At 35.0% G+C, this 72,089-nt stretch overlaps 1 pseudogene; it reads left to right on the top strand.

Moving 5' to 3' along the window:
* Positions 1 to 29,547: 29,547 nt before the first annotated feature.
* LOC147825803 (Nuclear RNase P) lies at positions 29,548 to 29,783 on the top strand (annotated as a pseudogene).
* The last annotated feature ends 42,306 nt before the right edge of the window (positions 29,784 to 72,089 follow it).

Genomic DNA, 72,089 nt, shown 5'->3' with positions numbered 1-72,089 from the left:
AGCCAAAGAAATCATTTCTTTTTTAAAGTTGTGGGTATCAAATATTGATAGAAATATTGATAGAAAGGTGACTATTATACCCTCCTTCCTACCTAGGTGCAAATCACATAGAACTCCAAAGTATTGCATTGCCAAGAACTGCAGAGAAACCAATTATTGTTTCTAAAGGGCTACAGATATCTCTTCACTCTAGTACACGTGTCAAATGGATTTGTCTTCCTTACTTATTGTATACTCTCCACTCCCTTCTTGTTGTTCTCACCCACTATTCCAAACAATCTCTGCTGAACACTAAATGTAAGAAATATCCTGGACATCTATCCTCAGATACATACTGAGTACTCTTCCAAGTTGTGAATATTAGACTTCACAAGACCACCAAACTAGTTACATAAAAATCATTCATGGAATCTCCATTGCCTATAAAGAATATATTGACTCAAGGAAGCCTAATCTAGGCTCTGCTTGCAGTCAATGTTCTCATTTATATTTCCCCTTAGAATTTCACGTAGCCATGTTAAACTACTTGCACTCCCCTACATGTACAGTGTTACGTGCAGCTGACACAATCTTCTCTCTCGCAACCACTATTTCTCTGTTTCTTCATGGCCAACAGAACTCCAGGTTTGTTTAGGTAACCTTCCACCCAGATCTAGAGAAAGGTTCATAACTTGTCTCAGAGAATCAAGGAAACTCCATACACTTCTCCCGTAGGTTGCCTAGAGGTAAAACATCTGGTTCTGGCCAAAACAGATGTGAGAAAAGTGAGCTAGTAGATACCTATAAAGATCATTCTCCCTAAAATAAAGAACAAAAAAAGAGGTGCAGGAAAGGAAGACTCCTCACTACTTCCTCATTTACTTCTGGATATTGTTACATGAGATATAATGCAGAAGAATCAATGGGCAGTTGTTGAATGAATGACTTCTTTTTTGGAGACACTGCATTGTTTCTAATTGATTTGGTATGTTTTAAAAACAATTTTCAACAATTGGTTTTGGTTGTCAAGAGAAAGAAGATTCAATCCCCAAACAATCCTTTAGTAGTCCCCCTGGAAGAAACCAATTAGAACTACATTTAGATGGAATTTAAGTTAAATAAATGCAGAATGCATGAGGAAGATTAGTCACTTGGGTTGTTTTTTTATTGTAAGATACTCTAATGCAGTCTTTATTGATAATTTGAAATAGAAAAAGGTCCAAAGGTGTAGGGGTGGCAGGAGGGGAAGGGAAAAGGGAAGAAAAGAAAGGAAAAATTATGAGAAAGAAAAAAAAATGGAAACAAAGTCTATGTAAATAGGGAAGGGTGGAGGGGGTGAAGGGCACATAGGTAATGGGGGAAAAAATAAGAACTAAGATATATCATGTTCAGGTACAAACACTCAATGATAAATGTAAATGTATTGTATACCTAAAATGTACCAATTAGTATATATAAAAAAATCTATAGGACTTTGTTTCTTCGTGCTTAATATTTGCTGAATTCTAAAAGGAAATATTCAGAGTATCTGAATTTTAGCTCTCTCTTTTTTAATCTTGCCTTCAGAATAATCTTAAAATGGGACAAGGGGAACAAAAGGTAATTATCATGGCAAAGAAAGACACTGAAATAAAATTGCATTTCTGAACCCATCAGAGGTATGTTTGCCAAAAGTATTCAAGAAACAAAAAGACGCAATTTTAAAAGTCAAGAGTTTTTCCACTTTCTACATACTGCCAGATCTGACTTCTAATAGTTTGTTTTGTTAAACAAATTTCTATCTATGTTCATACTTTTTTCTTCTATTTTCTTTATCCAGTTTTAAGATTAGCACAATGTTGAGTTCCTAAAATGAGGGGAGAAGTGTTCCTTCTTTTTTCTGCTTTGTTTGATATAATTTATCAGTTAAAATGTTTATGAGCCTGCTGTTGTCATATAGGTAGGTTTTCAAGCTAGGAATATACTTTCTTTAATAGGTGCTATTCAAATTTTATATTTCCTCCAGAGTTAGTTTCATTAATTTGTCTTCCAAGTTACTTCTTAGAAGTTGTCAAATTTATTTCAAAAAATATTTTTGTAATATGCTTTCTATATCCTTTTAAATTCTGTAAAATCTGTGGTAATATCACCTAGATCTTGATATTGTAATTTAAAAAATGTATAACTGATATTGTGTAACAGGAAGAAAAGGTCTAAAAGAGCTAGGTAATTGTGAGGGGTAAAGGAAGGGGAAAAAAGGAAAGGAAAAAATATGAGAAGAGGAAAAAAAATGGAAACAAGGTCTTTGCAAATAGGGAATGGTGGAGGGGGTGAAGGGAGGGCAAGGGAAGGGGAAAAAAAATAAGAACCAAGAGACTCATGTAATGGTACAAGATCCCAATGATGAATGTAACTGTATTTTATACCTAAAATGTACCATTAAACTTAATGGTGAAAAAAAAAGTCAAGAAGTTTTTTTCAGAATTTAATTCAGTTTATTTCCCCAATTGCTGAATTATCCAGAGCCACTAGTTGATAAAGTCATAGAAGACAAAGAAATCTAGGTCTCCTCTGTGAGGGTTTTAGACGTGGCTAATGATCATACCAACTCCCAATTTGTGCATATAGTTTCTTTCCACTCCCTTACTTGAATACTTTTGTAAATTCAAACAAAACAGTCCATGAAAGTGTTGAATCATATTTTGATCCTATTTCAAAAGAAAATTACCTGGTACTATTTTCCAAAGATATTGGCCTGAAGAGAGGTTCTTGCTATACAGTCATTACCAATGTCTTTAATTCTTTTTTGCCTAAGATCACAAGCATTTTTGCAGGTTCTTTTGGTAAATCTGTTCCATGGAAAAGAAATTAGACAGCTCTCAGTCACAGTCAGGAAGCTTGTTTGTGAACACACAGCACTACTCAGGAAGAAGACAAAAGAACAACTCTCACTTCTGTCATCTATATATTTATTTGTAGCTGTGCATCTGTTCCAAAACCATGAGGTTAGAGGAAAGGAGGGGAGAGAGAAGAATACTGGTATTCTATATAAAAGCGCTGCAATTACCTTAAATTTACCACATGCAAACCTTTATGAACTCATAGTAAAATAAATTTTTTATTGATTTTGCTATTGTGATTTACGGTTCCAAGATAATCAAATTGGCAGACAACTGTTGCAATTGTCATATATACATCAAGAAACAGGCACAGAGATGCATTTTCATTAGTAATATCAATCTCTCGATTCCTAAAGTTGACATGCCTTTTCTTGGCAAATATGTGCAGAAATAATCATTCTTGGTACCACCTTCAAGACCACTAACTTGGGAATGAGCCCCAAGAATAAAAGAGTAATGTAGAGCTATTGCCATCTAGTGGCTAGTAACAGAAACGTCAGGTGTCTTTTTACTGCCTTAACAGAAGGAACTATTTTTACAAAGGCATAAATATTTTGCAATTTTATTTCGCTGCTCTGTGCATGTATGGTTGAATTAGAGCATTTTTGAAATTATTCAATATGATTATTTATATATAAGAACAATTCCAACCTTTAGTCATTTTGAAACTTTCATTCATTTAACAAGAATTTATTGAGCATAGCAAGGCATCATGCTTAATATTAGGGATATAGAGATGAGCTACCATCAAAAATAATTCAGGTTGTGATTCAAAAGCAGTGGCTAGTTAATCTAGAACTTACATGTATCTCTGCAATTTTTTATTGATTCTTTGGGTAGATACAGACATAGCTAGATAGATCCACATAGGGATATGTTCATGCTTATGTAACACAGTACTAGATATTATGAGCACTGCAAGCCATTTATCAAAGTGGGTATTGTACAAAAATAAATATGAATATTAGTATTTAAATATATAACTGCATTAATTAATCGAGCAAAAAATCTGCATTCAATGCCTCACTAAAATTAATATTTAAATATAGTGTTGGTATAGAATATTTTTCATTTAGATAAAATTTTGGTTTTATGTTTTATGTTACAGAAATTGAATTATTATGCTCATTTTATTTTTATTCTTGGTTTGATGACTGTCATAGCTGCAAAATATTTCTCAACAGATCTGTGGATTCAATGGAAGAATTGCATTATTAGCTACTCTTCCTAAATCTTACTAATTGCTTAGTCTCACTGACAACATGTCTTATCAATTGAATTGTTAAAATTTAATAAATTCACTCTTTCTTGACGTCAAAATCAGATTTTAAAATATATATATATTTAAATTCTTTTTAACTTTTGATCGACAAATAATGATTTACTACCATTTTTAGAGATAGGGTTTAATGTTTCAATACATATATACATTTTGGAATCAGGTTTTTGTGAATAAATAAGAAGAGCTACTTTAAGATTTTCATCAGATGTCTTCAAAACCTCTTGAAATCTTCATCTGAAAGATCTTAAAATGAATTAGAAAAATGTTTCAACTTTTTAAAATGAAAGATATGAGAAGTTAAGTGTAAGAAATGAGCCTTATCATTGTTGACAATGATGATGTAGATATTTCCAAACATCTATTTTCAATATTCTTTTCCTATAGAAGAATTAAAAACAAAACAAATACTGTCATTCACTATTAGACTGTCACCTTTCTCTTGAAAGGAGACAGTATACAGTGTCTTAATCTCTTCTGTGGATCTCTTATAGGTAGCGCTCTATTGACATCTACTAATCATCAAAGAAAAGAACCCTTGTCATTTAGTGAAAGAAAAATGTTACTCTTTCATTTCTTTTCCAAAAGATAACAAGGGAACTGTGTTGCTCAAAGCAAAAAACAACAAAAGACATAAAATAGATTTATGTGCTCAAATTTCATGTCATTAAAAATTCCAGTGCTGTATTATGAGTCTACCCTTTATGAGCCTAAATTCATAAACCCACAAAATCAAGTATATGTGAACCACCGCGATGTGAACTGCACTGTGACCCACACTGTGAGTTTGAGCAGATGTGTGAGTGTGCAGCCATTACCTCCTTTGAATTCTCAAATTTATCTTCTACCCTCCGGATACAGCCTTTGGCTTAAGTGATACATGAACAAAGTGGGGAAGCCACTGTTGATCATATATATCTTGTTAAAGTATAATTTTTTTTATTCTATTAGAAATAAATATAAATAGCAATTTTAACATCATCTTCCTTTGGAGACCTTCGAGAGGCTTTTGAAACTTTTCTGGTTTTGATATTTTCTCAGCCCTCAGATGTCAAAGAACTCTCAAGGATATGACTGTTAGTGTGCAGCTCCCAAGTAGAAACTGTTGTCTCTGGAGATACAGTCACACTTAAGCCAGTCTTAAGCATAGTAAAGCATCTCCCAAAGACCTAGAGGTGTAGTTTGCTAATATTCTGTATTGGACAGGAGCTAATTTCAAATCTTTATGAATTATTGGAAACTTCCATTCATGATTGTTTCAAGGGGGCAAGCTTTCTCTCCAGCATCATCTCCTCTTAAAGACCAGGGTCCTTTGAAGTCTGTTTCAAGACTCCCTGGATGGTGCTCTGGTTTCCCTCATTATGAATTTCCTGCATTCAGTGCATGGTTGTGTTAGACACCTTGTCTGGAAGGAGGCCTGTTGGCTCAGACTTCTGGGGCTGCTCAGCTATGGCAGAGTTAGATCAGAGCTTCCAATGCAGAAGCATCACCAAGTCTGACAGCCCTTGGGCTTCCAGAGGAGCAACAATCTGATCACTGGGAGCCTTGCACATCTGATGAGGCTGCCCTAGAAGGTTAGCAGGACTGGGGAAGGAGCTGGTGACTCAGAACAGCTGCTAGAGGTGAAAGTTGGATAGATGGGCTTTTTTTTTTGTTTGAAGAAGTCCAGCCTGTAGATCCCAGGGGAGGATCAGGCCAGCTTCTTCTAGTCCTGCGGCCAAAGCCAGAAAGATTACCTGCATCTAGAATCTTTCATGGTTCTGAGGTTCTAATTAAATCCCACCTCTAGCAGAGCTTTGCTTGCAAAGCAGAAACATTTCACTAGATTTTTATAAAAAGGCTGTAAGCCAGATGTTGTAGTCAGGGTTTTGGCAAGGGAATACATTAAATACAGGACACATAATTTACAGGATTATTTTATGATAATTACCCAAAAAAGTCAAATGCAAAGGAGTGCAAGAGAGATTAACCACACACTAGAGGCCCAAAGAATTCAGCTGAGGGCCTGGATCCCAGAAATTTCTCACACAAGTCCAGCTAAAGGCTTAGAGTCCAAGGCAATGTCCTCCACAAGTCCAGCCAGTGGTCCAGAACCCACAGCAATGTCTCATGCTTGCCCGTATTGAGGATCTGCACCTGGAAGGCCTGAAGGCAGTGATGGAAGCCAGAAAACAACGCTGGTGAGATGAAAAATTTGTGCCACCAAGCTGAGGGATCCACAATGGAACCAGGAAGTGATGCTCAAGGTGAAGATCAGGGATACCCTGATGAAAACAGCAGCCATTCCCAGCAACAGTGAGGCTCCTTCCATGAGAACAGCCTAGTTTGCATCAGAAAAACCATCTTCAGCAAGCTTCTCCTAGGAAATCAACACGCCAAGATCTTCCTCTCCAGTTCCTTTTTATGGCTATTGGTAACAATACTCAGGTGGATCCTCAGGTGAATCAGGTGGATTCATTCAGTTCAGCTGGGTAGGCATTACAAGCTGACCATTAGTTAATCCACTACACTAGATAACTTTATTGGGCAATAAAGTCATTGATAACGAAAATATGTGCCTATTATTCCAAATCATTAGTCTGTCCTCACAAAAGCATGACAGATTTGTTCTATTTCTATGTGAGGATGACTGAATTCAAGAATTTCAATTTCTTCTAATTTTGTTTATATCAAAAAATAGTTGTAGAATCTTGATTAAAGGTGGAAAATCCAAGTCACATATGTTGTCCCTTCTTCTGTCTAAGCCCATGACTGGCATTGCTACTTAGATACTTTCTTAACACTACTTTTAGGCTTTTTCCCACACAGCCTGCATAGACCTTTAATCTACCTAAGAGAGGTGCAAGAATTACTATTATCTTTTAAAATGTTCTATTATAAAAAATTCCAAACTTACTCACAAAGAGAATAGTATGTGTCCCCATGTAACCATCATTCCTTGTCAAGAACTGTCCACATTTTTCCAACATCATTTCATCTATCCAACTCTCTTAATAAACATACTTGCATATATGTTATTGGTTTTTAAATAAAATTAAGATTGACTTCAAGTTTCTACCTACTATCTGTCCAGAGTACTAATATTTTTGACAATCTTCTTCCTGCTTTTGCCTTTGTATGAAGATGGTGATAGGGATTCCTGTAAAACTTACTTCACAGAGACCTCTCCTACCTTTAGGAAACTTTAGAAAAGCTAACAAATTCATTACTCATCCTTCACGGAACTTTGAAGTTCTGTGGCTCTGGAGAACTTTTGCACAGGCTAAGACACCTGAATTTAGCCTATATTCCAGCCCCAGTGTATAGGGTCTGGTCTCAAGAAAGTTATCAAATGGTCATTCATTCTTGGGGATCCTTCCTGCTCCCATGAGTATTGCAATGGAGATGATGTCACATCCAAAATATTCCATAAATTAGCAAATTATCATCTGCCCTTGGACTCTTGTACACCCCAACTCTCTCATTGCTTTTATTTCTTTCTCAATCTGGAAGATACTCATTTTTCCTCCCTCCCTCTCATGTTATTCTCCATGAATTTAAGCCTCCACAAAGACCATAAAAAGTTATTTTCTTCCGGTAATTTTGGTTTGACTCAGCAATTATACCCCGGGGAAGGGAATGCAAAGTTCTGTTGCCTTTTTGGCATGAGTGGAGGAAAATATAAAACATAAAACATAAATGCTGCTCATTCATTTTCTTATGTTTTTTGGCCAGAAAAACAAAACACAATTTAATATTTAAAAAAAATACCTGTCATACCAACTTCTCATGATTAAAAACAATGCCTCTATAAATGCACTTTGTACTTTACCAGTGTCTGATGTATGTTTTGTTTCCATCCAGCTAACAATCAGCTCTTGCAGTCATGTTGGCAATTTTTTCAAGGAATTTATCATTCTGGAGGAACTCACCAAGGAAAAGCAAGAACAACTGCTGTTGGTATCTGAGGCATAGAGTGTAGAATTTACAATTGGAAAAGAATCTACCCAGCTGCTAGCCGGGTGACTTGGCAAGTCACTTTATAACTCTGAGCTTTAGGTTCCTTAAATTTAATAATAATTATAATGCTATTTGTGATAATAATAATATGTTCCATAAAACCAGTAAAAATGACAAGTAAATAGATGTATGTAAAATCACCTTTTAAAAGCATAATAATGTTTAGCTATTATTTATGTGAAGCTTGATGTTATAGTTCTTTAAAAATATACTCTTTAACCTTTTGAAAGCTCAAAAATGATGTGCTTTTCCTGATTCTGAGTAGAGTTTAGATGTAGTTCAAAATATACTAAAAAGCACTGGGGTTGGGTCAGGTAAGACAAGTGGAGGTGTCTTAACTGATTGGGTGCTTAGACATGAGCATTAAGAATCATTTCCGTTATTGCCAGGAAATGACATTGGCCTCTGAAGAAAGGCCTTCTTCAGTCACAATAATTACTATATCAAAGTCTTTTTTATTATGCTCCCCTTAAATTGAAGATCTGCTCATCTGGCTCACTGTCAGACTCTAAGTGTTTAATAGTCAATGTGAGGCCTTAAAGTTTGAGACCAGACAGACCTGGGTTCAAATTTGGTCTCTAACTCTTCTTAACTTGGACTAGTTACTTGAACTCTGAGCTTAAATATGTAAAATGGATATTGTAATAGTCCCTAAAGCAGGGTTGCTGTGAGGATAAAAATATATATATAAATTTTGACTCATAGTTAATGAAAATATCCATTATTGTTTTTGTTAACCAGTACATGATGATTTCCATGCCTAACTCCCTAATAGGTGAAAAAGTGGAAGGCAGAGAGGTCGTGTTCTAACCCCTCCCTTGCTTGATCCTATATTTTCCTCAATAGAGTAATGTTACTTAGGATGGTGGCTTGTGGACTCCTAATATTCTTTAGGCTATCCATTAAACAGAATTCCTTTTCTCTACTAGATTATGAAAAAAAGGTGAGAAATAAAACAAATAATGAAATTGGATCCTAAAATATTATCTAAAATATTGATGAAGCTAATTAGAAAAATAGACTTGGTAGAAAAACCAAGCACATCAACCAAAAGAATTCCAGAATTGAAAAAATTGAAAATCCAAATTCAGGCAGCATTGGACTATGGCAACAGGGGAAGCCTAACCAAATCAAATAACAGTAGAAGATCAGCTCATCCCAAGTGCAGGCAAGCCATTCCCAATCTCAGCAAAGACTGTTACATGAGAGTGGCCCAAACTTCTAGTTTGGGAGCAATATGTGAAGACAGATGTAGGCCCTGTGGAAGACCACTGAACCTGATCATTTAACTGAACTTTGAGTGTTGGTTCCTACTTAAGAGCACCATCAGAAGTGGTGAGTATGCTCTTCGGAGAGAATGTTGGAATGCCTTTCAGAACCCAGGAGCCAAACAGGAAATAATAAGTGTTTAACCATGGGATACCTCACTCACATGAAGGAATTACAAGTGAGAGGTTTCTGGTAAGTTTCCAAGAAACTCCTAAAATGCTCTTTTAATGAGCATTTGAATATTTGTCACACTCAGACCCTACTCATGTCAGATTATGACCACACCACACAAGAAAGCCTTTCCTGTCCTAATCTCTCTTTGCTCTCCCATTCCAACACTAGAGAAAGAGAAGATCAAAAAGAGAAAATGGCAAGGAAACCAACATCATCTGTATTTTCCCATTGCAGAATTTCCAGTTGAAGCATAGTTAAGCAGGAGAATGGAGAACACTTTAAAGTAAATGAAACATGAATGTTTTAATATAAGCCTGAATTTTTTAACACTGGGAAATGAAACTATTTTTTATGACCCAAGGAAGAGAGAACATGTCAGAAATTTCATCCAGGGATGAAGAGAAGAAGAAGGTTGGAAAGGACAATTAACTACAGAGACTGGCTTTTCTACCAACTAGTTTCTTTTGTTTGTTGGTGTTATTTTATTTTTCAAATTGACATATAATTGTATGTATTTATTGTATAAAACATATTTTGAAGAATACATACAAAGTGGGATGACTAAACCTTGCTAGTTAACATCTGCATTAACTCACATAATTATCACTTTGGTAGTAAGAACACTTATCCATTCACTTATCTTTTTCAAAAATACCATATATTGGGCCAGGGATTTAGCTCAGTGGTTTTGCCACCTGCTACGCAAGCGCAAGGACCCAAGTTTGATCCCCAGTACCAAAACAAAACAAAACAAAACAAAACAAAAACTCATATATTATTATTAATTATGGTCACCGTGATGTACAGTAAATCTGTTGAACTGATTCCCCTAGGTAAATTAAATTTTGTGTCTTTGACCAAGTCTCCTCCATCCTCACTATCACTGCCTCAGCCCTTGATAACCATCATTCTACTCTCTGCTTAAATAAATTCTTCTTTAGATCCCATATAGGAATGAGACCAGGTCATATTTGACTTTCTGTGCCTTTCACATTTCACTTTCCATAATGTTCTGCAGGTTTCTCCATGCTGTCCTAAATGACAGAATTTCCTTCTTTTTATGACTAAGTAGTATTTCATTGTGTTCATTTTCCACATTTTCTTTATTCCAGCATGTGTTGGAGGACACAGGTGGATTCCCTATCCCGGCTATTGTGAATAGCGTTGCTTTAAACATGTAAGCGTAGATATATTTGACATACTGGTTTCACTATCTGTCTGTCTATCTATCTATCTATCTATCTATCTATCTATCTATCTATCATCTATCTAGCTATCATCTGTCTAGCTATCTATCTATATTTGAGTAGTAATATAGTGGCATTGCTGGATTATATAATAGTTCTATTTTTAATTTTTTGAGAAACCTCCAAATCCTCAATAATGGCTATAATCACACACCCACCAACAGTATGTAAGGATTCTCTTTTCTCCACGTGCTTGCCAACACTTGTTATCTTTTGCCGGTTTGATAATAGCCACTTTAACGGGGTGTGTCACTGTGGGTTTGATTTGCATTTTTCTGATTATTAGTAAGGCTGAACATTTGCATATATCTGTTAGCCATTTGTATATCTTCTTTTAAATGTCTATTCAGGTCCTATGCCTATTTATTTTTTAAATTGACACATAACTTTACATATTTGTACTGTAAATGTGATGTTTTGTCCCATGTACACATTGAGTGATAAGCAAATCAAGATAATTAGCACATTTATCAACTGAAATTTTTATCCTTCAATCCTGTCTTCTTTTTTTCCAGGGGTTTGAACCTGGAATTTGAGGATTGAAGGCCTTTACACTGAGCTACATCCCAGACCATTTTTAATTTTTTAACTTTAGAGACTTTTTTTTTTAGAAAAAGCCTTCTAAAGTCACTAAATTGCCTAGGCTGGGCTTGAACTTGTGATCTTCCTGCTTCAGCTTTCCAGAGTGCTAGGGTTACAGGCATAGGTCACTACTCCTGGCTAACTCTTATTATTTCTTTATGAGAAATACATTCAAAATCCTCAGTCTATTTTAAGATTTATAATAGACATCACGTTGAGTGTTACAAGCCAGATGCAAATAAACAAATACCACATGCATGCAATATATATTGGTTTCACAGAATTTGAGAATAGAATACTAGTTATCTGAGGCTAAAATGAATAGAGAGGAGTAGGGATGAGCAGAAGTTCAACAATGGTTACAATGTTGCAATCAGATAAAAGGAAAATATCTAGATATTTTCTTGTACAGTAGAGTGAATATAGTTACCAATAATGCCTTTGCCCTTTTACTGAAGCTATTTTTTTATCAAGTTGAACTAGTCACATATTTTGAATATTAACCCTTCATCAGATCTAAGGTTTGCAAATATTTTCTACCATTCTGTATGCTATTTTTCTGTTGATTCTTTTCTTGGCTGTGCAAACAGTTTTTTAGTTTTTAGTTTGATGAAAATTCATTTGTCTGCTTTGATTTTTTTGTTGGTGATTTTGGACAATGATATATATATATATATATATATATATATATATATATATATATATATATATGAAATCCTGCCACTTGTAAAAAATGTGAATGAACCTGGAGGGCATTTGGCTAACTGAAATGAAACAGGCACAGAAAGACAAATACTACACGATCTGATTTATATGTGATATTTTAAAAAGTCAAATTCACATAAGCAGAGACCAGAATGGTGGTTGCCAGAGGCTAGAAAATGAGAGGATGTTTTTCAAAGGGTACAAAGGTTTAGACATAAAAAAGGGAATAAATTCTGGACATATCTTGTAACACATGGTCACTATAGTAATATATACTGGGAAATTGCTACCAGAATAGATCTTCCTTAATTTCATCACAAAGAAAAAACTAAGAAGTACATGAGGTGTTAGATATATTAAATTAACTTGAGTTAATCATTGCACAATGTATACATATACCAAAACATTGTGTTTACACTATAAACATATATATATTTTAATTTGTTAATTAAACCTTAACTAAAGCTTAAAATAAAATAAGCTAAAAATAGAATAAACAATTAAGAAAACAAATAAAAGAATACATTACCAGGCATGGTAGTACATGCCTGTAATCTTAGCACTCAAGAGGCTAGGGCAGGAAGATTGCTGTGAGTTCAAGGCCAGCCTGGACTACACAGTGAGCTCAAGGACAGACTAAACCACACAGTGAGACACTGTCTCAAAAAAAAATTGAATACATTAACTAAATATACCCCTGACTACAATCCTCCATTATTAAACCAAATAAACCTTGGTGTGGGATTTCAAATAATAACTATCTTTTTCATTGATCTGAAAATCACTATAATTATTATTTTAAATATTATGGTTTTTCATTGTGTCAAATTTTGATGAAACTTTTTCACATACAATAAATCAATGACCTCAAGTTGCCAAAAGCTTGAGAAACACTTTCCTATGTAATTACAGAAATTCCTGTCTTTCAATAATACATATGAAGTATGATTGAAAACTAAAGTGAATAATTAAACTTTATAAAACTATTACAATAAAAGACACTTTAACATTAATCCCCCTAAAATATTCCCCCTTGCCTAAAACATAGTTACCCCATTGTTCTTGCACTTTCTTCAGCAGTTCTGGAAGAACTCTTGCTTCAGTGTCTTCAGTTGTGCTGGCATGGATGGCTAGATGTCCTGAATTCATTCAAAACATGTATTTTTCATGATCATTCATCTTTGCCAAAGACCCAAATGTTTCCCAATGCCAGATCTGGTGAATAAAGTGGATGAGAACACATAATAATGTTCTTATGAGCCTGTCTTCCATTGAATGGGAAATGGCAGTAGCATTCACCATATTTTTTATTACACCTCATAAAGACAGTCACAAAAGGGGACTTCTGGAACTGCTTCAGAAAGTGGAAGGAATGATAGGATAAGTGTATTTGAAGCAAGCGAGAGTATATTGAGAGAGATTAATGGGGACACGTCTTTTACTGTAACAACTTTTAAACACTCACCATGTATTTTGTATGATGTTATCTCCTTGGTGTTTTAGAGGAACTTGTGGCAAAAAAAAATCTGTAGAGAATGTATCTTTCCTCTCCATGGCCTAATTATATAATAGATTCTTTTTAGAAATGAATTAAGTGAAGCATTGAGAATTTGGAGAAAGACTACAGCCAGAAAACTTTCTCAGAAAAAAATAACCACTTTGTGCAACATCAAGTATCAATCATACGTATCATATTTTTCAGCACTATGGTAGGAGGAATTTTCTACTTTGAGTTTCAAAAGTCTGAACAGACCTGAACATGTTATCTTATCAGTCATCCAGCTGTCAGCTACCTTTGAGAAGGTGGATAAACAAGGCTCATTGGCAGTCAAGCTACCTAGAAATAACCTTGTCATTTCTTTCTTCCATAGAGTGACCTTCCTTCATTGACACCCAATGACTACAGTGATATCATTTAGAAGCAGCTGATTCTTTCTGTAATAGAGCTATTATAAAGTAGCAATCATGTAAAAATGTTCATGACATAATGAAAAATGTATTAGGAAACTTACATGTTCTCATTTTATTTCTTGTTATGACAAATAAATTATCTCAATGGAATGAAACAAAATAAGACTTGCTGTACAATACCTTCCACATGGCAGTTTAATCAGGCTTGTTTGTTCTCACATGAAGAATGTGTTGTCACATGGCAAATGACCAAGAAATATTTGAGGTACTCAGGCAGGTTTCAACAAGAGCTTTGTATATCAAAGCACCAGAATCTCACTGCCTGTTTGATGGCTTTGGAATTTCATGATGTGGATCAAACTTAATGTCTCAAATACTTGATAGTGTTCTAAAATCTGTGGTGATTAACTGTTCATCCCTGATATCGGTGATTTCAATCTTCTCTCTTTTCTTCTATGTCACTCTTAGAAGATGTTTGCTCATTATATTAATCATTTCAAAGGGCAACTTCTTTATTTCATTGAATATCTTTGTTGTTTTATCTTCCATGTCATTGATTTCTGATGTTATCTTTATTATTCCTTCCATCTACTCACTCCATGTTGATTTTGGTCATCTGTTATTAGAGTCTTGATCTGGAATCTCAGATTACTGAGAGGAGATATTTCTTATTTTGTCCCCACTCTCCTTTCCCGAACCCCTGGTCCAATCCTGAAACCTATGGCCCCATTGGTGGTAACCCCACCCTCTATCACTGAGCTAGGCCTTCAGCCCCAAGTTTCCTCTTTTCTAATGGCTACATTTAGTGCTATAAATTTCCCTCCCAGCATTGTTTAAACTATGTTCCTCAATATTTTATTGTAATAAAATGTACATGATATAAAATTTACTATTTTAACCATTTTTAATTGCATGGTTTTGTGATATCACATCCACATTTTTGCACAAACATTACCTATCCATCTCCAGAAATTTTCATCTTCTCATACTGAAACTGTGCCTCCATTAATCTCTAACTGCCCATTCTCACTTCGTTCAAACTCTGGATACTACCATTCTGCTTTCTATACCCAATTTGACTATTGTAGGTACCTCATATAAGCTAGAATTGTACAGTGTGTGTACTTTACTTTTGTGATCAGTGTGTGTATTTTACTTACCATGTCTCAAGGTTCATCCATGTTGTAGCAAGTGCCATAATTTATTTCCTTTTTAAAGTGAATAATATTCCATAATATGTGCCACATTTTATGAATCTAGTCATCTGCCGATGGACATTTAGATTATTTCTACCTTTTAGCTATTGTAAATTCTACTGCTATGAATATAGGTGTACAAATATCTATTTCAGTCCTTGCTTTTAGTTATTTTGAGTACATACCCAGAAGTGGAAATGTTGAGTTTTATATTAATTTTATGTTTAATCATTTTGAGAAATAACCATACTGGTTTCCAGACTTGCTACACCATTTTACATTCCCACCAGCAATGCTGAAGGTTTTAACTGTCAAACTTTCTATCACGTTATGATTTTGATTTTTGTTTCCCTAATAATTAGTGAAGTTCAGTGTATTTTCATGTGCCTGTTGGCTACCTGTGTAAATTCTTTGGAGAAATGTTTACTCAAATCATTTGCCCATTTTTTAATTTTTCATTATTGTGATTGTTCCATACATTCTAATATACTCTATTTTAATTTTCATTCTGTTTTATATAATTTTTCATTGACATTTCCTCTTTGATTCATAGGCTTTTTACAAAAACATTGTTTCATTTTTAACAGTTTGGGGATTTCCCAATATTTTTCTACCATGGTTTTCAAGTTTGCATTTGTATGATTATGGTTCGTGAACACACTCTGTATAATTTTTATTTGTTTACATTTGGTGAATATTGAGGGGCTGAGTTGTGATCAATATGAGCAAAACTTTTATTGAATATCATGTCCTATAAGTTTCAGTTTTATACTGTTCATTGATGGTAGTGTTCAGGGTTTTTTAAACTTTTATTAGTACGTGTTTTCACTATATAAGGATTACATTTATTGTGGGGAATTGTTTAATGTGTATAACACATTTCAACCTTTTATTTTCCCTTTCCCTCCGCCCTCCTTTTATTTTGCCAGCACCAGATAAATTTATCTTTTAAGACCTTAAAAATTTAATTGTTACTTATACAGATTAAACCCAAGACTAATAGTCCAGAAATCATATAAAATATGTAAGACAATTGTACTAAGTCAAGGAACACTTTTAGATACATTATTGACATTGGATTACAGTAATTTTTTCTCTCGCTTTTTTCCTGTTATCTGTGGTGTGCAGTTCTACATCTTTCTCGATTCTTTGTGCACATGTTCTATCACTTGATGTTGAAATTTCCAATTATAACTGCGGATTTGTCTATTTCTTCCTTTAATTTTGTAAATTTCTGGGCATATTTTGCAAATCTGTTTTCTCATTCATTTAAGATTGCTAAATCTATGTACATCAATCTTTTTGTCATTCTATAGTATTCTTTCTGTCTCTAATAATTTTCTTCTGCTCTAAATTCTTTGTTGTTGTTTTTCTAGTAACTGGGGATCGAATTTGGGGACTTGTGCATCCTCAGCAATTATTCTGCCACTGAATTGTGTCTTAAGCTTTTTCTTTCTTTCTTTTTATTAAATTTATTTTGAAATAGGGTCTCACTAGACTGCCCAGACTGGACTTGAACTTGTGATCTTCCTGTCTCAGCTTTACCCCTTAGTACCTGGGATTACAGGTGTGCACTATTGCTCTGCCTTCATATAGCCATGCCTGTTTTCTTTTGAATAGTGTTTGCAAGATATATCTTTTTTCATCCCTTTAACTTGCCTATTTTGTTATACTTGAAGTGAATTTCTGCTAGACAGCATGTAATTATAATTTGCTATTTAATTCACTCTGCCAATTTCTCTTTTGTGTTTAGACCATTGAATTTTATGTAATTATTGATATGTTGCAGCTTAACTCCACCATTTGATTTGTGTCTTCTTTCTTTTTAAAGTTTTCTTTTGTCCTGCCCATATTTGAGCAATTTTACAATCCATTTTAACTTACTTGTAGTTTTTTGTGTGTATCTTTTTATAGCATTTTGGTTATTGCTTTAGGCATTATATTATATATGCATAACTTATTGTCTATTGGTATCATCATTTGACCAATTCAAATATAAAAAACTTTTCCTTACACATCCCTTTACCCTCTCCACTTAAAATTATTTTAAATATTTCCTGTATTTAATTTAGACACAGGCAAAACCTTAATGATTTGCTTCCACTATCAAACACTATTTTAAAAACAACAGAGAAAGTCTATTGTAGTTCTCCCCGTTCTGTTTCCAGTGTTTTCTTCCTGTCTTGACGTTCTAAAATTTCTTCTTTCATTATCCCTTCTCTGTGCAGTTTCACTAACCATTCACTTAGAGTACTATACATCTGCAGGTATCAAATTCTCTTCGTTTTCCCTTCTCTGAGAATGTCTTAATTCCTCATTTTTGAGGGATGTTTTCTTTGGATTTAGTATTGTGGGATGGCAACTCCTTTCTTTCTGTTCTTGGTATCTTTTCCCTGTTACTAACAAGTGAATTTTTTTCTTTGTCTTTTGTTTTAAATGTTTGATTATATGTTCAGTGTAAATTTGGTGGGGGCGAGGGTTATGCTTTTGGGGAATAAGCATATTGAATCAACAAGCTTATGTGGTTTTGTGAATTTTTCAACCCTACATTCTCTCCTTCCCTTCCTGGACTCAAATGTTAGATCTGGTGTTATTTAGGTGTGATTTAGATGTTATTTGTTCATTTTTTAAAACTTGATATTATCTCTCATTCAGATTGAGTCATTTCTATAGTTATATCACCCAGTTCGTTTATTCTTTTCATTTCTCTACATATTCTTAGTGAGCACATTGAGTTTTTACACTTCATTTATTATTTTTTTCAGTTTTAAAATATTTATTATGAGGGAAGGAGGAGTGGAGAAAAACTGATCAATGGGTACTAAGTTGCTGGATAAGAAGTGCTACTGTGTTACTGTCTTGTAGCATAGCTATAGGTACAGACTGCATACTGGATATTTCAGGAAGCTAGAAGTAAGGATTGTGAATGTTTTAATCATGAAGAATTGGTGATTGAGAGAGATATGTTTAACTTTTTTATGCAATATATGTGCATTGAAATATCGCATGGTAGCCCCTTAATATGTACAATTTTTATATTTTAACATATCAGTTGAAAAGTAAATTTAATTAGAAAAATAAAATCTTCATTTGGCCTTCTTTGTATATTTTATTTCAATTTCAGGGTTGAATATTATTGCTTATAAGACAAATAACATATATCTGTGGAGTTCAGTGTGATTCTTTGATTTGTGTATATATTGTAGAAAAAGCTACAATGTATAAAAATCTAATGAACATATTTTATATGCTTATATTTTGTAGTAAGAATGCTTAAAATCTGTTCTTTTAGAAACTTTGAGACTTATCTTATTTTTTGCTAATATTTTCTATTTCTTTGCTGAGACTTCTTAGTTCATTTGTTCTAAGCATATTCACAATTTCTTTCATTTGCCTGTTTAGTATTTTTGTCTTTTCAGATTTAGGGTGGTTTTACTTTTTGTAGGGATAGCTCCAACTCACTGTCAGTGCCTGACATTTCTTTTGGTCCCCTTTGCTTTCCTTCAGCTATAATAAGCATGGTGCCAACATCTATTGATTTTTCCCATTTCCTCAGTTATATTGAAGACTCAGCTTTTTCTTTAGGCAATATTTAGGGTGTGGCTTTGCATGATATGAGGCTGTTTCATGTATTTTATGGAGTAAATATTAGGGGGTAATTTACTACTATCTGCACTATTCCCAACTAACTGAAAGACAAGTTTATTTATTAATTTACCCCAAAATGTTGAATTTTTATTTTTCAAACACATTCTTACTTCTCACTTCACTAGTTTGTTCTTAAATTAACTTACTTAGGAAATTCCTGTAGCATTCAAACTTTGATAGCAATTTTGCAAGTAACTTTGAGGATTGCTTTGTCAGATTTTGTTGAGTATTTCTAGAGAATGAGACATTGACTGGAACATGACATGATTTTTGTCTATTACAATGATACAAGGTATTCAACATAAGTTAGAATCAGTAGAAGGAATTCATTACTTAAAGGTGGTCACAAAGTCTGATTCAAACTCTTTGGGTTTGAATCATATCATTACCTAATTTTCAGTTCATTAATGTTTTAACCTCTGGCCAAGTGGAGGCTTTATTTGATTGATCTATCTAGTCTATTATTATTCTCATCTATTCTGAATTCATATCATAGCCTTGTAATCTAAATGCTAATATATTTCTTCATAGTAACAAAAACTAAATTGTTGGTACAAATGAAATACTTTATATACAATAAAAATATAATAAGCAGCAAATATCTGGGAACTCTAGGCAATATCAAAACTTGCATCAGAGTTATAAGGTATTTCAGGGAGTCCCTGTATATGGAAAATTGATTTCATAAAGGTCTTAACTATTCCTTAGATAATTAAGGAACTAGCATCACAATCTCAATATCCAAAATTGTACATAGATACATTTGAAAAAAGTACACTACCAACTAGTTTACAACATTATAAATATATAATCCTAAAAAATGAATTGACAGGACATGAATCAGAAGTCAGAGAAATGAAAGTGATTTAGAAAGGGACAAATTAAACAAATAAAAAATAGTACAATAAAATAGTGTAAACAATTATCAAGATTACAAATATCCTTAGCTAGCAGGTCATAACATACTATCATGGACTGAATGGCTTAAACAACAGCAATTGATTTTCTCAAAGTACTGGAGCCTGGGGGTCCAAGATCAAAGTACTGGCTGGTTCAGTTGCTAGGGAGGGCTCTCCTCCTGGCTTGCAGTTCTTGTCTCCTCTCTATGTCCTTGCATGTCTCTTATTCTTCCTTTATGAGTACTGGCTCTATCAGATTGGAGATCCACCCTTATGATCTCATTTAACTACATTACTTCTTTATAAGTCCTGTCACCCAATACAGTCATATTGGGGTTTAGAGCTGTAACATATAAATTGGAGAATGGGAGACAAAATTCAGTTTATAGCAGCCAGGTTGTGCAAGGAATGAAATGTAAGAGTTAGGGTCACATAAAATTGACCAAAAATGATTTTTATTCAAATTGAGATGATTTTAATTTCAGTAGATGAGCAGATAAATTTGAGACAAAATGTATCTGTGGCTCTTTTTCTATTAAATAGGGCACATTAAATTCTATAATTATCAGCATTATTTACTTCAATATTATTCTTTCTCTCTTTGCACATAAATTTCTCCCTGTAATTGGAAAAGCACATCAAAAAATGCAGCACACCATCAGTCTTCTGCTATTGCCATTTTGTTTGTTTGTTTTGCATTTGTTCCTTGAATGAATGGAGAAAGAGACGTATCCTTGAGGGATGAAGTAGGTAGCACATGACCCTGCCTCTAGATGAGCAGAACCTCCAGGAAAAAACTGTAGTTGTTTAGGTTGGTTTTTCACCAAAGTCCAGGATAGGTGGGAGGGATCAAACTGTATTTTAGACTGATATTTGATTCTCTTCAATCTTCCTTTTTCTTCCACAAAGATTCAATACATACTCATAATTGTTTTTCTCAATCCAGTTTTATCTGCTTCAGTGATTCATGGAAACTCCTCTGGGCCTCTTTCCAATGGTTGACATACATCCTTAATTCTCAGAATGATTTTTCAGTGTTATCTTTAACTGTCTTTGTGAGCATTTTATTGGAAATGGTACTGATAATTTTAGAATACAAACTGCAATTTAATTTTTATTTAAAACTCTTTTTAAAGCTCTTAAATAAAAGAAAAACTCATGCCATGACCTTGCTTATTCATTATTCCTCTCCGAAGTCAGACCAAAACCAGGTTCTTAATTTGCATTGGTGTATTGTTCATTTTTGATCTGTATCATCGTGCCAGTCATTATGTAATGGTTCCTATGCTATTAAGTTCACAGAACAGAATAAAAAAAATGACCTCAGAACTAGTTCTCATTTTTCTCACGCTCTTAGTCTTGTCTGATAGCCTTTCAGAACTATATGCCCTTGACATACTTTAATACCAAGGTAAATTTTAATGAGCAATTAATCATGTTGCTTAGCTCCCCATTTGCCCTGCACATTAATTTTGTGTCAAGAATTTGTCTACAGTTTCTCCACTGAAAACCTCATCTCTCTTCTCTCTTTCATCTAAATTTAAAACAATACAAGAGCCAAGAGGTCAAGATCAGCAGTTCTAGAAAAACAAAAATCACACAGCAACAAAAACCCTTCATTCCACTGCCTCATTTGACATCATATTAGAAGGAAAGTCTCCCTCTTAAGTGGTTTGTTTTTATCTTTTAAAGAAAAATCAACAAATCAGAAAGGTTGACTGGTATTATAGCACAGTGGCAAAAATAAATACACTACAATGAAGTAAATGTGAAATTAGAATCTTTTCTGTGGCTACTTCATTTAAATTTCTATTAATTCCCAACCTTAGCTTCCTCATGTTACATAGACTCTTGAAAATAAAGTTAATTATGTGTGTCAAACACCTAAGATAGTGCTACTTCCCCTTCTCTATAAATAGTTTGTGTAGTATGCTTTGGGAAGGTAACCATTGATGTATCTGTCCTGTCTGTATCTAACTATAAATTGCATATAATTTTAATCTAATATAAATATGATGAAATTGGGTATAAGACACACTTGGCCTTCATTCCTATGATTAGATGAAGAGAAAGATGAAAGATGAACCAAAAAGAAGCTGAGGATGCGGGGCATTGATGAAAGTGTACAGGTGAACTAATTCAAAGTCAAATCCAAGTATATAATGTACATTCATTGGTAGTTAGGTTCAGAGCCAGAATTGGTCTCTATTGGTATCCTGTTCTGCAGATTTACTGATAAACATTAACCTTTTCAATATACTTTCTGTGTGTCAGTCATAGTTATAAATGAAGCAGCTGTTTAGGTAGTAATAAATAAATAAATCCTAGCGGGGCACAGCTGTATGCTTCCTGCTGGTAAGTCCCTTTCAAGGCAGAAGAAGCTAGTGAGTTGACCCAAGTGAGGCAACTCAGTATGCTTGGAAGAACACTAGCAAGACACAACAGGCTCTGACAGCATCATAGATGGGATCCAGTTTCAACAGGTGAAAGGAAAACCAGGTTTAAGGAAGAGGGAGGTAGCAAGTGTAGGTTTGCCCAGAAATGTGAATACTGAATCTATAACAGCAGGCTTAACTCCAAACTTCCTCAGTTAGAAATTGTCATTATAAAGTCCTCATTAATTAATAAATGCTTGTGCTCACTTTGGCAGCACATATACTAAAAAATTAATAAATACTTGTAGTAAACCTACTTTTGCCCTGCTCAATATTGAGAACTTTATTGGAGTAAGTTAACAAATACGATCATCTCTCCCCTTGAGCAGATGAGAAAACAGAGGCCCACAGGCACAGGAAATTTAAAAATGATTAATGTGTCTCTGATAGTTGATACTTATTGGCAACTTGATTTTGTTAAGATGCCTTGGAGATTAGTAAAGCACACTTCTGGATTGCCTGTGGGGTGTTGCCAGAGATGATTGGTGTGGGGGCCTGCAAACTGAGAGGGAAGATCCACATGGATTGTGGGTAGCATGCCAATATGCTTGAGGCCTGGATGGAAGGAAAGGGAAAGAGGAAGTCAGCTGGCTTAAAACCTTGATCCTCTTGAACAGATGTATCTTTTGCATCTGCCATCTCCTGTGGACGTCAAACCTCAGCTTCTTCAGACTTTTATTGTAGACTCACACTAATGACTCTCCAGGGAGCTCTGAGACTTTCAGGCTTAGCTATATGCTTGGGTCCTCTTGTTCAGTCTATCACATTTTAATGAGGTATTAGACAAACAAGTGAAGTTTAATCCTGATTTCTTCTGTATTTCATATTTGTGGGACAGACCAGATGACCATATTGGTGGAGTATGGTTATGGGTTTTTGTTTGTTTATTTGTAAGTTTTGAGGTTTTGGGTTTGTTTTTTTTTTGACCCAGGGCCTCACTATGTATTTCAGGCTGGCCTTAAACTCACCATGTAGCTTAGGCTGACCTTGAACTAACAATGATCCTCCTGCCTCAGCCTACTGAGAGCTGAGATCACAGACATGTGCCACTATTGACTACAGATATAATTCTTTAATGACCCACGATCTTGTGACGGTGATCCCCAAAAGCTTCCACTTGCCTTAGAATCACGGTAGAATGTATTGTGTAAGGCCTGGAGCCCTTCTTCAAATCTTTTAGGGTTGGCCCAGGAATGTGAATTTTTAGAAAGTATTTCACATGATCCACTATACTCTGTGGTTTGAGTACCACTATTCTGTTGCCTCTGTGAATCAAAGTTTTAATTTTTATTGGTCTTCTTCAGATTCTGTCCCAAATATATATTGTTTTTATGGTGTCTTAGCCATAGTATAGACACACACTTATACTCTGCTTAAATGATTCATAAGAATGATCCTGTTGTTACAGTCTTTTTAATAGTTATCTTAATGGTTACATATTATTTTATTGTGATATACAGCATATTATGATTCTCAGTTAATCATTTATAATTCTTTACTCCACATATTCTTCTCTGCCTGCTTTTGGATTAAGTATGATAAAGGTCCAGAAAAATAGTTTTACTGGGTTCATGACTTGGCCACAATTTTTTAACAATCATAATCAAATATATGTACACTATTTATAAAAGTCACCAATCTTCATTTCAAATTTTAAAGTGAACCATAAAATTAGAACATTTTTGGCTAGAAAGATATTTGGCCAGAAGTAGAGAGAGTAGGGGTAGGAGAGAGCATGTGACATACATAACTTAAAAGCTGTATCATAAAAGAGGTTTATTAACTGTCTATGGAATAGAATTGCTTTGCAGATGTAAATGAGGAAAAAATAAAGCCTCAGAGTTAAAACAATTTCCTAGAAGTCAATTATTATAACACTCCTTACTCTACCAAGAGATTATGCCACATATTTCTATAAACTTTTGAAACAATGTGTTCATGATTAACCAGTATTATGGCTGCTGGTCTTGACCACACCAATCCATTTTCTTCTCTGTAGCCAGAGGGATCATCTTTCTTAGTCATATAAAAATCTTTGATTACTCTATTTTTCTCTGGATAAAACTCTGACATTTATTTGTACCTTACTACATCCAAGGTTTTATGTTAAATCCTTCCCCCATACACTTGTTCTGTGACTTTATTGAACTACTCTAATGTACCATTTCAGTTTACTTTGATAAAGATGTAATAGCAATTCTCTTTCAACTATTGCATCTCAAATTATTTCTTTTTGTCATTTATATTTTTAAACTAATTTATTTTTGGTAATGAGATATTTTCAAATATTTATAGTCAAGTTATTTCATTTTTTTAGTGTGACTTGTTTCTTTATTATTTTGAGAATTTAAAGACATTTTCTAAATAAAGATGGGATAAATATTGATCTACTTTTGATTCTATTAGATTTGGTTCTCAGTTTTTCTTTCACTCAATGCTGTAAGCTTATCCAGGACTTTTTTTTCACTATACAATAGAAGAAGGTGATCTAAATTATGTTCTTGAATTTTAATCAAATGTTCTAGTACATGTTTTATAAAAATGTCTTTCAGGGGCCAGGGATTTAGCTCCGTGGTTCTGCCACTTGCCTCACAAGTGCAAGGACCTGAGTTCGATCACTGGTACCAAAAAAAATTTTTTCTTTCAATTGAACATTAAAATTGTTCATATATATGGGTTACTAGATGATATTTCAACAAATATATGCATTATGTGATATTTACATCAGGATAAGTATATCTATTTTATCATTTCCTTATGGTGAAAACTGATCAAAATCTTTTCTTCTTTTAAAAATACGCAGTAAATCATTGTTATTTCTAGCCACCCTACTATGCAATAGAATCACAGAACTCATTTCTCCTAACTGTAACAATACTGATTGACAAACCTTTCCTTGTCCCCCTCTCCCTTCTTATTCACCCCATCTCTAATTTCTATTCTGTTCTGTTCTGTTCTGTTCTATTCTATTCTGTTCTATTCTATTCCCAATCCCTATTCTATTTCCAACTTCTAGACCAATGCTTTTCAATTCCACATGAATTTATGCAGTATTTGTTCTGTATCTGTCTGACTTATTTTACTTCACATAATGTCCTTCTTATGGTTTAGATGTAAAATGTCCCCCAAATGTCCCATGTGTTCATAGAAGGGTATTTCTAAAGGTAAGTAATCTTGGGGATTCTAAACTCTTCAGTGGGCTCATCCATTGATAAGTCCACAGCTGAATGTGCTGTTGTTACAAGATGAGGCTGGTCTGCAGAGGTAGGTCACTAGAAGTGTGAGCAAGAAGAGTATGTTCTTGTCTTTTTCTCCTCCCTCTTCTCTCTTTCTTTCTCTGCTTCCTGGCTATCATAGGTTGAACAGCTGTCTTCCACCAGGTTCCTCTGCCTTGCTATTTCTGCCTTAGAGACAGCCAACCATGTCCTGGATCTTCTAAGACACTAGCCAAAATAAACCTATCATCCTTTAAGTTATGGATGTTAAATATTATGCTTTAGCAATGAGAGAGCTTACTAATTTAAAAATTGATAGTAGGAGTGTGGTCATTGCTAAATGTGTCTGACATGTGATTCAGAATCCTTTGGAACTTGTTCATGAGAGGAGTTTGGAGAGGTTTGGAAAAGTGGACTAGAGAATCCCTAGGATGTGTAAGAGCTTGAGGGATGATTCAGATCAGAACTCAGAAAATCTGAATACTGATAGAAATGTGGACAGTAATCATGGGGTTTCAGATGGGAATGAAGTTTCTATCAGAAACTGGACTAGTTGTTGTGCATGCTACATTCTGGCAAAGAACTTGTCTACATTTTGCTATATCCTAAGTCTTTGTGGGAAGCTAAATGTAAAGGTGGGAGACTAATCTAGCAAAGAAAATGTAGTGTTCAGTCTGTGGTATGGGTATTACTGGCTGTAACAGATCTAGCCAGACTTACAGTGAAAATCTGAAGCAAAATGCAGATGTGTAAAGTTTGCAGTTTTGCTGAAAGAAAGCAACCTGCAAAGCTGAGAATAAGAAGATCATGGTTGCTGAAGATATTGTAATTAAAAAGAAGCCAAGAGAGAGGTCCAAGAAGACACCATTGGGATGGGCATACAGGCCCCAGCCAGAGGCCAGCCTGGACAGTAATGCAGCACAGAGATCCAGAAGGTCATCATTCTGAGCCAAGGAATTGGCACAGTGGTGAGCAGTCAAGAGAGGGCCTCTCCAATGCTTGTTGAGAATTGAAGCCAAGTGGAAGAGCAAAGAGACACTTTAATAAAGGTGTAGCAGACTGCAGTGGTTGGTGACTTTTTGAGGTCAACACCTCCTACCAAAACCTGAACTTACTATGGGGGAAAGGTGGCTCAAGCCTGCATTAGAACTGTGCAGAGTTCAAACCTGAAGGGGTCAGGGAGCTCAATTCCAGCCTCACAGATAGAAACCAGCCTGAACTTCAGTGGACTATAGCTGGCTCACTGAGATCAGTTGACACAGATCTGTATAGTACCCACATTGTCCACCAGTGACAACAGAAACATCCCTTGAAGGGGATTTTTTTTCTCCTTTTCTTTTCTCCTTCTTCATTTCTCACCTTTGTTGTTCCTGTTTTTGTCCTGTTTTTTCTCAATTGTTCTTATTTTTATAGGAGCAAGAATACAGTTTCTAGTTTTACTGTTGCTATTAGTTTTTTCTGTTCCTTCCTTCTCTCTTTTTCTTCTGCCTTAAGTATTTTCCCAAAGCTTGCATGATCTTCTTATGTCCTCTAGCCTTACTTCTAATCTTTCCTTCTATTTCTCTACCCCTCCCAACTCCTTCTGAATCTCCCCAGAGGGAAAATTTGCTATATTGAAGGGCTTATTTTCTGCAAAAATATTTCTGGTTGGTTCTAAATTTTTATATATAAACACAAGTCTAGTTCATGCACTCAAAGATGGTAGGTTAACAGTTATTACAGTTTGTCATTTTCTAGGCTGTGTTTGATGCTATTGTTGATGTATTATTTTGGCCAAGGTGACATGATTGTTCTAGTCAGTTGTCCTTGCTGGTATACCAAGATTGAGATTCCCTAAGGGCCACTACAGACTCAAAACCCGAAGTCCAACAAAACCCAGAAGACAATCCAAGAAGTAGCCATTCCCTAAGTGTTTGAAATACTAGCAATAAAGATACTCACAGGGGCCGGGGATTTAGCTCAGTTGTGATGCTGCCTGCCTTGCAAGCTCAAGGCCCTAAGTTCAATCTCTGGTACCAAAAAGAAAGAAAGAGGAAAGAAATAAAGAAAAGAAAGAAAGAAAGAGGAAAGTCACAATAAGCAATTTACAAGCAACTACCCAAGAATTAAACCAAAAATATCAACAAGAACAACAAAATGGAAATGAGAACACACCTAAACAAGACTCAAAACCAGACTTCCAGATCACCAAAGGCAATGAGATGGAAGAAATCAGAAATAATTTCTCAGATGAAAACAGAAATGGTGACCATATTGAAAGGCATGATTAAGAAATGATAGAAACCATGAATACCCAGTATACAAACGAATTGGAAAGTATAAAATATATCTGAGCAGATATCCAAGAAATTAAAAATTCCATCGAAAGATTCTGCAGCAAAAAAAAAAAGGAAATGTGAGGACAGAATTTCAGATATAGAAGACAGAATTGTGGTTAATGAACACAAAAACAAAGATTTCTCAAATATAGCAAGGGACCATGAGAAAACAATCCAACAGCTACTAGAAGACCCAAAAAAGAATAACTTAAAATTGATTGAAGTCAATGAAGGAGTAGGAGGTAGCACAAAGACATAAATAAACTTTTCACAGAACTAATCCCAGAAAACTTCCCAAACATGGAAAAGAATTTGATATAAAGATAAATGAGGCATATAGAACTCCAACTAGCTGTGATCAAAAATAATCTACACCTAGCCATATAATAGTCAAGATTCCAGAAATTTAACACAAGAACAAAATATTACAGTAGTTAAAGAAAAAAAAAATCACATACAAAGGAAAGGCCATTAGAATCACAGCAGATTTCTCAACAAAAACTGTCAAGTTAAGAAGAGCCTGGAGTGAAGTATTTCAAGCTCTAAAAGAAAAACTTCCAACCCAGATTGATGTATCCTGCAAAACTAACTTTCAAGATCAATGGAGAAATGAGATACTTTCATGATGAAGAACAACTTAGGAACTTCATAGATACAAAACCAGTGCTCCAAAAATTTCTAAACAATATCCCAGGAAAGGACAATGAAGGTCATAACCCATTGAATCCCAACAGAATGAATCCATCAGGCAAGGCAACAAATTAAAAACAAAAGGAGGAGAAAAAATTTCAACAACAGGAAAAGATCATGAAAAGGAGAGGTCAATACAGATCAGTTAAAATGATCAATGTTAATGGTCTTAATAAATCAATCAAAAGAAATAGACTGGTAGAATGGATTAAGAAGCAAGATCCAGCAATATGATGCATACAAGAAACACATTTAATTCAAAAAGAAATTCATAGACTTAAATTCAATGGATGGAAAACAAAACTCCATGTGACAGGAAGTCAAAAGAAAGCAGAGGTAGCTATCCTATTTGCAGACAAAGTGGATTTCCAAGCAAGACTAAGTAAGAGTGACAAAGAAAGTCACTACATCCTTGTAAATGGAACAATTCAAGGGAGAAGACATGATACTTATAAATATATATGCACCAAATACTAAAGCAGCCAACTATATAAAACAAATATTAATGGACATGAATAATCAAATAACCACTGATGCAATACTAGTGAGGGGCCTCAATACTCGCCTGTCACAAACAGATAGATGAACTAGACAAAAAATCAACAAAGAAACCGTAGAACTGAACCAAACTCTTGAGCAAATGGATTTAATAGATGTCTACAGAGTGCTCCACTCCAAAAAATCAGAATAAACATTTTTCTTGGCTGCACATGGGTCATTCTCCAAAATAGACCACATGCTAGCTCATAGAACACGGCTAAGTAAATGCAAACGAATTGAAGTTATCCCCTGTATATTATTAGATTATAGTGCAATGAAATTGGAGATCAATAGTGAAAGAAACAATAAGAACTTCATTACCACATGAAAATTGAATAACACCCTTCTGAACAACAAATGAGACATAGAGGAAATTACAGAAGTTAGAACATTTCTACAATTAAACAATAATGCTAATACAACATACAGAAATCTACAGGACACAATGAAAGCAATTCTATGAGTGAAATCCATAGCAGTGAATGCCCACACTAGGAAAACAGAGACAGCTCAAAAAAAACCTAATGCTGAACCTCAGCCTTCTAGAAAGAGAAGAGCAAGACAAACCAAAAGCTCATACAAGGAAGGAAATAAAAAAGATCAGAGCAGGAGTGCATCACATCACTCTACCATGGCCCATGGGAAGGTTTGAGACTAGGGCCAAGAGCAGCCCTAACAGGGCCCTTACTGAGCTCCAGGGAGAAGGTGGCCACCCCCAGCATTGAGGAGAGCTGTGCGGATGCCAGCAGCACATCCCCCCATGGCCATTCAAATGAGAAGACACATAAACATGTCTCACAACCAGACATCCAGATCACCTAAAGCAACCATAAAGGGAAACAAGAAGGAACAATCTAATACTCAACCACCTGGACTCCTGCACTGGCAACAAAAGAGGATCTAGAAAAAATGAAATCAGAAATAATTTCTCAGATAACAGCAGAGATTGTGCCCATAATGCAAAACATGATTAATAAATCTAGAGCAGGCACAGATTAAAAAATAGAGGAGCTGAGGAACATGATGGAATCCCAACATAGGAAACAAATGGAATCCATAAAACAGATGCAAACAGATTTCCAGGACATTAAAAACTTCACTGAAAGTTTACACAACAGAATGAACCAATGTGAGGACAGAATTTCAGATATAGAAGATAAGTCTGCAGTTAGTGACCAGGAAAACAAAAATTTCTAGAAAATAGTAAGGGACCACAAGAAATCAATCCAGCAGCTTCTAGATGATGCAAAGAAGAATAACATAAGACTCATCGGAATCAATGAAGAAACAGAAGAGAGAGCAGACAACATAAGTAAACAGTTCACAAAAGTGATGGCAGAAAACTTCCCAAGCAGGGGAAAAGAACTTGACATACAGATAAGTGAGGCATATAGGACTCCAACTAGCCTTGATTAAAAAAAAAAAACTACACATAGGCACATAATAGTTAAGATTCCAGAAATCCAACAGAAGTACAAAATTCCACAAGCAGTTATAGGAAAGAAATAAATCACATACTGGAAAGCCCATCAGAATCAAAGCAGACTTCTCAATGTAAACCCTCAAGACAAGAAGAGCTTGCAGTGACACATTTCAAGCCCTAAAGGAAAAGAAACTCCAACACAGGTTGATGTATCCTACAAAATTATCTATCAAAATTGATGGAGAAATAAGATATTTTCATGACAAAGAGCACCTTAGAAACTTCATGGATACCAAACCAGCACTCGAAAAACTTTTAAGACAATATCCTAGGAAAAGACAATGAGGATCACAACCCCAGGAACCCCAGCAGAATGAATCCATCAGGCACAACAAGAAATTAAGCAAAGGAGGAGAATCCAACAAAAAGAAAACTACATGACCACGATAAGTCAATACATATCAGTTATAACCATCAATGTTAATGGTCTCAATTCACCAATCAAAATAAATGGGCTGGCAGAATGGGTCAAGAAGCAAAATCCAACAATATGCTGCATACAAGAAACACATTTAATTCAAAAAGAAACTCATAGACTAAAAGTTAAAGGGTGGAAAAAATACTCCATGAGAAAGGAACCTGAAAAAAAGCAGAAGTAGCTATCCTCTTTGTAGATGAAGTGGCTTTCAAACCAACACTGGTTAAGAGGGACAAATAAGGACACTACATCCTTGTGAAGGGAACAATCCAAGAGGAAGAGATGACAATCATAAATATATATGGACCTAACATTAGTGTGCCCAACTATATAAAATAAATGTTAATGGATATGAAAAATCAAATAAGCACCAATACAATAGTAGTGGGGGACCTCAACACCCCACTGTCACAAGTAGATAGATCAACCAGACAAAAAATAAACAATGAAATACTAGAACTCAATCAAACTCTTGAACAAATGTACTTAAGTGATGTTTACAGAGTGTTCCACCCCACAAAATCAGAATACACAATTTTTTTCAGCTGCACACGGGTCACTCTCCCAAATAGACCACATACTCATCACAGAACATGTTTAAGTAAGTACAAAGAAATTGAAGTTAGCCCCTATATATTAGCATACCATAGTGTGATGAAATTGGAGATCAATAGCAAAAGAAAGTGCAAGAATTTCATAAAAATATGGAAATTAAACAACATACTTCTGAATAATCAATGGGTCACAGAGGAAAAGAAGAAATCAGACAGTTCCTACAATTAAATGACAATGACAGTACAATGTATTGGAATCCATGGGACACTATGAAAGCAGTCTTATGAGGGAAATTTATAGCACTGAACACTCATATTAGGAAAACAGAGTGAGCCAAGTTAAACAACCTAATGTTGAACTTCAAGGTTCTAGAAAAAGAAGAGCAGGAGAAACCCAAAGCTCATACAAGGGAGGAAATTGTAAAGATCACAGCAGAAATCAATGCAATGTAGACTAAGAGAATGACACACAAAATTAATGAAACCAAGAGTTGGTTCTTCGAAAGAATCAACAAAATTGACAAAACCTTACCAAACCTTATCAGAAAAAGGAAGGAAAAGGCCCAAATACATGCAATTAGGAATGTAAAGGGTGAAATTACAATGGACCCAACAGAAATCCAGAGGATCATCAATACCTACTTCAAGAACCTATATGCCAATAAGATGGAAAACAAAGAAAAAATGGACAGATTCCTCAATACATATGAATTACCAAAATTGAACGAAGAAGACCTAAAAATTCTAAACAACCCAATATCAACGGATAAAATTAGAAATGTAATTAAAAACTTACCAATTAAGAAAAGCCCAGGTCCTGACAGCTTTACTGTTAAATTCTGTAAGACATTTAGAGAGGAACTACTGCCACTACTGTTTAAAACCTTCAATGAAATTGAAAGGGAAGCAATACTCCCAAATTCATTCCTGGAAGCAAGCATCACCTTGATCCCCAAAGCAGAGAAAGACCCAACCGAAAAGGAGAACTATAGGCCAATCTCACTAATGAACACAGATGCAAAAATCCTTAATAAGATACTGGCAAATAGAATACAGAAGATCATCAAGAAGATCATATACCCTGACCAAGTGGGATTTATCCTAGGGATGCAGGGATAGTTCAACATATGCAAATCAGTAAATGTAATACACTATATCAATAGATCCAATGACAAAAACCATATGCTCATCTCAATAGATGCAGAAAAAGCATTTGAAAAAAATCTAACATGTATTTATGATTAAAACCGTACAAAAAATTGGAATAGATGGTCTCTACCTCAAACTGATAAAAGCCATCTATGAAAAACCAACAGCCAACATCATACTAAATGGTCAAAAACTGAAATCTTTCACACTAAAATCAGGAACAAGACAAGGATGTCCACTATCACCACTCCTGTTCAATATAGTTCTGGAAGCATTGATCAAAGTAATTAGACATGATAAAGAAAAGGAATAAAGATAGGAAATGAAGAAGTCAGATTGTCATTATTTGCAGATGACATATAGTTTATATAGAAGACTCCAAGAACTCCACCAAAAATTCTTTAGACCTAATAACCAAATTCAGTAGAGTAGCTGGATACAAGGGCAACACACAAAAATCAATACTTTTCTTGTACACAAATAATAGACTCACTGAGAGAGAAATGGGGGAAATAATTGCTTTCACAATAGCATCCAAAAAAATGAAATATTTAGGAGTCAATCTAATGAAGGAAGTAAAAGGCCTCTACTCTGAAAACTACAGCACTCTGAAAAAAAGAGACCAAAGAAGATATCAGAAAAATAGAAAGACATCCCTTGTTCTTGGGTAGGAAGAAATAATATAGTGAAAATGGCCATACTTCCAAAACTGCTACATAGATTCAATGCAATTCCAATTGAAATTCCAACAGTATACTTCACAGAGCTTCAGAAAACAATCCAAAATTTCATTTGGAACAAGAAGAGGCCTAGAATAGCAAAAACAATTCTAGGTAACAAAGTCAAGGTAGGAGGTATCACAATCTTCAACTTTAAACTATGCTATAAAGCCACCGTGGTAAAAACAACATACTACTGGTGAAGAAACAGACTGAAGGATCAATGGAACAGATTAGAAGATGCTGAAACAACTCCAGACATACTCAGCCACCTCATCTTTGACAAAGGAGACAAACTCCCTCAATGGAGGAAAGATAGCCTCTTTAATAAGTAGTGCTGGAAGAACTGGTTTTCAATTTGCCAAAGATTAAAACTAGACCCATATCTCTCATCATGCACTAAACTAATATTGAAATTGATCAAAGATCTAAATATTAAAACAGAAATGCTTAACCAGCTGGAACAGAGGTTAGGTAGAACTCTTGAAGACATTGGTGTAGGAAAAGATTTTATGAACAAAACCTCAGTTATGTGGGAACTAGCACAAAGAATCAACAATGGGATCTCATCCTTTAAAAAGCTTCTGCACAGCAAGAGAAACCACCAGCAGTGTGAAGAGACAAACCACAATGTGGGAAAAAATTTTCACCTGCTGTCCCTCTGACAAACGTCTACTGTCTAGAATCTATAAAAAACTGAAAAAAATCAGACCTCCCAAATTTAAAGACCTAATCCAAAAACGGGCATCTGAAATGAACAGACATTTCTCAGACAAAGAATGAGAAACACCAAATAAACATATGAAAAAATGTTCAACATCACTGGTCATTTGATAGATGGAAATGAAATAAATGCTGAGATTTTACCTCACTCCAGAAAAAAATGACTACTATCAAGAATTCTACCAATAACCAATGCTGTGGGGGAAAATAAACCCTTCTCCACTGTTGGTAGGAGTGTAGACTGGTGTAATCACTGTGGAAATTAGTGTTGAGATTCCTCATAAAACAAGGCTTAGAAGTTGCATTTTCCCAACTATTCCCCTGCTGGGTAACTTCCCAAAAGAATTAAAAGCATCATACCCCAGTGATATATGTGCACCTATGTTTATAGCAGCACAGTTTGTAATAGCTAAATCTTGGAAACAACCCAAATGCTCATCAACTCATGACTGGATAAAGAAGATATGAGGTTTTTTGTAAAATGGAGTAGTACTCAGCCATAAGGAATGATAAACTAGAGACATTTATAGCTAAATGGATGGATATCAAAGCCATACTCATAAGTGAAATAAATAGGACACACATCTAATACTGAATTGTCTCTCTGGTGTGAGAAACTGAAAGTGTAAATGAGGACCGAAATATATAATAGATAATGTGAAATACAAAGCAAAGTTTCAAAGGGGAATGGGAAGTGGGGGAATGGGGAAAAGGAAAGAAGAGAAAGAAAAAATATGAGAAAAAAGGAAAAAAACAGAAACAAAGCTTTTGTAAATAAGGAGGGGTGGAAGGATGGAGGAGTGGAAAGGAAGAGGAATGGGAAAAAATAATAACTAAGATGTATCATGTACAGGTACAAATTCCCAATGATGAATGTGATCATAATGTATACTTAAAATGTACCAAGAAAGTTAATTTAAAAAAATAAAACATAATTAAAAAGAAGCCAAAAACTTTGCATCTGTACAGTAGGAAAGATGGCTTGAAGGAGTTTTAATATTGACCACACCCTATACTTCATAGCCTCAAGGTTATAAACAGGTAAATGTCTTTGAAACAATTTTGAGAAGAGAGTCCCAGGTCACCCAGCTCATTCAGGGACACCTAGGGATGTATTTCCCTAAGTTCAGCCATCTAGGCACTCAGAACTGGCTACATCCATGATAAAAGGGACCAAGCTACTGCTTGATCTGGTGACAGACGTTGGTGTCTTCCATATGGTCTCAATTTTTCAGGTGTGCAGTGTGCAAGAGTTGGAGGATCCCAGAGACTTTCATTCAGATATCAGAAAAGGTCTGGGAAGCTAGGCAAAAATCTGTAACAGGGCCACAGTTCCTGCTAGAAGCCCCTGAGAGGGCAGTGAGTGAATGTGTGAGAATGAAGCCAAAAGTACAATGGAGACCCCAAGAAGTTGGAGGTGCTAGGATGTGGAATGTCTGTCAAAGAAAACTTCAGACAGGCCTTGCCCAAGACACAGGCCATTTGGCCTGCAGATGGCAATGCCAAAGTGGAGGGACAGCCCAAGCACTTTGGAGCTCACATTTTCCATCATACACCCAAAATTCTAGATAAGGAGTGAATAGGAAATGACAAGATGCAGAAGCAAAATGCAATCTCAGACCTCCAGCCTACCCAGGACAAGTCCAGGGGACAGGAAGATAGAGGAAATCAGAAGCCACCCACTTGAATTTTCTGAAATGATAGCAGCAGAGGTAAAAAAGCAAAATAACAGATTCATGAGATTATAGAGAAAATAATCTCTCAGGTAAAAAAAAAGAAATGACAATCAAACTGAAGGACATGCTGAATGAATCTAGAGTAGATACAGATAAAAAATTGAGGAGCTTAGGAAAATGATGCAAACCATGAATGTTCAACATAGAAAAAAATGGAATACATGAAACACAATCAAACAGACATCTAGGAGATTAAAACTTCCATTGAAAGTATACACAACCAGTTGAATGAAGGTGAAGACTGAGTTTCAGATGTAGAAGACAGGATTGTGATTAGTGATCACAAAAAGAAAGATATCTAGGGCTGGAGATTTAGCTCAGTGTTTCTGCTGCCTGCCTCACAAGTGCAAGGTCCCAAGTTTGACCCCCAGTATCAAAAAAAAAAGAAAGAAAGATATCTATTTTTTGCCAGTACTAGGGATCAAATTCAGGACCTTGCACATGTGAGTCAGGTGTGGTGCCACTGAGCTAAATCCCAAACCCCAGAAAGATATCTTAAAAATAGCAAGGAACCATAAAAAAATCAACAAATCAGCTACAAGATAATCCAAAAAAGAACTACATAGGATCCATCTGAGACAATGAAAAATCAGGAGACAGTGCAAATGCCATAAAAAACCTGATCACAGATGTAATGGCAAAAAACTTCCCAAACAGAAAAAGAGTTTGACATACAAATAAATGAAGTATACAGAACTCCAATTAGTCATGATGATAATAAGCCTAAATGAAGGCATATAATTATCAAGATTCCAGAAATACAGCACAAGAACAGAATATTAAAAGCTGTTAGAGAGGAGCAAATCATCTATAAAAGAAAGCCCTTCAGAATCACAGCAGACTTCTCAGTGCAAACCCTTAAGTCAAGGAGAACTTGGAGTAAAGTATTTCAGGTCCTAAAAGAAAACAACCTCCAACCCAGGTTGATGTATCCTGAAAAACTATCTTTCAAAATCAATGTAGAAATAAGATATTTCCATGACAAAGAACAAGTGAAGAAATTCATGACCACCAAACCAGCTCTACAAAATTCCCCAAGGGCTATTTTAGAAAGAGATAATGAAGATCATAATTCCCAAAACTTCAAAAAAACTAGGCTTTATTCAAAACTGTTTCTTGTCACTCAACTTCTTTAGAAACTCTTACCCAACCCTTATGCAAGTCCTCATTTTTCTATCTCACTTTATGTTCCCCAAGATCAGTTGGCCCAAGTCAGTATTATTGTTCACCTGATCACTGCCAAACATCATATGTGTTTCCCTGTCACTTTACTGTCTTCTCCAATAAATTTATCACAGATTGTCAAGGTGATCTTTTAAAAATGTGTATCAAATCTCTTTCCCATGTGAAACTCTTTCATACTCTCAAATTAATTTTGTAATAAAAATCGAGATTCAGTACCAGGGTATTTAAGACCATGTATATCTACTAATGAAACTATTAAAGAAATGAAATCTGTAGTTCTAAATATTCCCATAAGGAAATTCTTAGGTGCAGTTGACTTAGTACTAAATTTTGTACAATATATAAGCAAGAAATAACTCCAATATTAGACAAACTTTTTTTTTTTTTGGTACTGGGGATTGAACTTGGGTCCTTGTGCTTGTGAGGCAGGCAGTGAAACCACTGAGCTAAATCCCCAGTCCTAGACACACTTTTAAAAGAGGAAATTCTTTCAATTTGTTTTGTGAGGCCAGTAACAAATACTAAAATCGGATGAAGTCATCACAATAAATAAAGATTATAATGCCTTTTCTTCATAAACAGGCATGTTAAAACTCTAAATAAAATACCGGAACATTAAATGCAACAATAAAACTGTTTTTAAAAAAAGTCAACACATTAGAGCCATATTGACTTTATTTCCAGGAATAGTAATCTTTCTAAAACAAATGAGATTGTTACCTCCCCTAGCTATTGCTTAACATTTTTCAAAGGGCTCGTATTTCCTATCCTGCAGTATGTAAACTAACCTCCACATTTCTAGGCTTTTCTCTTTCTACTTGCTTCATTTCTTCATTATTCCATTTCCATAGATTGAAAGTTGTACAACATGCTTTGTCTTATTGGAACTCCATGCCTGTGAATTTACTATTTCCTCTAATTGGATTCCTTCTCTAGCATTCCTGTCTTCTCATTCAAGACACAGTACAGGTCTCACTCATTCTTCCAAGTCATTAGTATTTACAGATGTGTTTGTTTCTTTATAGCACTTTGAAAATTTCATTAACACCTTCAGTGTATTTTCCTTTATACCAGGTTGTAGATATTATGGTGTGGGACTGCATAACCTTTGTTCCTTTTCTCCAGCCCCATTGTGATTAAATGTGAGTTAATGGATAAAGATGCTTGTTAGTTTTGGGACACTAGATAAAATCTGTAACAGACCTAAAGTCCCAAAGTAAACTACTCAACTCCTTGTTTGCCCGGAACTGATGTTCTGGACACCACAATCTATAGAACAAGCTGCAAATGTCTGCTGACCATCAATACGTGACAGTCGACCACCAACCTTTGTCCCCTTTTCTTTAATTCTATATGTTAACTTCCCCCTCAACCCCCTATAAGAACAGCCTTGGACTCTGAGCCAGTTGCCTCTCTAAGCTATTTTGCTTTGGGAGTGCTGTCTGGCCAGACTAATAAAGGTCTGTTTTACTTTCCAACTTGTCCGGTGTGTTCCTTCCCAGGTGTTCTTTGCTGCAGTCAGCTCCTTGGAGCGTTTGGTAAGGCCACCGGTCTTACAATGGGAAAAGATGTAATTATCTTAATAACTAACCCAGTGCTTGATGTTTAGCAGCCAATGCAAAACAAAGACTAAGAAACTCAAAGTTACCTTTCCTATGCCAGAATTCATACACTTTTCTATATTAGTACAGTCTACCTTAATGATGTTGGAGGTTGAGAGTAGTTTGGTATCCAAATAATGCTGCTAATTGCCTTCTTTTTTCAGGATCCTGACTTAAACCATTCATATCAAGATGTGAGCCAAAGGGGTGAAAGAAACTACTTTGTGACACCAGTATATGACTCCTAAAAAATATGACTGGACAATATAGTAAGAACCAAAGTTCATTTCCTACTCTGGCTCCCTTTCTCTGAATTTTTAATCTCTCCCTAAACTCTCCAAGTTTCATATGATAAAATCTCTCATCCATCTCTCAATAAACCTTATAACACTCCAGAGATGTTACTGTCCCTGGATTTACCCTTTTTCCTCATGCATTCATTAAGGTCTGAGTTCTGCTATCTGGAAAAGCCTTCTGACCCCTTCATAAGATAATCAATGATGTCCTTTTACAACTGATACCCACCGGCCAATCCAAGGACTGACAGAGGAGCTGTGAATTTTCAAATTTCCTTATCTATGGAGATGTGATGACTTTTGGATAGTAACTTAGTACATTGTGTGCACACAAGTTTTCTTAACTATAACCTTGTTAGATCAAGCCACCATTTTCCTATGTTAAATCTAGTCAAAACCACTTTTTTGATGAAGAAAATGAGCCTATTTGGCTTTTGCAAGCTGTTTTATCTTTTGCTATATGTCTTAGTCACTTTTCATCACTAAGACACAATACCAACACCCACAAATTAAAGGAAGAATGGTTTACTTTATCTTAGTTTGTAGAGGTTTCAGATCATAGTCTACTGGCTCCAAGGCAGGAAAGCAGAGGGGCATAGTATAGGGAAAGCTGCTCACCTCATGACACCCAGGAAGCAGAGAACTATAGGGAGACCCAAGAAAGGAGTTATCTTTTTAGGCCACACCACCAGTAAACTCCCTCTTCCTACCAGATTTTCCACCTTCTCACAGCACATTTAGCAATAAACTCATCAGTAGACCAATCCATTGATGAGTATAATGCTCCCATGATACAATAACCTCCCCAAAGAAGAAAGTATGAAGGATAGCCACCCTTTCAGAGATCAGGTAGGTGCATCTGTTGTGCCCAGATCGCGAAGTCCCAAAGACCACCAGGAAGCCGATTCCGATGTAAGCACATGAGGGCCGTTTATTCAAGCTCAAGCAGGGGCTCCCAACCATCACCGACACAGCGAATCAGAAATGAGAGCCCCAAATTTCAAATTAGTGGGGTTTTTATTGTGGTTACAGCAAGGTTTGGAGATTTTTCACTTAGAAATTACATGATTGGTTGGCATTTTGCAAGCATCATGCAAGCATGAAGTGTATATTTCTGATTGGCTAGGCCCATCGGGGGTTTGAGGGGTGGTTACATGTAGGTTTTACGGGGGGAAAGAGGGACAAAGGTTAGTGGTCAACTGTCACGTACTGATGGTCGCACATTGACAGATTGTTCTATAGATAGTGAACCCAGAACGTTCATTTCCTGGGCAAACAGATGGTTGAGTAATTAACTTAGGAACTTTGCTTCATTACAGATTGTGTCTTTTGTCCCAGAGCATGCACATTTTAACCATTAATTTGTGAGAGACTAGGGGAGTGGTGCATTTTAGCAAAATGGAGTCACTTTGGTCTCACACATCATAAGAAATATCTTTTAATTCTGTTAAAAGGGGAATATGAGGACAAGGTCTTTCACCCTCCTGCTCACTGAAACAGAGTCAAATAACAGAAGTGACTATAGAAATAGTGATTTAGGATATCTAGGAATCTTTTCACAAACCATTGATTTTTTTGTTATGTTCTCCAGGGTGAGTGGATTTTGAAATTTTTCTGTTGACTTCTCATGCTCTGAGTTTATCAGTTAGAGACACATATGTGCCACGTTCTCTTAAGATGTGTAGTTCTATTTCTACTCATTTGTAATTAGAAAAACTTCTGATTTGCAAATTTCATTTAAAACCACAAGAGTGGCAGCAATTTTCCCTACCAATGTGGTTATCAATGACTTAAATTACTCTGTGTGTGTGCGTGTGATGATGATGATCTTCTATAATTGTTTTGCCCCCAGAGCACTACTTAGCTAGGAAGAGGTCAGTTCTGATCCTGAACTCATCCTTAAAGAGTTAAGCTTAATTATCTTGTTATTGTGTGGAAAACTCAAGCAGTTTATTCTTGTGGGAAACAGCTACATTGCTTCAGGGTGCATAGATCAGAAACTTTCCTCAAATTGTGTAGCCAAAGCACTGGTAGAAAAAGGGACGGGTAACTATTCTGTGTACTGTACTTAATTTTTTTGTTTTTTTAAGCCTGTTTTTATACATATAAATATGCGTTATCTTAATTTCAATATTCATGGACATTTTCATAAAAGAACATCATTAAAGCAGTGCAGCAAAGGAACTTGGGGTTTTAAAGGAATTTGCTTCTGGTCAAAATCCCAGGGAGCCATGGGAAACTTGCTTTCACACTTAATTTAAATTTAAAAACATGCTTTATAGTGAAACTCACTAAGACAAAACATCTCATTAACTGGTGCATCCAATGGGACTGAATTATGGCGCCTTAATATAGACATAAATAAATTGATTCAATTGTTAATTTGAAGATTCATAGTGCTATTTTTCTCTTATTGAATTTAAATTGGATGATTTAACTCCTAAACATTGCATACCCAAGGAATGTAAGTATAGTCAGTTATGGACCCCTTATTTTTAATTCTATTTGGGAAAGTGATAATCTTTTCTTGTGTGCTAGGAATCTGGTTGTGTTTTGTTGCTGCCATACACTGCCTTCCCTTTCTTTTAATTTATTCCATCCATTGTGATTCTGTGCTTTCTGCCTTGCAGAAGGCACTTTCATTTTCCACCTTCTAACCATTCAAGTAATATTTATTAAAGGCATTCTAAAGGCTTTGATCTAAGACATTCATTTTCTCAGTTACTCACTACCAATAGCCAATAGATAATATTACACCCATCTTAAAAATGGGAAAACTGAGGTACAGAAACTTTAAGACAATAGGGTCTATAGTTCAGAAAAAAAGTATTCTCCTTTCAGAAATCTTTCAATAGTATCATAAGTCAGCTCCTTAACATTATTCCTTAATTTGGACCATATATCTCTTTGATAAATAATTCTTTCTTGGATAACTTCTCACACCGTACTCAGTTTATGTTTTTCAAAATTCATCTTCCCTTTTCCCATCACACCTTTACTTATAAAAGAAAATTAAATACATCACATTGATCCACTCAGATCTCTTCTATTTTTTTCTAAAATCCATAATATTTGGGGTTACTTTCATTAAGAAGATATATCTTATTTTCCTAAAACATTTTCATGTGTGTTTTTATACATGTGTGTATAAAATATCCACTAATGTGCAAAGAATATATGGGGTACATATATTTTATGTAAAAACAATTTTATATTTTGCAATATAAAATAAATTTTTAGCAATTTCTTTCACTTCCTTACTCTAGGTCTTCAGTCCCTAGATTTTTGGAGTAATTTTCTAATTTTTCTCTTTACTCTCCAGGATCTCTGACTTCCAAGCTAGAATATTTGAGACTAGTGGTCTAATTTTCTGAAATGCAACAAAAATCTTATCACTTTGTAGTTCAAACACTTTTGTTGGCTCCAAATTGGTTATTGGGTAAATTGGTGAATCAGTACTATGACTTTTAATGAATAGTTTGGCTTCAAGTTTGTTTTTAAACCTTACTTTATACCACTTTTCTTGATGCTATAACCAGACAGAACTAGCTAATCTCTTCATAACTGAAAAATAAATACTAAGCATGCTGATTGTGGGACTGCATAATCTTTGTTCCTTTTCTCCAGCCCCATTGTGATTAAATGTGAGTTAATGGATAAAGATGCTTGTTAGTTTTGGGACACTAGATAAAATCTGTAACAGACCTAAAGTCCCAAAGTAAACTACTCAACTCCTTGTTTGCCTGGAACTGATGTTCTGGACACCACAATCTATAGAACAAGCTGCAAATGTCTGCTGACCATCAATACGTGACAGTCGACCACTAACCTTTGTCCCCTGTTCTTTAACTCTATATGTTAACTTCCCCCTCAACCCCCTATAAGAACAGCCTCGGACTCTGAGCCAGTAGCCTCTCTAAGCTATTTTGCTTTGGGAGTGCCGTCTGGCCAGACTAATAAAGGTCTGTTTTATTTTCCAATTTGTCCGGTGTGTTCCTTCCTGGGTGTTCTTCGCTGCTGTCAGCTCCTCGGAGCATTTGGTAAGGCCCTCGGTCTTACACTGATGACATTTGGTTTTTAGGTTTTCCTTAATATTTACCCTTTGATGAGTTTCTCACATTTTAATTATACTAAGCTAAACTATCAGGTTTGCTGTGGAATCTACTCTTCCTTTTTAGAAAAGACCTCTAAATTTCCATAGCATTGTCTGCATTGCTTTCATAAAATCTGCAACTTTCTATTCTGTACTGTTGATATCTTTATTGCCATATTAGAAATAGGGAGAAAAATACATCTGATTATTTTGGGTTTTGGTTTCTTACTCTGAAAAAAACTACTAAAGTCACAATTTTAAAACCATCATTTTCATTAAAATAATCATGCAAACTGTAGTCCCATGGGGGCATTTGCCTCATTGGTTAGTGTTATGGCTTGAGTTTAGATGTCCCCCCAAAGCCCCATGCAGATGAGTTGGGCCTTTGTCTTTCAGAGGTGGCTGAATCTAGAGTGTGTGGCGCTGGGATTAAGGGCATGTGATTAATAAACCACTACAAATGAGTGATTGGTTTGTCATTGTGCTAATCCTAGTAGTCTGGATAAGATAAAAGGGGCAGAAAGATGATGTTAAGGTCTCTTGTTGCTTTTGCTGTCTACTGCAGCATGAACTGTTGCCCCTCTGCCATGTGTCACCCTGCCTTGGAGCCAGCGAATTATACACTGAAACTTCTACAACTGTGAGCTAAGAAAACCTTTCTTCCTTTAACTTTGGCTTTCTTGTATTTTGTCTCAGCAAAGAGAAAAATAACTAAGACAGTAAAAAAAATATTGCAGCCTCAAATTGTGAAATCCTTGAGTAAAGGACCATAATCCTTCATATATACACACCTCTTGGCACAAGTACTATGTGTTTTTATAATTCTTTGATTCTTCTCCATTTTATACCACTTATTACATTGCATTATAAATATTTAATTTCTCTCTTCTAGTTGTACTCTGAATTTCTAAAAAATAAACCATATATTATTCAGTTTTATATTCCCAGATTTAGAAAGTCAATTCTTACTTGCTACTCAAATCAGCATTTATATTAAAAATTTAATAACAAAATAATTACAGATACTTTGGTCAAATCCAAATAAATATTCAGAAGTCATAAGATAAAATATTAAAATTAATTATTAATTAAAATCTTTTAAAAGTTTGTCAAAATAGTTTTATTAAATACTTGAAAATAAAATAATATCACTGACAACTTTAATCTTTCCAGTCAAATACTCATCCTAAAAATAAATCAGAGAATCAGTTTGAGGAAAAAATTATTTTTTTGCAGATCACAGCAGAAAGTGTTTGCAGTAGAATAACCCCAGTGAATTTTACCAAAATATTCTAACAACCAACAGAATAAAGGCTTCTTGAAATATTGAAATAACATTTTAGAAACTAGTTCTTAGGGCCCTGAATTTGAGGTCATGGAGTCTGGATTGGAGTCTTCCTCATGGAACTGCAAACTCTTTAGTTTTAGAGAACCATTTATCTTCTCTGAGACTATATTCTTGCCTATAAAATGAGGCAATTTTCTGATACTTTTTTTGTTACACACTTCTGTTATTTTAAGCATGGATGTCATAATCTCTAATTTAAAACTGTATATTAATTTTTAAGTGGAAAGCTACTATAAATTGACTTTTAGAGTCAACTGACATTTGTAAAACCAAAACAAAAAAAAACTTGTAAGGTTAATTATTTATTCATTTCCTTCATTAGTCCACAAATATTTTTTTTCTTTTTTTTTTTTTTTTTTTGCTCTCAAGTCTATTATGTTTTGTGTGTTTATTTGGAAGGGGTATAAATATATGGGAATAGTACAGCTTACATTTTTTTTCTTAGCAACAGCTGCTACGAAATGTTATTATAGGAATGCTTTATGACCTCCAGGTCCAGTGGTTTATGAGTTTCACTATGACACTATACCCTGAAATCTTGTTTGTCTGAGGGAAGTTCAAGCCTACATACTACACAAACATAGACATTTCTACTTTATTCCTGCTGATTTTTTCAGGGTTGATCTTTGGCTTTGCTTATATTATGTAGCCCTACCCTAATAAATGTTGAGGCAATCAGTAAGCTCTCTTCAAGAATGTGGAATGGATGGAGTGAATGGGAATTAATAAACCCATTTCCTGCCCTGAAAAATTGGTAATCACTTCCTGCTTATGTCTATTGGAACTCCCCTGATTGCTACTATTCCATGTTGACCATTTAGCCTTCTTTTAGATTTACTAATATACTTTAAAGTCTTTTTTGAAAATTCCACTTCTTTGTACAAGCATACCTGGATTAACAACTTTACAACCTAAAGAGACTTTAACTAGTACAAAGATATAAATTATACTCACAGTATGATGATTGTAGAAGTTTGTTTTCTCATTAGCTAAAAAAAGATACATGAAATCAGAATTTTAGTTGTGGTTTAATTTATATTGTTGTCTATTAAGAAAATATTACCAATGATACTTTCATCTTCTCTTTTTATTTTCCCACTCTGTTAATCATAACTACTAATTGTATCCATCTGGTTCAAGGAGATGTGATGGTTCCTTTAATGAAGATTTGTAAATAGCAACAACATTGTTTATTGATGAAGATAACAGTTAAATCATATGCTGTATTATGTTTTTTCCACCTCCCAAGACCCTATTACAATGACTAAAAATCTAGCTTCTAATATATACATAACTCAAGGCATTGCTTAAAACAAAGTAGATTTCTATAAAGAAAATACACTTTTATGAATTTCCAGGGTAAGGAGACTGGACAATGTTCTGTTATTATGTACAGAGAACTGAGTAAATATTGAAAGAAGGCTGTGATGGAGACAGGGTTAGCACTGGAGAGGCTTGATGGCTTAATGTGTGGAGTTGGTTGTGGGGGAAACAGTCAGGTGAGTACCAAAGTTGATCTAGAAGAAAACTGATAAAGGAAAAGGGTCTTGCATGGTGAGATACACCTGACTTCTCACCAACAACATTGGAAACAAAGGGAAGATGGAGTGCTAAGGGCAAGGTCTTCACAAATAGAAGACTGAATGAATTTGACCCTCAATTTCCCACCCAGCCAAACTGCAAATAAATGTGAAGATAAAGATAAAAGTGCAGAAACATAAAAGTTTCTAAATTTATCCTCTTTGTATCAAAAACTCATTTAGGACTAACTACTGTAGAATGAAAGACATATCCATAAAAAGAAAATGATGTAGAATCCAAGAAAGACCGAAACTATCCCAAGAGTAAAATGAATACCAGCTGTGCAGTAGGCATAGAAAAAGTTTAAATTACAAAGGGAATTTAGAAACATTTGTAGGAAAATGGATACACAGAAGCTGGAAAAGGCAAAGGACACCATCCTCAAGACTCAGGAGGAAGTGTCATCCTGCCAACTCCTTGCTTTTTGCCCAGTGAAACTCAGGTTGAACTTCTAGCCTTTGGAACCATGGGAAAAGAAGCATTTTTTAAAGTCACCAGGTTTCTCATAATTTATTAAATCACCACAGAAAACGAATACATATTCTGTTTAATTTTTTCATCAGCTTTATTGAGGTATTTAATTGACTCACAAAGTTGCACCCATTGAAGTTATACAATGTGGCCAGTTATGGAGGTTCATTCCTATAGCCCCATCACTCTAGGAAGTTGAGACAGGAGAATCGCAAGTTCAAGCCCAGCCTCAGCAATTTAATGGCTTAGCAAAAGTCAGTTTCAAAATAAAAATAAACAAATAAAAAATGAAAATGGGCTGAGAATGTAGTTCATTGCAGTGGCCCTGGGTTCAATGTCCAGTACCCCATTCACATAAACACACATTGTATACAATGTGATGCTGGGATGTACATACATATAGTGAAATACTACCACAATCAAGATAACTAACGTATATGTTACTTTTCTTTCTGTGAGATTTTCTTGTTTCTGTACCTTACTCAATTTCCAGGTACTCTGCCAACTGTAAGCTTTACCCACAGTTATTTAAAGCAGTAAGGTTTCCATTTGCCACTTTGAATGTCAAGCTATCAAAGGCACAGCAAATTGTCAATCTTACTAGAAATCATCCTATTTTTGAAGAGTAAAAGTGCTTCTGGTTTCCTTCTTCACTGCCAGGATTCCTGGGTTCTCCCACATTCATACATAGTTTACCATTCAGCAAGGGATTTGAGCAAGGTTTAAGCTCACATTTTGGGTCTCACCCTTATCAGGGCTCCCTTGCTTCTGGAATTAGCCCCTTAAATATTCAGCTGTCTTTCTGCCTTAAACTCCATCACCCACCACCTCAAGCCAGTAGAGCTGTGGTTTTTTTCTATTGTCAGTGTAGGAGTGGTGATAGAGTGACTCCAGGCCCAAAAAAAAAAAAAAAAATGGTGGTGAATTTGCACCTCTTACTTGATGCTGAAGTATTTCAAGACCAAACATTTCTCATGTTTCTGCTTACCTTCTATCCTTTTACATTGTTTCCAGGTAAAGGTTTTAAATAGTTCTCGGTGGTGGTTTTAAATAATATATATTTGTTTTCTGTGGGAATAATCTTTACTTTATCATTCTATGTATTTTAAAATATACAACATGAAAATCTATTTCTGATTTGGCCAGTTTCAATCTTTAGAATGTAGATTTTACCTGTCATGGCTATATTCCTATCTTTTCCTGCATGATTTATACATGTAAGTATTAATGCAAATCTTACCCCAAAGTCCTGATAATTCTTGCAAATATGGCCACTGCCTTTCATTTACCTATATGTTCTATTGTTTGCTTTTTCATTTAACCAGTGAAACACCAGCTTGAATGAGTGTTACTTACTTCATTTATTTAAAAGCACTACTTTGTTGATAACAGATTTGTACATGGATTGTTGTTGGTTGTTGATGGTTTCTAATCAAAGCTACTTACTAAACTGCCCTTTGAAATACCTATAAAATAAAGACTATTATAAATATGATTGTTCTAAGAATTTAGTAGATTAATATCATAAACTACTTGAAACACTTAAAATTAACATCATTTTAGTTAATTAATAAGGGTATCTTATTATTTTAACTGTCCTTCCCCTTTTTATCTCCATGTCAGCAACAAGTTAACTACAGTAAGGTTTTTCATTTCTTATCCATTTACATACAGTTATATCAACACAAGATGTTACAGTATTTAGGGGGCCAGGGATTTAGCTCAGTGGTTCTGCCTCCTGCCTTGCAAGTGCAAGGACCTGAGTTCTATCCCTGGTACCAAAAAAAAAAAAAAAACCTTTCATGAAGATGTTACAGTATTTAGAGCAGAGTTTTATTACTTTAAATTGCAGCCAAATTGTTAGGCTTACTAATTTTTGTTTTTCTGGTTAGCTGTAATGTTTACTACATTTATATGACAAATATAAAAATCTAATAATAGGTTCACTGGGGAGTGATCCTACTGCTAATGATGTGTTTATATGACTTACATTAAATAACATAATTTAAAGTATCTTTCATGCTCCATGCCTATTAATATCAGGTAGATATCATTAGGAGAAATCAAAAATCTTTTACCACTGCACAGATCTGATACCCAAAAAACAAGGGAAGTATGTAGACTTGGGCAGGGGATGCTTCATTTCAATTCATGGTGCATGTCTATTAAAGACTCAGTTGAGGGCTGGAGATTTAGCTCAGTGGTGCTGCCACCTGCCTCACAAGTGCAAGGTCCTGAGCTCAATCCCTAGTACTGAAAAAAAGAAAAAAGACTCAATTGATCCTGAAATAGGACAGGTACACTATGAGACACAAGACATCTATTCCTGGGTCTTAATCCATGACCTGTTACTCACTGAAGATAGAGACATCGCTTTTTCTCCATCCTCCGTTGTTTTCTCTATCCTCCCTTGCTAACAATGCATGGAATGCAGCCTCCCCTTAATCCCTACTCTCATTCCGAAGACCAGGTGTACTGTAACAGACAGTGGAAGCTGGTATGGGGGGAGAGTGCCAACAATGAGAATGGCCATAACATCCATTTTAGCAGAGGAAATACACTATAATATGAGAAGTATGTTTCTCAAAGGGGAAGGAAATCAAGAGATGGGAGGATGGGAGGAATGAGGGTTTATAAAAAAGCAATTGGGATGCATTATGTACATGTACCAACTCCACACAAGAAATGTAAACATTATGTACTACAAACATGTACAAAAAAATTAAAGGAAAGGGATCAAGAGATGGAGGAATGCATTATGTACATCCACCAACTTCCCACAAAGGATGTGAACATTATGTCCTACACATATGTACTAACAAAATAAAATCAAAATTTCAAAATACTATAGGCATGAACCAATGAAAAACTACCAGCCCTTGGCCAACCCCAGCAAAGTCATAAAAGCTAATTCTGTCCTTTTGTTTGTGGGCCAGTAAGATCCTCTTTATTACAGTTGTGCCTCCTTTAGCTTTTTAAGCTAAAGTCCTTTCCCTATTTTCTCTTACTAACTCTAATAAATCTGCCTATGATTCCCAATGACATGCCCTGAAATTCATTTTCTATAACTAGATTTGAAGAACCTACTCCATGAAGGAGGAGGTATATTGAGGTTCCCATCTCCTCATTGAGGGAACACCTTGGACCCAGTGACATTCCAATTTCCATTCTAACTGAGCAAAATAATCCTTGGTTCATTGGTGACAACTCAATGAGGAGCTTCAAAAAAACACTGTACAAGAAATGAGTTCCATATAGGAAAAACAAATCCATATATATATATATATATATATGTATTAAACTTGCCTACCTTGTAAATATACATAAAATATAAATTATATTTTATGTATATTTACAAGATAGTTAGGCTTACAAAAGCCACCTTCAAGGTCAAATGTGGAAGAGTGCAAAATGGCTTTCTGCGTGCTGGAGATCTGAAGGATCCAGTCAAAAGTTGAAGAACTGGAGCTCACTATAGAGTCCCATGCAAGTCTGTATCAGAAGCTGAGGGATCTGCAATGGAAAGTTAAAGAGTCTGTGAGGGAAGGCTGAAAAGTGTGCACTGGAAGCCAGGAAATGAATGTCCAAGGCAAATGCAAAGACTGGAACTCCTCCTAAGAAACAGAAGTGAGACGTCCTTTTCCTTTCTCTTTTTTATTCCATTCAGACTACAAGCCTTTTGGTTGGTGCCACTCACACCCAGGGAGGATCTTTAGAGGTGCCAGTAACAAGGGTCACCCTTGCTTCTACCACTTGGTTTCTGGACTGATGCCTTCTCCCTGTTGGGGTTACAGAACTATAAGAAGATCTCTGAAGGCTGGGGATTTAACTCAGTGGTTCCAGCAGCTGCCTAGCAAGCACAAGGTCCTGAGTTCGATCCCCAGTACCAAAAAAAAAAAAAAAGAAGATCTCTGATTCAGTGTATGTGATACTTCCTGGAAGTTGGCCTCACATCTTTACAGAGTATGTTTCTGGAATAGAACATATGTTGTTCCTTCATCATGCCATTACATTGCTCTATCAGACCAGCTACATCTGGATGACATAGTATGTGACCCGTGGATCCTGTAGTCTTGCTCCATTCTAGCATTTCTCTTTTTTTTTTTTCTTTTTTCTTGGTAAAGGAGATCCCCTGGTTGGATGTTATGGTGTTAAGATTCTATAATTTGATTCAAACACTCTATAATCCTTCAATTAATAGTGCTCAGTGAAATCCTATAGTCAGGAAAGGAAAACTGGTATGTACAACATGCGTCTGTATCCCTGAGAAAGAGAAACTAGTCCCAACATCACAGATAATGATCATGATAGGCAACTTGCTGTTAAGTAGCCAGTTGATCCTCCTTCCTAAATAGCACTATAATGGAGATTCAATGTTGTTCTTTCTGCTGGAAGATTGAACATTTGAGTGAAGTAGTTGTTAGAATGGGCCTAGCATTTGGGAATCCATGCTGTTGGATGTATGTAAAAATTCTACTTTCCAACTATAGCCACTACATTCTATGCCTTTTATGCTAATCCCAGGTAAACCAGTAACAAAGTGTGGCTAATGGCAAGTGGCTGAGCCATTTTTGTCTATGTTCACTGCCTTGTGAATCTTACATAGTACATGCTTTCTGGTAGGTGCTAATGTTATATAAAAAGCTTCCACACTTCATGACTATATGCATGTGTCCATCTACATGCCCCTACTCCAGACTTTGCTGCCTGTAATTTTTCAGTCTCTCTTGCTACTATGACCCTGACCAGATACCCAGATAATTTGCTACTATATAAGTGATATATTATTTTGAACCACATTTCTTTCCACACTAAATGCATGATCAGGTATGGGGCATTAGGAAGGCATTCCTTTGCCTCTGTCTTTCAACTGTTTGGTCAATGTCCTCAGCTTTTTACAATTTTCCTTTTGTAGAGCAGCTGTTCAACATAACAGATAATCAATTCTATTTTCTTTGTATTCATCACCCTCTCACATACTTTACTTTTCAAATGCCTGGGAAACATGAAGAGGAAGGAAATAGGGTGAAACACAGAAAGCACTGTGGATACATAAAATTTTTAGTCAACTCATGGACGATACTGGAGCAAAGATTGACCAGTAGAGGATGAAAATGTTGGGCAGAACTTCTAAGCTCTTCTATCTCTGTGTTCAATTATGGATTAGGAACATCCTCAGACAGTACAGCCTTCACTTGATGTGATGGAGGTTTGCTCTACGTAGAACTCACAATAAACTTCAAAGGAGACCTGAGTGGGTCCCATATCTGCAAAATTGCTAAATAAAAGAAAATCAAGCCCTATCATTCTTCTGAAGGTTGAGGTGAACTAGCAGAGAGAGCTTTGGCATTAGGCAAATCTGAGTCCAAATACTTGCATATCATTTTTCTTACATTGGGTATATTGCCTAATGTTTCTGAGTATCATTTTTTACCAGAGACCCCTGCAATTAGGTTCCAGTACTCACCTTCCCAGTGTATGATGCGGACCTGAGGAAAAAAAACACTGAGACAGAACTAAGAGACAGAAAGCAGGGTACCAGGATGATCAATGCTGGTGGAATTGACAAAGGCCTTTGCCAGTCCCAGGCACTGACTTTTACTGGCAATCAACTGTGATAAAGGCGAGCAACATGTGGTTTTTCAAATAAGGAACAGAATAAACAAAATATATGGTTGTAATTAGAACATTGTACTTCTAGTCAGGAGGTTTTAGTTGTGGAATTGGAATTTGGGTGCGAGCTACTCTGACCTTGGCACGTAGGCTTCAGCCAGACTCACTTCTCAAAACAAGCCGATTTTGGAGTTAATTCTTTACAGCTTGTTTTGGACGTAATCAATATTATTATGGTCCTCTGCAATTTTTAATCTATAATAATAATGTTATGGTTATCTGTTTAATAAATAACTAAAATTGTTATAAGAATAAAATGATATAACACTTGGGAAGAGCCCAATATAGTGTTTAGCCTATAATGGATGCTCAGCGAATATATTAAAGTAACAAATTACCTTAATTTTTGGTTTGCAAAATAAGAGACACTAATCTTCAGCTTTGATGGAACATTTTAAATAATTCCCCCTTTCCTGAACATTTTATGGTTAACACCATCACTAGGACACACACACACACACACACACACACACACATCCATCTCATTTGTCTTGATTTTCCTTCTTTGTTACTATGCAAGGTCCCTTGTTCATTCTGATGTGCTAGTTAACCAGTAAGTTACCTAGGAAGTAATGAGGGAAAGTAACACCATCTTACTTTAAGTATATCATTTGGCAAGGAGTCAGCATCTTAACATTATTAGAATTTCTGACATGAGAACAACCATGTGTAATTATCCCTGGAAGAATTTCCTTGGGTAAGCAATTCTAATGAAATTCTACTTAAACCAGCTCTATTCTCAGGCAAGTTTCCATATATTTACCCACTCACACATACAGGGAAGACTCTCTCCCTCTAATTTGTTGGCATAAAGTCATTTTGGTTCACTATTATGATTTACATTTCATCTACAATTGACCCTTTAACTTAAAGCCATGAAACTTATTGTTGCAGTTGTTCTTTAATCCTGGCACCTTACTTGGTTGTAATTATTATTCTCTATACTATTACTAATACCTATAGTTATGATAATTATAATGGTATTAATAAATTTACCTTAATGTTATACCTTATACCTTAATATAATGTTATACATTATACCTTAATGTTAATAATCTTGCTATAAAATATATGTGTATATTTTGGATTTTATTTTCTAAAGTATTTCTTTGGAAGTGTTTCTCAGAATGGTATTATTAGGTCAGAAAATACTAATATTTATAAGATTAGATACTTATTACCAAACCAGTATCTATCTATTATATATATAGATAGATATAGATATAGTCATAAATAAATAAAAATTTAACGTCTATTCACTACTACAGAGATCTGGGTCAAATATTGAATTGCAGTGAATAGATTGAATTGAATTTTTGAATAGATTGATTTGAATACATAGGTATTTTTCTTATAGGAGGAAATAATTTCAACTGTTTGTATTCAACTACAGAAAAGCCAAACATATTACTCCAGTCCTTAAAAAATTTAAGTTCATTGAACTAATATACATATGGCTTGTTAGTAATAAATCTTTGTTTCTTTCCATGATGGGCTATGTGGTTACATCTGTTTCTTTGAAAGTCAAAGAACTCACATAAGTCTTATCTTCATGCTCCCAGTACTTGAGTAAATGTTCAGTAAGCATGTGTTGAATAAATAAGTATTTTCCATGTCTCAGGCACTGTGACTATAGGATTCAGGAGGAATGAGACAACCTTGGGTGGCAACAGAGGCTATCACTGTCAGAAAACAATAGCACTCCCAGTGGCTGCCATCGCTGATGGGAAGTTGTGCACTACACATGGAAAGACAGAAAAATGCAATGGCTAGATAGCGCCATGACCATTTGCAAAGATCAGTTCTGTGAGGCAAGAATTTTGAGAAAATTTCCTTTTGTCCTTATAAAAGAAACTTTTTTTTTTTTTTTTTTTTTTGGTACCAGGGATCGAACTCGGGTCCTTGCGTTTGCAAGGCAAGCGACGGAACCACTGAGCTAAATCCCCGGCCCATAAATGAAACTTTTGAAACATGTTTCCTAAGATTTTCAAATTATTTCCAAATTTTCAAATCCAATGAGTGAACTCATTTCATTTCTTAGTTTATGAGACACTTTGAAGTCTGATAGTAATCATCACTTCCTGCTGTTGGAAATCTTTCTTTCCTGGGTTTCTATCACACTACATATCATAATGTTTTTGTTTTTGTTTTATCTCTCACTGTGTTTTGAGGGGGTTATTTGTTTGTACGTTTGTTTTGTTTTTCAGTTTACTTATTTTCCCACTTGTTGCTTTTCCTTTGATCCTATTATTCACCAGCCTGTCTTTTCCATATATATATCTATTCTGAAATCATCTACTCATATAAATTCACCTATCACTTCTACCACATTTTATTAGTTCTATAAGTGAAATTTTATAATCCGACTCTTGAACTTCAGATTTAAATGTTACATTTTCCATAGACATCTTTCTCTAGATAATATCCAGGGCCATAAATTCCAACATATCAAAGCCATAGCTATTATTTCCCCTGGCAAAAGTCAGGTATACAAATCTAAAAACTTTTGAGAAAGCCTATGAAGAATCTCTGCCTATACTCAGCCAATCCATTTGATTATTTGTTCCTCTTCAAAACTGTATCTTTCTGAGGATAACTTTTCCAACATGGTATCCATTCTCTCCTTCTACTATCATTGTCCTCAGTGGAGTTCCCTTGTCATATGGATTATTTTATTAAAACTTTTTAATAAAATTTTCCATCCGTATTTATATTAAAGTTATCTTTTTTAAAAAATGAGGAATTTATCTTAATAAAAACTTCTTTTGCTCTCTTTTATATGGAAAAGAATTCATTACCCTTTGTTTGCATGATATTTTCTTCAATAAATCAAATTTATACATAATTTTAAGAGGTAATGAACTAAATGCTCCACTCAGAAGTGGTGGAAGGGGAGACTGTCATAATGATTGAAAAGGCAAAACCTAGAAATAGGTATATCTTTAAAAGCAAAATTACAAAAAGGTTGAAAGTATAAGAAAGAAGTACCAAAGACCAAAAATAAATAAATAAATAAATAAATAAATAAATAAATAAAACAGAAGTAAAACTAAAAAAAGAAAGTTTAGGCTAAGTATATCATAAAAGCTTCATGAACATTATTTTTATTAGGAAAAGTGTTCAAAGATATAACAAGATTTTAACCCCAAGAGGCTAAAATCTATATGCACTTAAATACTAAAATGAGACACAGGTGAAACATTGTAAACAAAAGAGAGAATAAAAAGGAAAATATTGACAGATTTGAATAAGCAAAATACAAAAACATAAAATGTCTGTGTATAAAAAGGTATCATTACAAAAGAGAAAGGCTTGCAATGCAAAGTACAATGTTGCTGGTGTTTGAAATCCATCTGTACTTGCAAACCATGAGTCATCCCACACATGAGCTACTCTCCACCAACTGAAGCAGACCTCTTCATGAGACAGACTGTTCTTTTGTCTGTGGATTTGGTCCCATGAATCCAAGGTTTTATTAAAATTTTCTTAGACCGGGTATCAGTCTAAAATGCTACGATTCTATTTATACCAGGTCTGAAAGTTCTGCCAGCTTCCCTGACCCCTTCCTATTTTCTTTAACACAGTCATTTTTCCCTAATATAACCTTGTTTTGGCATCAGCTTGTTGGGGTACCCATAACTAACATATCCTATCTATAAGATTATGTAGAGCTTAACTCTACCTAGTTTTCTATCTTCACCTTATACAACATTCTCTCTGGCACTCTCTTCTATGAGAACACTGCCTTTCTATGATTTCATCTTGAAATGAGCTCCTTCCTATCTTTTCCTAGTTAATACTTACTGATCCTTCAACTCTAAGTTTAAGAATATCATTTTGCAGAAAGCTTGTATTATGTGTTATGAAGATGTCTTATATTTATAATGATATTGTATTTGAAATTTACCACTTTTTATTATGATTTTATTAATTATTCCCACCAGACTATAAGCTAAATGAGTAGATGATTACATAAACAGCCAAGGAAATACCACTGTATTCCCAAAATATTATAAAGCATCCAACATAGTAAGTGCTCAATCAGTCTATACTGAATGAATTAATGATAATCAGCAATATAAAAATCTCTTTTTACTGCTGGAAAATCATACTACAGTCTAGGAGAATATTGATCATTAAATGATCAAATAATCTTCTCTTTCTCCTTCCTCCCCTCACTTCCCTTCATCCACTAAACTCATATTCATACTTTTAATCTCAACATGAAAATCTCTTCTTCAGAAAAGCCTTTAATGAAGTCAATCTTTCCCCACCATCTACATGAAAGTCCCTCCATTAGTACTCGTATAGTCCTAAAACTCTTCCTTCATATAGTTTATCACATTTAGAAACGTTTTCACTCTAACTTATATAGGTATTTACCTGCATAAGAAGTTTGACTAATTCATTTCTCACTTAGAGACTTCTCATGAGCTCTACACTCTCATGAGGACAAGGATGCAACAAATATTAGTTAAATGAATGAATGAAGAGTGACTCTCCATTCTGTAATGGATATTTAGGGGGCAACATTTGCACTGCTGAAGATAAAGTGGGCAATGCTAACTGAACAGATCATCAGAACCAATACTGGGGTAAAATTCAGGTGACAGATATAGCCATTAGATCACTATTATAGTCATAAAAATCAAAAGAGAATAAAATATATACCAAAGAAAAGTTGTCACCAACTGAAGTACAAAATGTTCCCCAAATGTATAAGCAAATATTAATCAAACATTTTGGATTTTAGATCTATAATATGCTAATAGCCAGCCAGAAGCAAGTCCTGTCTGGAATGGTGTTGTGAGGAGGACTGGTCACTGAGAATCAGTCTTGATATGAGTTCAACTAGTTTATTTATTTCTCCATTACTAGATCTTATAGAGTTATTTTGAATGATTTTTCCAAAATGACATACATTGAAATAATAATGGTAATGTCATTTATGGAGCACCATGTGTTTGGTTTAATAAAAATGTAAAGGAGATTCTTATTTAGCCTTTCCCCAAAGCAAGTATATCCTTCATCTTTACACAGGAGAGAAGGTCTGCACTACTTCTTGAGCTGGTGAGGATCATGGGATTTCATATATATGAACAACACCACACAGAACTGGGCAAAGAGTCAGGCAATAATCAAGGATAAAATCTTTCCTGGTTTTAGCTATTACAAACTGCATTTATAGCTAAGTGGATGCACATTGAGGCGATACTCTTAAGTGAAATAAATAGGACACAGATGTGTAAATACCGAATAGTTTCTCTGGTGTGAGAAACTGAAAGTGTAAATAAGGACTAAATGTATAATAGGTCATGTGAAATAGGAAGAAAAGGGGCAAAGGGGAAGGAAGTGGGAGGGCTAAGGGAAAGGATAGAAGGGAATGGGGTTAATATGAGACAATGGAAAAATAGGAACTAAGTCTTTGTAAATAGGGAGGGCTGGAGGGGTTGAAGGGAGGGCTGGGCAAAGGTGAAAAACAAGAACCAAGAGAGACTATGTAAAGGTGCAAATTTCCAATGATGAATGTCATTATATTGTATACCTAAAATGTACCAATTATTAGAATGAATAATCGATAATGTAAAATAGGAAGAAAAGGTCCAACGGGGTAGGGGTAGTGGGAGGCACTGGAAAAGGAAAGAAGGGAAAGCAAAAAATGATGAGAAATGGAAAAAATGGAAATAAAGTCTTTGTAAATAGGGAGGGCTGGAGGGCGTGAAGGGAGGGCTAGGAATGGGGAAAAAACAAGAACCAAGATGCGTTATATAAAGGTACAATTCCCAATGAGAAATGTAATTGTGTTGTATACCTACAATGTACCAATAAAAGAATTTAATACAAAAAAAAAATAATAAAAAAAAAATCTTTCCTGAGAGGTTACTAGGATAGAATCAAGCTGTTTGTAAATACAATTCCAAATTAGAAATGGGCACACCAGACAGTGAGCATTACAAACACTGGATAGTTTCAGTGAAGTGTAGTTGCTCTGCTGTGGATGACTCAGATGGTGCCTCATACTGGAGCCCTTTGCTCTCCTTTTGTCCTTTGGTTTCTTGCTAAGGACATGGAATGCTTTTCTGCAAGACTATGTATGGTCTATCTGCCTGTGTATCTGCAGTTATTTCTATCTCAGAACTTGTCACTTTCCAGCACTCTGTCAATTTTCCTGTTTCTAGGATCCTCCAATCCACTTTGTTTCTTATTTTACCCCTCCTGACTCTAGTCTAACAGAATATATTTTAAGTCTGGGAAAACATTTATCAAAAGTACTTAGGATAATCTTTTTGATGAACTTGAACTCTTAGAACTTTCCACTGGAAATGATCACCTCTGAGTGCTGGTGGTCTTAGATAAATTTGAATCTTGATTTGGATATTCAGAGGCTAGAGAGCTTCAAAGGCTTGGCAAATGGTCATTCCTTATTTGCCATTATCTTGGAAGCTTTTAAGACAATTTTTCCTTTATTTTTCTGTCTTTGTTTTGCTAACCAGAGTTTCAAACTACCCTATTTCTCATTGTCTCACTACATCCTTCTGACACTATAAATGTGTGTGATCAACACCACAACCAAGAACCAGCCATTTGTCAAGTTAATAGTGCCTTTGCCTTAAAAAGAAATGGAAATATTTCTTGTTCATTCTCTGCCTTTCACAGACCCCTTGAACTGTCCTAATCTTTCTTTCACCATTGCATCTCTGGACAAAGGCTCCAATATGCAGCATCATTCCTTTTGATTTTTACCTTTTACTACTTTTGCAATGTCAAAATTGGAACTTGACTATAAAAAAATACAACTCTTAGATTTTAACCTTTACTTCACCTGACCTCTATTTTTTATTTTAAAACTTCTATTTTACTCCAGACTTTCTCAGGTCTACACTGGTCATAGGGAGCTTTTTGTTCATGATAAATAAATAAATACCTTGTACAGATTTAAAGATTAAAATTTAACATTTTAAAACCTAATTAGTTCTATGTGATTCCAGAATACACTCTATTTTGCTTTTCATAATTGATATTTCCAGACACAATCCCTAGGTATAATAAACAATGTGATGTAATAAAAGCTAAGACACTTGACAACAAAACATGTACTAATTTAAAATAATTCTATTCATAGAGAATATCCTTTACGGAAGGGTAGGTAAGAACACAAAGCTTCCCTGAGAAACCAAAACCCATGCCTAAGAAGGAAATTCAGCATTCAAGGCTAAGCCAATTTATACTTGCTGTTAGTTACTTCTGAAGACTAAGTACAAGGATTCTAACTGAAGATAAGGCAAGAATACAGGATGTTGGTGAACAGAGGATCCATGCAAGAAGTTCAAACATGGAACAAAGGAGAATTTTAATTATAACCTGGGCTTCACTTCCCATACCATTATTATTATTGTTATATTATTATTCTCATTTTATAGATTGTAAACTAAGTTTAACAAAATTTCAATGACTTTGTCAGTGAATTAAAAATTCTTGCATAAACATTCCTTGTTCTTTCCATTCAACTGTTGTATATTTCCTATCTTCTTTATCCTCATTACCTGCTACAGTGGCTGACATCCTTAAGAAATGAGTGAATTGATTAATTCAAATATTGAACATTTGTATATTAAATTCTGTTTTAGGTATTGGGAATACAGTAGTGAAATCAGCAGATATCCTTATCCTGGTGGAATTTACTTTCTGTCAGAGGAAATCAGACAGCAAGCAAAGAGAGGTGGGAAGGAAGGAAGAGAAGAAAAGGAAGAAGAAAGGAAGCAATGTGGATGAATCTGAGTACATAGACAAGGTATTCAAACAAATAAACAAAATAATAAAAATAATAACAATGTAAAAAATAAATCAAGGGGATAGTGAGTAACAGGTACACTATTTAGATAAGATGATGAAATATCTGTGGAAGAGTACTCCAGGGAAAGTGAATGCCAAGTCTGAGTTTGTTTATGGAAACAAAGGTCGCATGGGGGCCAATATGACTGGAGTGAAATGAATGTGAAAGTGATAGAAAATAGTAAGGTCTGATGACAGCTGAGGGACACGTTGTGCAGGACTTTGTAGAAAAGGACAACGTCTTTTACTTACATAGCATAAGAAAATATTTTAAACAGTCTTGGATTTTTAAAATAGCCCTCTGGCTGTTATATGAAAAATAAAGTTTCATGGTCACTAGTGGAAGGATGAGGCCAGTAATCCAGATAAGAATTGCTATAATCTTAGACCAGGGTAGTCTCAGTGAGGATTATATTCTGAATATATATATATTAGCCAATATGTTGGCACTTGGAAGGATGAGAATTGGAAGAGAAAGGGAAGAGACATAAATGACTCCAAGTTTGAGCAGGAGCAACTGGGAAAATGGGGATGTGTCCATCAAATGAGTTAGAGTCTTCTGATTCGTGTTGATATTAGCCTTAACATAGACTCCATATATAAATATATATGGAGTGGGATCCCATAGCTGAATCAACTTCATTTAAACTCTGATGTTTTGAAGTCAGGGCTCTACCCAGCCCTTATGGTCCATTTACATGAAATAGAAAATGAGATCCTCTACTTCAGGCAATCCAAATTACTAAATACTGCACTCAATGCTCATTTTTTATCATATTTTTACACTCTTTAAATAAATGTCAAAAACAAAATAAACTTCAATTGTAATCATATCTGAGCTACAGCAAAAATACTGGTAGCTTTATCCATAGAGTTGCCTTAGATATTATGTTATTAATAAATCTGAGTCACCAAAAGCAAAGTAGGGGAGCAGCTATATAGTCAAAGACAAAAAAAGAAAGAATGGCAATTCATTTTTTAAAAAATGCTTAAACTGCAAATACTGACAAAACTTGAGAGCTAAACAATAAGAATGTCTTTTTATTATCTAAAATAGACCAGAGAAAGTTTTGTGCAGTGCAACAAAACTTTTGTATCCTAATTTAATAAAGAATCATACAATCAGGAACACAATTCTGTATATGATTTCTGTTGCAAGAGCCTTTCCAAGTAAATTCTCCCCCAAATATATTTTTGTTGCAAGTTGACACGTTTACTAAAAATATTAATAAAATATTAAGAACTTTAAATACTGGAATTATAAAGAAAATATATTATGTGTGATATTTTTATGGGTAAAAGGTACAGTTCAATCTTCAGGCATCCATTGTGACACTAAGGTCATCATGAATTTGCATGCAGAATTCTCAGTTGAAAATTCACAATCTTGGCAATGACAAGGCAGTTGGTGGACATGGAATATTAATTTAGCACATATTGATGCCAACGCATACTCCATGGATCAACTCAGCACCTTTTCTTCAACAAAGCAGCAGCTGTTGGTTTTTAAGTATTCACATGCAGGGGGAGGGAGTAATATTAGACATAACAGAAGCATAACAGTATGTAAATCGTGTGTATATAAACATAGATTAATGTAACCATTGTGACTGAATGAACTTTCATCATTAACTCTTTCAAAGCAATTATTAATCTTTACTAGTTAATTTGCAACCTTTGCATGTGTTGGGGAAATATAATTGAAAACAAATCATCTTCCAAACCAGAAAATTTCTTCACAAATTTAAGAGAAAAGAGAAATCTTTTTATTTCATAAGTTCTAAACCAGAATGTGATGCACATCACAGGTAACTTGCTAAGAGATTGCAAAAACAAAGAAATCTTACTCTTTTGTGTAGCCAAGCAAATATAACTTCTTCCATAAATGTTCTCAAGATAAATTGTAACTAGTCTTGAAATACGAAGGCTTGACGGCTCACAATGACGTACACAGTTCACTCTAAATTCACTTGGTAATTCAGCTGCTTGTGTTAGTTAATTGGCTTTGTCCAAAAGAAAACTAGATTTCTAATATCTGTGAAATATGAGGTAATTTTGCAACTTAGAGCAAAATGTTTGTCAAAATTGGGCTTTTGTTCTACCATAGAAACTGAGAGGTAAGGGCATTATCTTCCTTGATGTTTACATCTCAAAAAGGTGATTCTCAGGTTTTTTGAAATGGATTTCCTACATCATAAATCTGGCAAGAAACTCTTTAGCTTTTAAAATACTTATATCCATCATAAAGAGACAGAGGACTATCTTAATTATTCATTTTCTAAAGTAAATATAAGCTCAAGTGAAGAGGAAGTGTCTTATTTTCAATGAAGAAAATTATGTATTCTGTATGTAATCTTACTTATAAAACCTGACACATAAATGCTCAATACATATTTAGTATAGTTTTCTATTGACATGATTAACAAGATGAGTAACTCCCAAACTGATAGACTATAGGTTAATGAATCATAATTTTTAGAACAAAATATTAGAAATTCATGATACATCAAGAAAGCATATATAGAAAATGAACAGTGTGCTTCATTTGTATAGATAATGCTCTTGGGATGCCATGTGAGCCTCACTTACTTGGGAACCCTGTCTCTCACTTACTTTCAGTGTGACCTCAAACATGCTGCTAAACCTTGTTAACTCCATTCCTTCATGTATGAAATGGTTATTATGTATTTCATCTAATCCAAGATGCTATCAGTTGTAATTGGCATAATTTTTATATATCATAAAAAAGGAAAAATACTTGCTATTGAGATAGAAAGTAAAGAGACCCCACTCTTTCTTTTCCCCTTCGGTAAGGGACCAGAAGCTGTTCCAACCCTACTTTGTTCCTAGTACCTCTAGATGCTCCAGGTACTCCAGGTGCTCCAGGCTCTGAAGAACAACTGGAAAATTGCACCTGACAAAGCAGAATCAGGGAGGGAAAGGAGACCATTGCTGATATCCCCAAAATCCCCAAATCCCAATGGGCTATAATCAACACTGCTGCACCTCTTGGAGACTCCTTGAAAGCCAAAGCAGGCACACTTTTAGCCCCAACGTTTTCTGGGCACATGTGAGTCAATCAAGGAGCTGCTTCTCCTGAATTTCCACAGTAGCATCTCCATGACAGCTGAGACTGTCCTAGACACTCTATGACCAGGGAGAGATGTTGGTCTTGACTGCATCAAGCTTCAGACACAGACCAGTTCCAGGTGACTCTGGGCTGCAGCCACTTTGGGTGACTCCATCCTGCACCCTATAGATGACCTACCCCTTCTGCTACTACTCTCAAAGTCCCTAAATATGTAGATCCCCAAAATGCAAGTCCACTCTTCTTTCATAAAGCAGTGTTCTCTCACACTCCTCAGGTTAATCCAAAAAGCTTCCTGTAATGTGCTAATCCCTGTACTGCAGGCAAAATTTGCTCCTTATAAAACATTTGTTAAGGTTTAGAACTCAAATGTCCCCCTAAAGTCTCATGTGTTGTGAAGGTCATTGGATCATTGAAGAGTTCATCAGCTGAATGTGCTGTTAGGAGGTGGGGCTTGGTTGGAAGAGGCAGACTGCTGGAGGTGTAATCTGGAAGGGTGCATTCTTCTACTTGGCTCCTCCTTTCTGATTCCTGGCCACCATGGTGGAAGCAGTGTTCTCCACTATGCCTTTCCACCATCTTGGCACCAGCAGACCATCAAATGAACCCAGTAAAACTGTGGGCTATAATAAACTTCTCCTCCTTTAAGTTGCAGATGTGGGGTATTTTGGCCCAGAGATAGAAAACTAATACAGCATCCATGCACAATATATTTATAAACAATGGATTAATGATTAAAAGAGTAAAAATTAAAGTGAAAATGCTCCTTTTAGACAGATTTTCACAGAAATAAGAACCACTGGAGAAATAAAAGCAGGAATGTTGTCCATTTTAAAGCAATATTGCTCTTCAGCAGGATTAAAGTAATTATTTTGATATATATTTTATATGACTTTTTGAAAACCCTTCTAATATTCATGTCCTTTCTGGTGTTTATTTTGCTTGATTTTATTTCTAGAATATGAACTATTTTATTCAATTTTAAAAATAGATTTTGATAGAGTTAGCAAGTCTTCTCTAAACCTATTTTTAAAAGTTGCCCTTTTTAGTTATTTCCTCATTTTCATTTCTCTTTTTTTTATTTTCCTTGGTTAGAGTATTTAATGGTTCAGACATTTTGTTGTACTATTTTTAATAATATTTCTGAGTTTATGTACTAGTTCTGCTAAAGATTTTTATTTGTTTGTTGGTTAGCTGGTTTCCTGATTCAGTAATTCTAATGTCATTTATTCCTTTGCTTTCCCTGGCTTTGCTTGCTTTTTTGTTTATCCAGTTATTTATTTAATTCATTTTAGTATTTAAGTAAAATGCATTTTACGCTATTTTGCTCTTGGGAAGATGTTGAAGGTAGTGAAATTTCTTCTCAATCCAGTTTTAGTCATACCTCATATGCATCAAGAAAGTTTTTAAAAATCATTTTTTCCTAAATATTCTTAAGTATTGGTTTCTAATTGTTTTTTTGGATTTAGATTCATCTTTGGAGGAAGTATTTTTGTAATATTCAGGAGACAGAGTATTATTAGACAACCACAGGCATTTTCCATTATTCTTATCCTTACCTTAATAATTTTGAGCTCATTTTTCCTGGAACATAGGATGTTCCTTTTTTTTTCGATTCTGATCCTTTATTGTGGAACATATTTTTCCTATAGATTGCAAAATATTTTATCCATTTGTATTTCACTGTTCTTCTGTGTTTCAGTTCTGTGAATGTTGAGGGTTTTTTCTGTAATTCATATTCACCACTTTCTCTAATTATTTTAGCATATTTTAAATTTTTACATATAATTAGTAGAATATAAATACACAGATCTGTAAGACAAACAACTTTAGATATTTAATGTACAACATGAATACTATAGTTAATAAAATTGTACTTGAGATTTCTGCTGAATAAGTTAATTTTAGCTGCTTTTTCCAATAGAACAAAAATAAGTGGTTAAAAATGTGAGATTATACATGTTACTATATTCCACTATAGTAACCATATCTATCCCATTATAACATGTTATATACCTACATATAAATAAAATTTATCTTTTAAAAATTCAGACATTAGGTCTTCAGTTTTTTACCTTTTGACAATGTACACACCCATGTAATTACCACACAAAGCAAGATACAGAACATTCTATCTTTCAGAATTTCCTCTACACTCCCATCTATCCAATTTTCCTCTTCCTCTAAGACAAACCACTTTCTGCATTTCAACACCAAAATAGTCTCATAATGTTTATATTTTTGATTGTTTATATTTTATTTGGAGTGATTTTTAAAAAAACTATTCTCCTATATTCATGACCAATATTTGGCCTCTATTACTTCTGTTGGCTGTTTTGAAAAAATCTTTCATGTTGATAATAATTTTATTTTTATCTTCCATTTCTTTTGGGTTCTGCCATCTTATTTTATTTTATTTTGAGTATCAGGGATTGAACTCAGAAATATGTGCTTGTGAGGTAGGCACAGCACCACTGAGCTAAATCCCCAGCCCCAAGAAGGTCTCTTTTTATAGACAGAGATATTCAAACTAGATATTGATTAAAACCTAATGTGAATGACTTGAGATAGGAGATACACTTACCCAACACCTCATTCCTGAAATTTCTTTTTACCTTGAATCACCTGTCCTGTAGTACTAAGTATACCAGATATTCCCAAGTTGCTTTTTAAGGTTTCTTTGATAAATAACAGAACAATTGATTAACTGTGATTACATAAACAAGTATTTGGTTTCCTCACATAACACAAAATCTAGAAGTAGACTGTTAATGGTGTTGGTTCAGTAACTCAGTAATGTCATGCAGACTCCAATTCCTTTGTGTGCTATGCTTTCCTATCATGAAGTATTGTCTTCTCTTTCCCCCATGTATTGCCTCAAGAGATAAAATGGCATTACAGTTTCAGCAATCATAGTTATCATTAAAGCAGGAAAGTGAAGAATGAGAAAAGTTAGTGCCTTCCCTTTTATTCTGTCAGGAGAACAAATGCTTTTCATAATTCTAATCACATCTTATTGGTTAGAAGTAGCAGCTCTAAATGTAGCAGAGGCTGGGGAGATAAGTATATGGTGTTTCTCGACCTGCATTAGCAAGAAAGAAGGGGACTAGGAGTTACTGTACAATTGGAAAACCAAGTGTTTTCTTCATAAATATTTGTGATATGAAAACAGTTGTCATACAAGTAAGGACCTTGTATTATCAGCTCCTTGTATGGAGATATATAGGTCTTTGTTTTTGAGATTTATCCATGTTGGTTTTTGAACATCAAACTTACTGCTTCTCACTGTTGGCTCCAGCCCTGTGGTCTTTGTCCACCCCATTACCCACTCCCTCAGAATGTCTTCACTTCTCTTTACTCTAGTAATGTTGTCATGGACATCTTGAACATATTTCCTATGTTCTTAATTATTACACTCATTGTGTGGAGTTAGTACATGTGCATAACACATCTCAATTCTCTTTTCATCCCTTCCCCCTCTTCTCCCTCCATCTCTTGGTCCATCTATTTTTATTAAGACAGAACAGCCTTTAATAAATTGATATACCATATCCTTCAAATAGGCTTTAATGGTGAGAGTTTTGTACTTATTTCTAAAATTTTGACATATTTTCATTTTTATGGAATTAAATTGATCAATTTACTTTTCCATATTTTTATTTTAGGGTTTTTGTGTTTAGGAAGACCTCATCCATCTACTATATTACAGGAAAATTATATTAAATATGGTTCTAAGATACTTATAAACAGAAAATTTTTCACTATATTAATCAGGGAATGGTGTGATCCAGAAAACTTTTCCATTTTTCAGCCTTAGCATAGATTTTTCTTCACCTTCAGATTTGGGAGTGACCAAAACAGAGAAAAAGAACAAGGAACTAGGAAAGGCTCTGCGATGAAGGAATGTCTGTTGATCATATTCTTTGATGATAAAGTAACTAAGTTTTTACACCTTGAGATTACTATTTGTTTTGAATTGTACCTTGAGCCACATTAAGATGTGTCCTCACTTGCATTTTCTGTTGGTAAAAGCTACAATCCCAAACAGAATATTCCACAATTATAAACCATGACGTGCTGAAGCAGTTCCTATTCATCCTTTCTGTACATAACCATAAATATAAATAAGATAGTGGTTCATTTTTTATTATATGATAGAGTATCTTTTGGGGGGTTTTTTGTTGTTTTTTTTGGGGGGGGGTACTGGGGATCGAACTCGGGACCTTGCACTTGCAAGGCAGGCAGTGGCATCACTGAGCTAAATCCCTGGCACTATGATAGAGAATCTTAAAAATAAGTAGTTGTATTAACATCTCATATTCATCTATACCATAACACTGGAGGTTGTTATATAATTTATATTGCAGTCTTTCTGCTTAGCAATGCTTTATTTCACATAATCTATAAACTCTTATCCTTTGTTCATTTTAGTGTATTGTTTTCCTTCTGAGGTGTTATTTGTAATGATTTTCTCTTTTTCTTGTCATCTCACAGCATTTTCAGACTCAAAAGTTGTACTTTGGGTACACTTACACATGAGCTGCATTGATATTTTATAGAGAAATAGAATCCCAAAGCAAAAAGATACAGAAAACAAGTCAATAGCCTGGCATAGTTCGCTTGTGAACCAAAGAATTTAATGATCCACCAATGAAAGTGTATAGTACACACAAATAGTAAATAACTTGTTAGCCTTGATGAAAGTTTCGTTAATTTTTGTCAAATGGAACAATCCAAGTAGAGATGAGAAATACGTGCTCTAATGATTACTTAGGGTTACTCTTGTCATAAAATATTGAAACTTAGACTGAAAACATCACTTCATATCCAAATTCTATAAATTGTAAACTTCTTAAATATGTAAAATTTCAGGATTACTATTTTGAAATATGTCTTAGTTACTGCTTGTTTCTAGGACAAAATACCCAACACCTACAAGTTAAAGGAGGAAAGGTTTATTCTATCTTGAATTTTATAAGGACTTCAGTCCATAGTCAGCTGGCTCCATGGCAGGGCAACATGGCACATGGGCAAGAGTTCACAGCATGGCAGGCAGAAAGTAGCAGCCATCAAGGGAGGAGGAGGCATATATATCATTCCAGGTCACATCCACTGTGACCCACCTTTCCTACCAGGCTTAATCTTCTAACATAAATCCATCAATGGACTAATCCAGTATCTCACACCCATGACCCAATATCACACACTCATGATCCAGTCACCTCCCCAGAACCCCACCTATGAACACATGAGGGTTTAGGGGAACATCTAGATGTAAGCCATAATGAAGTATTTTTCTTAGCTTGTTTCTTTGAAATAGAAAATAAGTTTAGAATGGAAAGTTTGAATTTTTAATCTGCTCAAAGAAGCAAACTTTTTCTCCAAAAATTGGATATAATAAACCTTTGAAAACCCTTGAAATGTTCATAAATTCTTTTTAAATCATGTCCCAGTCCAGCCTTACAGCAAAATAATAAATCATATATCAAAATCAGTAGTTAGGCTGCTCTGAAGCAACTGAGATAAAAAGATTTTGATATTTCTATGGTAATATCAGATGTTTGGCATTATTTTCTTGTGATAATTTTAACTTTGGATAATTATTAAATAGTATCGGGGAAATTCCAGATGTATCTGGTCAACACTGGTATATTGGCATGCAATTTATGTAAAAATAATGCATACTCTCACTTATTATTCAACAGTCATATGTACAAGTAAAAATATTTAGCAATGTAAATCATATTTAGCCAGAAGAGAAAGAGAAACAGTCCATTTTGAAGGAGAATAATGTCTCATACATCTCATTCCATTTTGCAATACCTAAAGACAGGCTAAAATTTACCCTCTATTTCTAAACCAAAAACAAATGTTTACTGGCTATCTATGATTGTCTCCTTGGATGAATAAATGCAGTACTCATAAGTCTTCTAAGTAGCAGAATAAACAGAAGTAGAAGAAGCCTATCAGAGGAATATTTAAATTCTCCAATCCCTAATTGCAAACTACACTTTCCCTACAACAATTTTAGATTTTCTGAAAATTAAGTTAATTTTTTCTAAGCCATAAAAGGCTAAAAATACTCTTTGTGGTGGTTTGCATTCAAATGCATGTAACACATGTAAACTACAGAGGATGAATTCCCCCTTGGAATTAATGAAATTGTCTCACGAAATTCCAGAATACTAATGGGATTAGGGATGAAATCCATTACTGTATAGACTTCAAAGCTTCAAAACTTGTAGAAATGAATTTGAAGTTCATTTGTGAGGCGTAAATATCTTCAGCTAGCTCTAAATTTTTTTGCTGAAATTCTTTTATTGTTACATTTTAGGTAATATAATACCTTTACATTTATCATTGGGTACCTGTACCTGTACATGATGTATCTTGGTTCTTAGTTTTTTCCCCATTCTCTGTCCTCCCTTGACCCCCTCTACCCTTCCTTATTTACAAATACTTTGTTTCCATTTTTTCCTTTTCTCATAATTTTTCCTTTCCCTCCTTTCCTTTCCCCTTCCCCTTCCACTTCCCGTACCTCTTTGGATCTTTTCTTCCTATTTCAAATTATTATTTGTTTTAATCATTTTAGTCCTTATTTGCACATTCAGTTTCTCACCCCAGAGAAACTATTCAGTATTTATACACATGTGTCCTATTTATTTCACTTAAGATTATGGCCTCAAATATGCATCCATTTAGCTATAAATGTCTCTAGTTTCTTGTTCTTTATGGCTGAGTAGTACTCCATTTTATTAAAAAAAAAACCCACATCTTCTTTATCCAGTTTCCAGTTGATGGGCACTTGGGCTGTCTCCAAGCTTTAGCTATTACAAATTGTGCCACTATAAACATGGGTGCACATGTATCACTGTGGTATGATCCATTTAATTCTTTTGGGAAGATACCCAGCAGGGGAATAGCTGGCTCAAAGGGGAGCTCTAGTCCTAGTTCTTTGGGGTATCTCCTTACTGATTTCCACAGTGATTGCACCAGTCTGCACTCCCACCAGCAATGGAGAAGGGTTCCTTTCTCCCCACACACCCACCAGCATTTGTTATTGGTTGATTTCTTGATAGCAGCCCTTCTTTCTGGGGTGAGGTGGAATCTTAGTGTTGTTTTCATCTGCATCTCTCGAATGACCAGTGATGTTGAACATTTTTTCATACATTTATTTGCTGCTTTTACTTCTTTGTCTGAGAAATGTCTGTTCATTTCAGATGCCCATTTTTGAATTGGGTCTTTGAATTTGGGGGGGGGGGTCTGATTTTTTTCAGTTCTTTACATATTCTAGATAGTAGTCCTTTGTCTGAGGTACAGCTGCTAAAATTTTTTTTCCCACATTGTAGGTTGTCTCTTAGCTCTGTTGGTGGTTTCTCTTGCACTGTAGAAGCTTTTTAATAAGATGAGATCCCAGTTGTTGATTCTTTGTGTTAGTTCCTGTGCTACTGAGGTTTTGTTCATAAAGCCTTTTCCTATGCCAGTGTCTTCAAGAGTTCTACCTAACGTATCTTCCAGCAAGTTTAGTGTTTGTGTTTTAATATTTAGATCTTTAATCCACTTTGATCTTAGTTTGTGCACTACTTGATTTAAGAAAACTAAACCCACTGATAGTATTTTATTTCCATAACTCCAAAAATAAAAACTCACAGCTAACACTATACATCCTCGCCAACCAACAAGCTCAATGATGATATTATTCTAAATATTTACCACTTTGACTCCCTCAACCTTGTTCAAGAAAATTACCATTGCAATACTGTCATTGAGATAACTGCTTTGTCTAAGGAAGTTGACATTTCCACAGAGATTCAGAATCACTGAAATTAATTCCACATAACTGTAAAACTTCGTCCTTTATATGCTTTTAACAAGCATAGATTGTTATATTTTTTCTGCAACTTAAGATTTCTATAGTAAACTGGCTAAATATCCAAGTTCCTAAACACTGAAGCTTGCTTTGAGGCAATTTCTCCTTCCATGGTAAAACATTAACACTGAGAGTGCAAGTTAATGCAAAATTTGTCTTACTTTGTATTCTGGAATTGACAAAAGGTGGAGAGAGATTGTCATGTGACCCAAGATCCCTGCTGGTCATGTGGTCATAGGGAGTCCCATCTCCATAGTTCCTGGATGGGCTTGGATGTCCTCCATTCCCCCAGGACCCTGAGCTACTTCTGTCTTCTACATCTCCGTCTCCGCGTCAGGGGGTCCGGTGCCTTCGGGCCGCCTTTGTCGCAGCCGGGGCTCCCGCCTCCGAGGCCGCGGGCTTGGAGGGCGAGCTCTGTGGAGGTGGGGGCAGCGGCAGCAGTTCGGCCCTGTCCGCATGATGTTCCGTCTGGGACACCCGCTGGCCAGGCCAACTGTGACGAATGGGAGGCGCTGAGGCCCAGCTCTAATTTTTTATAAGAACTGCTAATTGAAATTTATTTCACTTTTGTAGCAAAAACACTAGTTTTCTTAAATGGTTAAGCACAAAATTAACATGATCCTTTAAGTATCAATAATGTGCTTGCCCATCTTCAATCAAGCACATGCTTGATCAGCAAGAAAAATGGTTATCCTAGGAATAAGGTGGAAACTGATTGCAGCAATAATTGGAATAGTCACCACTTATCTAGAAGAGTAACATTTTATTTTGTAGACAATTTTGTAAGTCAGCCTAGATTTTTCCCTTAAACACCCACAAAGTCAATAAATCACTAAATCCCATATATTTTACCTTCCAAAATCTCTCAGTGATGCCTTTCTCTCTCTACCCCCGCTGCTAAAACCTTCTATACATTATACCCTATTATTTGAACCATTATAACCATCTTACTAACTGCTTTTCTGATGGCCTGATTCTCTCTCTTCCAATGTATTTCTACACTACAGTTCAAGTCTCATTTGGCCATGTGACTTCTTTGATTAAAATTCTCCTTTTCTAAGTTGTAGTCTGGATTGAGTCCAAATCTGTTGGCATGTCATACAGAGTTGTGGATTATCTAGCCTCTATTTTTATCCCAACCTCATAAACCTTCCAAATAACACTTTTACCTTTAGCCAGAGGCTTCATGATCTAGTTCTATCCAAACATATATTTCCCTGGGCATCTTATCCATGATAACTTCTCTTTTATTATGTTCCATGTGCCCAGAATATTCTCCCAAATTTGGAAATATCCCTCATTA

The sequence above is a fragment of the Heterocephalus glaber genome, unplaced genomic scaffold (assembly GCF_053883595.1).
Source record: "Heterocephalus glaber isolate CG9 unplaced genomic scaffold, H.glaber_assembly_v1.0 deba00001481, whole genome shotgun sequence".
NCBI lineage: Eukaryota > Metazoa > Chordata > Mammalia > Rodentia > Bathyergidae > Heterocephalus > Heterocephalus glaber.
Note: the sequence above shows the minus strand (reverse complement) of the source record. Positions and strands in the feature narration are given on the sequence as shown.